At 45.2% G+C, this 59,501-nt stretch overlaps 3 protein-coding genes across 3 annotated transcripts in view; 1 reads left to right on the top strand and 2 right to left on the bottom strand.

Moving 5' to 3' along the window:
- The first annotated feature begins 1,551 nt into the window (after positions 1-1,551).
- Positions 1,552-9,567, top strand: lysmd2 (LysM, putative peptidoglycan-binding, domain containing 2). Its single transcript, XM_079497154.1, has 3 exons — positions 1,552-2,035; positions 3,266-3,621; positions 8,903-9,567. The coding sequence occupies exons 1-3, from the start codon at positions 1,775-1,777 to the stop codon at positions 8,952-8,954; spliced, it is 669 nt and encodes a 222-aa protein (XP_079353280.1). The 5' UTR covers positions 1,552-1,774; the 3' UTR covers positions 8,955-9,567.
- A 724-nt stretch (positions 9,568-10,291) lies between these two features.
- Positions 10,292-25,716, bottom strand: scg3 (secretogranin III). The gene is made up of 12 exons (XM_079497153.1): positions 25,487-25,716; positions 24,903-24,955; positions 24,695-24,737; positions 23,513-23,749; positions 21,972-22,114; positions 21,712-21,870; positions 20,847-21,087; positions 19,227-19,343; positions 17,634-17,717; positions 16,576-16,686; positions 15,008-15,097; positions 10,292-10,891 (listed from the first exon to the last, which is right to left on the bottom strand). Exons 1-12 carry the CDS (start codon positions 25,584-25,586, stop codon positions 10,773-10,775), a joined length of 1,497 nt encoding a protein of 498 aa, XP_079353279.1. The 5' UTR covers positions 25,587-25,716; the 3' UTR covers positions 10,292-10,772.
- A 16,021-nt stretch (positions 25,717-41,737) lies between these two features.
- tnfaip8l3 (tumor necrosis factor, alpha-induced protein 8-like 3) overlaps positions 41,738-59,501 on the bottom strand; it is a 40,818-nt gene continuing 23,054 nt past the window's right edge. The window contains exon 2 of the mRNA XM_079497011.1: positions 41,738-44,539. Within this exon, the coding sequence (XP_079353137.1) occupies positions 43,977-44,539 (563 nt within the window). The 3' untranslated portion in view covers positions 41,738-43,976. The remainder of the gene's footprint in view (positions 44,540-59,501) is intronic.

Here is a 59,501-nt window from a genome sequence, read left to right as displayed (position 1 = left end):
TTATGTAATGTATAGCCTAGTCACTATGTTGTCACTGCCAATAATAAATTACATTTCTAGTCATTTCTGCAACTTTTCTGAAAATAAGTACAATCAGTTTGAAGAAGAATGCTTCATTCAGTCTTATATTATTTTGAAAAAGGGGTTATAAATGGAGTGATAACACAGAAATTTGCTGCACTTACTTTGGGCAACGAGTCCCCTCCATCTGCTCCGGTCTCTGGTGACCCTTCTTGCTCCGTGCCAGCTGACACCCATCTCGCTTAGGTCTTCCTTGGCTGTCTGTCTGTGTGAAGAGGAAGGCTATTCCAGAGCCTAGGGGTCAATAATGGGGTCAATAATGAGAGGTGCGCTGACCTCAGGGCTCTGACCGGCTTATGGTGTTCAACCAATTCAGCCAGGTAAAGGGGGGCCAGCCCATTTAGGGATTTAAAAGCAATTATCAAAATTTCAAAGCCTATCCTAAATTTGACAGGGAGCCAGTGGAGTGAGGCCAAGACTGGGGAAATATGGTCACGCTTTGTTGTGCCTGTGAGGAGGTGCGCGGCAGCATTTTGCAATAACTGCAGTCGTCTGACTAGTCAATGCCAGAGCATTACAATAGAGGGTATGCGCGTGACATGATTGACATCATCGTCATACCCGGAAGTTATGCAGGAATGCCTACTGAGTGGCAGAAAACTACTTTCTGGCCTTGACAGCCCGTACATCCAAAAAGAAAAGTCTGATCTGATTGTATTAAACAATGTTAAACAACGTTAAACTCACTTTGCCACTCACTTTTCCGTTGATTTGCCATTGACTTTATGCATGCACATACCCTCTAGTTGCTTCGGGCCGGGGAAGATATGGTTTTACTTTGGCAATCAAACGTAGCTGGTCTCTTGGCAGTCGAGACATTGTCAGACAGTGGTGCTACCCCTGCCCTTCTCATCACCTCCTCATTGGTGATGTGGTCTCTCCATGAAATCTTCAAAATTGATCTGAGGCAACGTCAGTGGAAGACATCCAATGATCCAACTTGTTGGTGATGCTGGCTGTCTTCATCCAAGTCTCACAGGCGTAGGTCGCTAGCTGTTGGGATGACCATAACTGACATGTATTTGGCCTTCGTCTTTTGACTCTTTTCTTGGCATATCCATAGACCGACCATTTCTGCTCATGGGGATAGTTGGTCATCTCATTGCAGGCTGGGTATGACTAATCAGAGACAAGTAATGTTATGACATATTTTCTAGGGGTGTAAATATACCTTAATTCCCAAAAATCACTATTTATTCCCCCCAGATGGTAGGCCTACCATTTGGGGTCCTGGCTTATGGACTATGAACTTACTTATTGTATTGTATTGTATGTCTATATTGTATTATTATTTATATTTCTTTAAACATCACCTAAATAAATCAGCATCATCATTTGATCATCATTCATCAATCATCACTAATTTTGTTATACAGATTAAGGCTAAAAGCTCAATGACAAATGTATCCATAGAGTGGGCGGGACCAGAGCCATAGGGGCGGGACTAGGAGACGCAGAACGCTCTTCACGTCCCCCCTACGTAAACGTAACGGATCTGTGGTGTCGAAAGAGAAAATGTGAGGACACGAGTGGACCCCGAAATGTCACATTTCACTTCGGCCGGCGCTGCCATGCATAGCAAAACAACAGACCTCCCCGCTGCCTGAAAGAGCGGCGACCAGCCCTCCCGCCGCGTGAGTCAGTTGGCGGCATTTAAAAACAGCAATTACGCTCTTTATTTATTCAAGAGAAGATGGCGGAGTTCTCGCCCGTCCTGTCGTTGCGGGATGGAGGAGGACGTTTCGGTCCCGCCGCTCCCATCGGACCCATCTTTCCACGGTCCAGGTCGGGTTCCGAGTCGGAGAGCGAGCTGTCCCAGAGCCTGGCCCGAACCAAGATCCGCTCGTACGGGAGCACCGCCAGCGTCGCCACTTCTTTGGGAGAGAAATTCATTGAGCATCGGGTTACAGACAGCGATACCCTACAGGGGATCGCTCTCAAATATGGTGTTACGGTAAGGCTGGTCGGTTTTCATGTATGATTTTCATCAGAACATACAGGTCTAAAATCTAATTAAATATGACGTGTGGTGGTGTGTTTGATCAGGGGCCAGGGCTGCGTGCGTCACTCCAGCGGGGACTATTAGGACTTACTACCAGTACCAAACCACAACACAGTGCACCTTTAGAGTTTCACTAGTCTCAATGAATCATCATAGCCCTTAATATCTTTCACCTTCTGCACTCAAGACAGTATTGAACCAGGAACTATCATGTTTCAGACTAGCCTTGGTTCACATCAACACATGTCATGATTATTATGACAGTCATGTTTCAGGGCTATAGTTTCAGACAGGCCTGTGTCTGAAATGATGCTGCAACACTGAATTAATTACCAAACTGTCTGTTGCTGTATGTATATATATCCTAATCCTAAGAATTTTACTACGCAGTTTGTGGTGTGGCTCATTACAGCAAGGAACCAGGTGCTTGAAGTTTGCATTCATCTTCGTTTTTTGGCGTGGAGATTCAGGGCTGGGGAACCTGCTTAGACAAGCAAGCATTTGGTCAACACAAATAGGCCTGCTGCCTGCAGTTTGTGCTGAACACTGTACACAGCTCCTTTAAAATGAGTCAGCCACTTGGACTGACTTATTTGCTGCACTGAACATCTTCCACATCGGAATGTGCCCATGTATAGTCTCACATGACATGTCTTCACTTGCTAGCTGACAAACCACAATCAATAATACTAGTGGGCTAATGGTAATTCTGTCAAATTCTATTTTATGTATAGTTGCTTGGTTTTACATACAGTATTCTAAATCCTGCTAGCTTAAAACATACAGTAAATTAGCAGTCATTGAACACTAGCCTGACATATTGTGCATTGTAACTTTGAAATTTATGGATGATCATGTTGTCCAAATGAAGCCCAAATCACAGTTATTGCACCAATGACTCTCACCATTATCCCCAATGGCAGTTGCAAGGAGTTGCATTGGTGCAGTTGACCGTAAAACTGTTTTGTTGCAAGGAATTGCGACTAGTTGCATTGGTGCGGTTTGGCCTTTACACAAGCATAAGCATTAATTACCGGTAACTGTTTATCTGACTTTGGTACAAGAACTACAACAGAGTGCTCAGAACGAGGTTGGCTCTAGAGTCTACTTCATTGTGAAAGATAAAATGTGAATCATGCTTGGGTTTTAGCCACTGACGGTTATTTCACCCTGCTGTTGCAGATGGAGCACCTCAAGAGAGCCAACAAGATGTTCAGTAACGACTGCATCTTTCTGAGGAACTTCCTCAACATCCCGGTACTGTCGGAGAGACGCTTCATATTTAACGGACTCTGTCTGGAATCCCCTGACGGGGAAGGGGAGGCTGCCTCCCTGTCCTCCCAGGACTCAGACGTACCCTGTGTGACGCAGGACACGGAGGAACCCTCGCCCGCTCCCTCCCCACCCCCAGAGGAAACCTCCAAACCAACACGGCCCAAGCCAGAGGAGCTGTCGGCCAAAGACTTCTTACACAGATTGGACTTGCAAATCAAACAGTCAACGCAGGAAGCACGCAGGCTCAAAGAGGAGGAAGTAAGGTGAGGTGCTGAAACACGCTGGGTGATCCTTACACTCAGACAAACAGGGAGGCATCGAACCACTACACATGTATTTGTCTGTAGGTCTGGGGGATACACATTCTGAGCTCTGCACATCTCAGAAATGTTCTGCCCACCCTGGCTTTCTTCCCTGATTTAAAGTGAATTAAAAACGAGCCAAAGATAAGCCTGGCCTTCTCCCCTTCTGACCTGTAGTCCAATTTTTCGAATCTTTTCTACGTCCGATGGTCCGAGCATAGACATGGTAACGCCCCCCTTGACTCTGATGTGGCAGCGGTGGCCGAACGGATAGCGGCGCGGTCTAGATACCGGAAGGTTCCCAGTTCGAACCAGCCGTCCGACACGTTAAAATTACCACCGCTGAAATGCCCTTGAACAAGGCATCAACCACTACGATGAAATGTGTTCTATGAGCAGGGCCTGGCTGGAAACAAGTTCTTGAGCTTAGCCCAGATACCCTGGGTAAATATAGATTTCATTTCATTTCATTTCATTTCATTTCATTTCATTTCATTGGCCTACAGACACTGCCGGCCGCACCAGACTTTCCTCCGAGGTGGAGGATACATGCTGGATAGTCTGCCGCGAGGTTACTTTTACTCCGTGGTGGGAAATAATACAAGTACGATATAATACAAGAGAATGACAGCTTGGCACGCGCAACAGTAACTTTTATTTTTGTAGAAGAGGCAAACTAATATTGTTTATGCCTTTTGCTTTGATGGAATAATTGATTGTGTGTTCTAAATAAAGTGTGTACTGTTGATTATTGTGTAATGTATTTGTATGTGTAAACTTGAAACATTATTGTAGTGCAAGGTCTCTTTTCCCTTCATTCTTTATCTTTTTTTAGTATAATAGTATTAGTTTACTATAATTAGATTAATACACGATAATCAACACAAACACTTTATTTAGATCAAATCAAATCATAGTATAACGTACGACGTACGTGTTCAATCAATTATTCAATCAAAGCAAACGGCATAAACAATATTAGTTTGCCTCTTCTACAAAAATAAAGGTTACAAGTTGGTTACAACTTCAAGGCTGCAGCCTGTCACGCGTGCCAAGCTGTCATTCTCGGAGGACAGTCTGGTGAGACCATGGGGGGGTCAAGACAGGCAGTGTCGGTAGGCCAATCAGAGGCAGGTGAGGCGTTACCATGTCCATGCTCGGACGTAGAATAGATTCACGCTAGTCCAATCAGTGTTGCGTTTGCATAGTGTCATCCTGAGTGCCAGGGCTGCTGACATTTGCCTCACACAGATGCCCATCAGCATGAAAGCTGCCCTCTTCTGGTCTGTAATTGGGGGGGTGAATGATACAAGGTCCCTAGAAAGTGACCTGGGACACGCCAGAGATTCCAGGGTAAAATACTGGTACTCTGTATCGATGAAGCTAACCGTCATGAACCCCCTTTTTTTTCTTTCTTGAATGCACACCACTATCCACTAGTTCCTTGTGTCCAAAATGTCATGTGAATTTGGAATATCTTAGTGCAATATGAAGCGTTTTATAAAAACAACTTACGAAGCGCTTTGGAGGAACAGGCACATTGTAATTGGCTGGTTGTTAAACAACTAGGTAATGATTGCATTGTATAATTCTAGGATATACTTAAAAAATGGCTAAATCCTGACCAGTATACATGAGCAAAAATTTGAAAAGTTGTTGCATAAAAAAACTAAAACAAACGACTCTTACTCGCTCATGAAAAACGTGCAAACCTAATTTGCAGGACTATTAGCTTATAGCTATACTACCGTATTTGGCCACTATGCTCACAAATGCTGAGTCATATGTCGCCTTAATCAGTATGTGCCACACTGCCACAGCTGCATGTGTGTGCGTTTCATAGGAGATTGTGTGGAGATGGAGAAGGTGCATTGCAGAAGCCTTTACTTTCTTTCCTGTACACCTCCTGTGGTTCTGTCTTTTCTGTTAAGAGCTTTCGAATTGACACTAGGACCAGGCCACTGTGTGTATAGTATACTATACCCTGTGTATGATATAACCCTCGATTCTTAGTAAAACTGACCTGAGTTGCACTGTACTTGGTGTGTTAATAATAGCCGATATACAAGTTTACAACGTTGGGGGTGACTTGAGAGCCAAAAAGGTTTGTGAACCACTGGAGGCTAGTACAATTAGAAGGAACTGTAGGGGTGGGGACACAATGGAATTAAGGCAGGGGATGGGAGGATGTACAATCCAAGCATAATGGTCTTTTGCATGTCTGTTGTTAAATGATAGTCACCCAGATGGCAGAATTATGTAACAGTCCATTACACAGCAAAATCCCCAGTATTCAGCAAAATCCCCAGTATTAATTCAACTCTAAGAGTATCAAATTGGATGTTTGGTTACAGAGTAACTTCTACACTCTCCAAGTTAAATGAACACTCAGGATTTTACTGTTTTTATTTAGAATGATATTTGGCATGTTGCTGCGGTCCGTACCTGGCACAAACATGTTCCCCTGACATTGCATGTTGAGACAGACAACACGCTCACATGTGTTCTGTTGTTGGGTTAGTTGCCTGGCACCAAGTTTAATTATACTTTATTAACAGTTTGCAAAAAGTATAGTACAGTTAAGCTATATGATAATGCTAAAAGGATAAGAAGCGCTGAGGGATTGTTTCCATTGTGGTCCTACATATTCAATTCACCTACAGGGTAGTTGGCTCTCTAACTACCCTGTTAAAGGCTGGTCAATCTGGTATTTTGGACTACTTCCGTTTTAGTCCAGTCCATGGCCAAATACATATTCTTTTGGGTGTCCTTGACATGAAAACATTTCAGAACCACTGTACTGCTGTAGTTAAGTCCGAATGGATGCAGGCCTTCCCTGAGCAGACTATATGGTAGCTGTTAAACCAGTCTCCATCATGGCAGTCCAGGATAATGTTTCATTACCCTTCTTTTAGTAACAAGCAGTCACGTGAGCTACCAATGGTTTCCAATGTGATCAGTTCCCATGAATAAGTACAACCGTGGGGTATTGCTACAGTATGTGTATCTTGTCAGAGTTACAGTACTCCAATAATTTACTATAGCACAGCATTATGACTGATTATGATAATATTGAAATAATAATGATGTTTTGCCATCTAGTAGGTAGGTATTTTCTTTGAGGCATTGAGTTAAATTATACTCCTGAGTAAGAACAATCAGACCCGTCTGAAGTGGTACTGTACTGTACTGTACTGTACTGTACTGTACTGTACTGTACTGTACTGTACTGTACTGTACTGTACTGTACTGTACTGTACTGTACTGTACTGTACTGTACTGTACTGTACAAGCCCTCCCTGGCCTGTGTGTCTGTGTGTTAGGCTGTGCAACAGTGACACTTGGTGGTGAACAACAACACTATTTTCGTGCTCGGACACAGCCAGGGACATGGGGACAGACCCAGGGGGACACAGCCACACACATAGCTGTCTATAGGAGTGGTTGCACCACTCAAAAAACAACAGCTACAGATGACTGCTCACATCAAATTCAACTCTTGACATACAAGGCTGCTGTGTCTCCCCTACAGTCTATTACAGCTTGATTTAAATTAGTCGTGAGCTGGTTAATATAGCAGATCTACAAACTCACAGCTTGTGCACAACATATAAATTAGTTGCAGCCCTACACTGACTTGATGTACTGTACTAGTAACATTTGTTCGTAGGCTTCACAAAGACTGCAATTTGTTTGTCAGATCAACTTTTCTGTAGGGCTTCAGATGTTTTATTTATCAGTTGATGCAAAGTCATGCTTAGTCTTGACTGTCAAGCCATCTTCTCCAGGTCAAAGACTGGCCAACTGGAAGAGTACATTTACTCAAACAAAAGGCACTCACCAAAGTTTACACAGTCTGAGAGCAAACAGACCACATGCCAGTTTAACTTCCTCTCCACTAACCAAACATTTATTTTCTGTGAGCTGAACTACAGGGCAGACCTATGAGCTTAATTTTACAATATAAAATAATCAATTATGTAGCAAGTGGTTTCTGTAAGTGTAAGGCTTACATTTTTTGTAAAAAGAAAAAAGATATATATATTTATTGTGGCTTTTGCATATATATATATATATATATATATATATATATACACACACACAAACACACTGTGTATATATATATTTTTTTTTATGGAGGGATGGAGGGACAGTAGGCTGACAGGAAATAGGGAGAGAGATTGGGGGGGGGGTGTGACATGCAATAAGGGCTGTCAGGATCGGGAGTCAAACCCGCGGCACACTGCCAGACTGGATTACCAGCCAAGGTGCTTGGACTGCTGAGCCCAGGCCTGTAAAATCATTCTTGTAGACGTGTGATTTCCGTCACTTTCTTGTCTGCATCTTCTCTTCTGTTTATCTCTTTTTTAAGTGCATTTCCTACAATGCTACTTTTCATCTTCAATGGTCACTTTCTTATTTCGTTTTCATACTTACTCACCTTGTTTTTCTTTTAATTTCTTACCAGCCAGTGTTTGACTGACTTTCATGAACTATCCACTAAGAAGACTGAAGGCTAAATATTTGCAAATGGCTCTTCTTTTTGCCATAGGAATTACATATTTTGATGAATTCTTTTGTGATGAATTCCTGTTCTGTCTATAGAAGTGTCTATTTGTACGTCTCTAAATGTTTTGATGATTTGAACATGGTGGACCCTGTTGGAAACAAGTGTAATGCTTAATTGGGTCGTCCACTCACAGTTAACAGCCTTTGTATTGAGTTTGTGCTTGAAATGTACTGTAATTCTGCAAACTGTTAATAAATTCTTCAATCAATCAATCAATACAAATTCTGGTTGCATACACTTAAAGATGACTCTTTTGATGAGTTTCAGGCTCTGACCCCCACAGTACAGAATTAATCATTTCCTCGACTGTAGAGACAATTACAATAAAACTTCCAACAGGACGATAAAGGCCTGAATACTGACATTATGTATTATTGAGATACCTGTATGAGGCAGAACGGGTCAGTGTTGGCCTCATTCATTATTCACATGCACTCTCAACTAAGCACCACGGTGGCCAATTAATTGAAAGGAGTGAGCATAAGAAAGAGTCTTGAGCCCTATTCCCAGGAGACTAGTATTATCAAATGGCCTCTATTTGCTGAAAAATAGTAGGTATGTAATTTGCCCCAGAATTTGCACTCTATAAATTGCCATTGTTCCTCGGATAATAGAGAGAGAGAGAGAATAAATTGTGTTCTTTTAATTTACTAAAGGTTTATGTGTTTGCAGGGACAATGAGGACTACACAACGCCCACGTCTTCGTACCAGGAGGAGCCCTGAACAAGATTGTTTACCTACAGTCCTCTCAGACACACACACAAACTCTCTCTCTCTCATATCCAGTCTCATCTTTGCCTTTTATTTATTGATAATATGGCGCTGTTACTATAGTGGATATTGGAAATGTCATTGATTATGGTTTTGTACAATTCATGGGAGTCATGAGGGAGACATATTGTATATGCTATAACAAGGCTCATGTTACCATCCACCATTATGATTCTCTGCCGTTCTGCCACTCACTCCACCCCATGTTAAGCAATTCTACGATGGCTAGCTTGATATCCTTGCTAACAGCTTCTGGTGATGTAAATCCCCTCACTACTGATGGAAAGACACATATTTATTATTGAGATGTTCCTACAATCAGTATTTCCTCTCTGTATGAACACTCCCCAACCACAAGCTGTGGATGGACTCAAGCCTTTTAATGTTTTGTTTACCCAATAGGAGCTTTACTTGTAGGAACAGAAGGGACTCCTTCTTAAATTGTGAATGTACCTTATTATTTGTGTGTGGAATACTGTATCTGAAATGGCTGTTTTGTTGTGCTTTTCACTTTGTTTTTGTTTTGTTTTCTGTCGGATAAATAATAAATACCTATTTAAACATGGCATGTAGACAGTCTTATATTTTATGTGGTTTTGTTTGTGCTAATTTGCATGTCGTCCCGCCCCCACCACGAAGATGACACTGGTAAAGAAAAGCAATGTTTTAATTGCTTTTACATGATACGAAAAAATCACAAATATTTACATTTAAAAATACTTCATTTTGTGTCTCTAAAGAAATGTAAATATTTCATATATTGAGACATGCAGATTAAGGAAAGACAGAGTGGGCCCTCTAGTGGGCACCAGACAGATTGAAGCAGAGAAGACTGAGCATAAAGATGGTAGTGATCAAATCAAGATGGTAGTGATCAAATCAGTGTTTGGTTGAGTCAAAAGCAAGGATACATTAAGATCTCACATGTACGCTGGAAAGGAAACGGAATAGACATATTACATAGCATGAATATGCATACTTGGTTGCAAAAAGTCATTGCAAACCATAGTTGAAGAGAAAAGCCTTATAGAAAGTCTTAAACAGGGTTCGATTTGCTGGGGGGGGGGGGGGGGTGATATCCACCCCTCTGTCCATTGATTTTTATTGCCAGTTGGGATATCTTTCATCCCTGCTTCTGGTCAGACTGAATTACTGTACATACATTTCATGTAGACTGATATGTGTGATTGGTACACAATTTACAAAAGAAAGCATGTTATCCATTATCCCTGGTTTTTTTTTAACAACCCCCCCCCCCCCCCCCCCTCATCCTTTTTACAAAACGAACCCTGGTCTCATAGATCATTTACTATTAATTCCAGAGACAGTCATGTTTGTCTGTAAGATAGAAAATACTATCATTTAGTTGTATGTACTGCATACTGTAAGTAGGTTAGATAAATATGTGTTTGATTTCGCTCAATGTGTGAAAAAACAAAGAAAAAATAAACAATCCCATCATCTCGGTGTGCAAGAATCATTGATTAATTAATTTGGTTGTAATTAATAATTCAATTTTTTAATTGAGAGCATAAATATTAATACATTCCTCCTGTATATATATGGGGAATGTCATATACTGTGTTCCCCTTAATGGTTGATTTTAAATAAACAGTAAATACTTTGCCTTATTGGGCAATATTGCATCCACTGCTAGACCATGATATTGGACTTAACAGTGGATATTTAAAATTCTCTTGCAGTGCGGATCCAGACTCAGTAATGTGCGCGAGGCCATCGATTGGGTTGTGGCGGTTTCTCTGTTTAAGGTCACAGGCTTCCATAGATCCTCTTGATGGTCTCCCCCTCATCCTTGTCGATGATGCCCTTCTCGATGTATGAGTCCACCTGCTGGTCCATGAAGTCCCTCAGTTTGGACAGGTCATAATCTGGAGGGTCAGACACAGGAAGCATGGGTCATACTCTTGGACTGTAGACAGTTGAAGGCAATAACGGTTCTCTTACTGGCACTAGTGTCCGTTCCTGTCCACTGAAGCTCATCGTGTACAGTAAAGCTTTTAAATCGGGAGCGATGGGCTGATCTTAATCAAATATATGGACCACACGACATCTGAGACACTAAGCTTTGAGAAGAGACACCCAAACAAGTCATTATCTGGTAAAACTAGAACGAGTATCAGGACGGATTAAGGTCAAATGTAAAATGTGTGTGGTCCTTTCTGCTGAAGGGCTGTAGCCTACATGACCTGATGTTAGACCGACAAGATGGTCTGTCCAAATATCCAGTTAGAGGGTGTACCTCTAAAAACGTTTACATAGGCACACACATCCAAGCGATACATTACTGGTTGCACTAATAATAATAAAGTGTTACAATTACAATAGTCTGGTTGCCCTTACCACACTAATTATGTTAAGATAGAAAAATAGAGTCGCAACACTCCCATGGATAATGTAATGTATTACTGAGGGTGACGTTTCGAGCATCTAGCTCCAGGAAGAGGTAGAACAAAACATCATCTTGATGCTCTTACATGATTAAAGTGTAACTGTAATCATGTAATGTGTCCAGTTATCATTATAAGCTATTAACACTGAGGATTTAGCTAGGAAGCTTTCAATGCAACAAAATTAAATGTCCATAATGATGTGTACATCATTTGCACCAACAAAGTCATGGCTCAGATTTATATTTTGCACATTCTCAGTACCAAAGCAGATGCAAATGTCATGCAAATGCACTAGATATATAATATTATACCATGTTATCGCCTACTTGTAGACATTTGAGACAAAGGTGTAATGAGGAGGTGCTTTTATTCTGTAGTGAACACAGCCTATTCCATTCTAATATGCAGCACAGCAACACCAACACGACTACTGTCTCTGAGAGTAATCACACAGATGCGAGGAATAGAAATGCAGAGGAGCAGCCAAGAAGATAAGCTAGTTATACATTTCTCCAGTCTGTGTAGGGGGCCAACAGTAAAAAATAACTGCAATCACCTTTGGTGTAAAGAAAAATAATGACCCAGTTGATTTTGTTCGCATCTTCAAATCTTGAAGCTAAAAAAGTGAATTACTGTATGCTAGACACAAAATCACTGTATAGGGCATTTCAAATTCAAGTCTTAGTATTTTTCAATTACCACACACATCATGGATTATTCCTTAACATTCAGGAAATACTCGTGTCTGGCTATGCCACCTTACTCTTAATGATCAACCCTTAACTTAGTTGTACAGTATTTCACATCACATAACTTATACAATATTCTATACAGTGATTTTGCGTCTGCTTTTAACAGTCCACTTTGTAGCTTCAAAATGTGAAAACGCCATATTCAAGTGGTTAGATTTTTTTCTTCCCACCAAACTGTGATTGCATTCAGCATTATTATTTTGTACTGTTGCACTTAACTATGGTTACTCAATACTGGAACAGCTAAGGCATTGCCATCTGTTCCTCTGGCTACTCTATGTAGGGTTAATGTGCATAATGCATACACGCACACACAAACACAAACAGTCCTAATGACTCTTGCAGAGTAAACCCAATGACTGTTTATTGCCCACTTTGTTTCTATGACACCGTTATTAGATGGAAGGGGATTTGTTGACGTTAACCTGCATTTATTTTGAGAGTGAGAGAAGTACGATATGTAATGCATTCTGTGGTACAGTAGAAAAACAATAACTGCCTCTATAGATCCAAAAACCAGAAACCAAACATTAAACCGAGACGCAGCGTGCGTGTGTGCGTTGCCCACACCACTGACAGTCAGGCAGGGAGCGAGGTCCCTCTTCTCTCAGACACCCGCTGCACACACTAGAATGCTAATGACGTGGGTTGTATTGGGACAGGACGAAGAGGAGCACTGGACATTCACTTCTCCCCTCCTCCCCCCCCGGGCCCTCTGCTCCTGCCCTGCACAGTAAAACCTGGATTTGACTGTGCATGGGTAAGCTATTAATATAGTCCTCATCAGGAATTATTTGTGTCTACACAGGAATCTAGGTCACACCAGTAGTCATGTGTATCAGCCCAATGAGCATTAACAATTATTGTTGGGCTTCGAGATGGTTTGATTTTTAATTAATTGCATTTTTATAGCGCTTTTCCACATGCTCAAAGTGCTTTTACAATGGTTCATTCCTTCATACATTGGGAGGTGAAGCGGCGAACAGTCAACGCCAGCGTCCTCACTTCTCACACACCAATGGTAACAAGCTACAGTAGCACCGACAGACTCATTGGAAGCAATGTACTGTAGGGTTCAGTGTCTTCCCCACTTTGACATGTAGACAGGATTCAAACCACCGACCCACGGATCATTGGTTGACCTGCTCTACCTCCTGAGCCACAGCCGGCCAATCTTTTTTACATGGCTATTATATGGTGGTGGTCATCATCATCACCAGTAGAGATGAATAACCTGAACTCTGAATCTTACGCTATATCTTTTAAGCATCACTAGGTATTGACATGTTGTGTAGCAATTCTGCTTCTCTATGAAGAGTAATAAATAAGGATGTTGGTTGTGCTTTGTACAGTAGGTTAAAAACTAAAAGTGGCTTTTACAAAATAAAAGAAGGAAGGGACTTGCACTTGTCATCCTATTTTTTGGCCTGTGACTTTGTTCCAGTCTATTTCTTTGCCAATATGCAGTTTCAATTTCAGTTTTTGACAATTCAAATTGATTGCATTTAGGCTTTCTCATCAGAACACAAACAGCATCCTTATCTAGATTTTAAATTCTGCTCTGCACACACACAAACACTTAACTTAGTCTGCCCACACACTTTTCAACGTCACATACGCACATATGCATACACTAGCATTTGTGTGTGCTCTTATTAAATATCCACACCAGGTAGGAGGGAAGGGAAGACATGAATAGGCCTTTCTTTCAGAAGAATGCAGCCATATCAATGTAATTAGAACAGGGTCATTAAAGCTCATTAAATGCTCATCCATATTCATGAGGCCAGAGCATAAAGCATCCATCTCTGTTCCCTTGCCATGCTCATTTTAATTGCAAATTGGGACAAACAAAAGAGGCTTTAACATTATTCTTCAGTGTGTCACCGCAGACCTATCTGTGACCTGTTTGCAGGAGATGCTAGCATGATGAGTCAGAGTACATGTTTCCACTTTTGAATCATTTCTGTAGCTGAAATTCTAGAAATGTAGAATTTGTTTGTAGTGTTGGAGGGTAACTATACTCACTATAATGGGAAAAGTCTTAGCCTTGTAAAGCTTGGACATAGTGATGTGTTTAACTTTAACCTTGTGCATGTTCTCGTATCTCATTGTACAGTATTAAGAAGAGGTGTCTCACCTACAGTGGTGGAAAAAGTACTCAAATATTTTACTTAAGTAAAAGTATCAATACTGCAATATAGAAATACTCATAAGTAAAAGGGGCGACTCACACGGTCGCAACAGATTGATTTATGCTTGTTGTATGAGATGTATAGCTGATGCAAGCTCGCAATGCATTTCCAATGGGAGTCACATGGTTTGACACAACATTTGTGTTGTATGAGGGGGAGGGGGGCAGTCGAAACACAGCCGAAAGCCATACAACAGCTTGTAGTCCAAAATGTTGTATCAAACCATGTGACTTCCATTGGAAATGCATTGGGGCAGCCATGACACTTACATCTTGCTTACATCTAGCATGCATCAATGAAATGTACAGGTTGAAGTGGTTAATGTATGTTTTGTAATAATAATCAGAATCTACAAAGTAACTAGTAACTAAAGTTTTAAAATGTAGTGGAGTAAATAAAAAGTACAATATTTGGATCTGAGATGTAGTGGAGTAGAAGTCAGAGCATTGGAAATCGGAAATACTCAAGTAAAGTACAAAAACCTAAAATTTTTACTAAGTACAGTACTTGAGTAAATATAGTTACTTTACACTTTAATGTTGTACTGTAAGATTGGGTGTGTCATATTTCATTGTACTGTAAGGTTGGGTGTGTACAGTATGGTTCATATGTCATTGTACAATATTAATTTAGGTTGAGTGTCTCACCATCTTTGCCCTCTTCTTTGTTGTGTTTCTTCAACCACTCAATGTTCTTTCTGATGGCCTCCAAATATGTCTCCGACTTGCCAGGACGATCTGGAATTGGGAGAGAAACAAAACAAAGCAAAATGAGTTCATAGATTATGATGGACAAGTAGTTTAGGGTGGAGTTGTAGAGTAGATTATAATATAATATAATATACAAGACATTAAGATACACAATAACATATACTATATTGCCTGCACCACACAGGTTTGCACCAAAGTGCAATAGTGGGTTAGTTTAGTCCCAAGGCTAATTAATTACTTACATCACTGAGTTATTTTCAAATCAATATATGCATGGTGCTTTTTTCATTACACTGACAGTGGCAATAAATTACCTACAAAGGTCATTCTAATTTGATAGCACTCTAGTACACATTATGCACATTCATAGTTGGCCCTGTGCGCTTCCCCCCTTAATAAATCTATAAACCCATGGAGCAGCAATGTACATGGTTAGAGATGAAAGACGATTAAATTGTTGTTTGTCTATGGCTTAAGCGTTGCAGTAATTTGGCTGATAATGATGTATGAACAAGCTTTTTAATCAGGGGAATTATTGCCCTTCCTCACTGCATGCTGTTAACATACTGATATCAGTATCTACTCTACAATTGACTGAATTTCCTGTGGAAATTTACGTTTATATAAATTGTGTGTGTGTGTGTGTGTGTGTGTGTGTGTGTGTGTGTGTGTGTGTGTGTGTGTGTGTGTGTGTGTGTGTGTGTGTGTGTGTGTGTGTGCGTGCGTGTGCAGTGTGTGCGTGCGAGCTGATATGAGGTCAACTGTTTCTCAACTGTAGGCTTTTCTCAGGGAGTTTTTGGACTGACCTATTTCAGGACAGAACTGGGACATAACTTTCACTGATCTGAGCTGTATTCGAGCTGAACACTTCCTGCAAGAACTATTTTATTCTTAAAGATATATTTATTTTTGGGGGGGCTTTTTTCTGCTTTCATTTGATAGTGTATAGTAAGTTGACAGGAAATGGGGGGAGAGAGATGGGGAGTAACACGCAGCAAAGGTTGTTGGGATCAGGAGTCGAACCCGTGACACGCTGTCAGGCTGGATTAGCAGCCTAGGAGCCCGGACCGCTAGGCTGGCCCGGGCCAAAACTAGTTTATTTTTCATTGAACATTATTGCTGTAATAAGCTATATTAAAGATTAATAAGCTATATTTGAAAATTCTTCATGATTCATTTATTTGACATAATGTTAATCACAAAACAATGGCAAACATAATGAAAATCATTGAGTCACATTGACAATATAATCAGGCACATAATAGTGTAAGTTCTGCTCAGAACTGGTTATGTTTCCCTCCTCCCCAAATAATCAAATCCAAGAACAAAGCGCAGTAAAAATCCAGAGTGTTAATTTAACCATAGAATCCAGCGCAAGGATCTCAGAGTTAAATGAACACTCCATATTTTGTATGCATGTCTGGTCTGTGACTCAACGGTCACATTTGTGGATGTTTATGTTGGTGACCCGGTGGACAGCTGAGCATGCATAATATGGGACTGACTGGTCACAGTTGGCGGCTGTTCCTCCTTTGTTGAGTCTTTTAGATTCTCATACTCTTTCTGCATCTTAGCTGCCTCAGCTTTGGTGTTGTCATCCTCATCCAAGTTCTTCCCTACAGCAAAGAAAAAACGGGGATAACATGAGCAAAACCTCAAACAAAACTGTTATTGGAACATTCTAAATTCTGTCAAACAACTCAAATATCGATTTAGTTCAGGGGTGGGCAACTGGCGGCCCGGGGGCCACATGCGGCCCCCACCTTCACTTAATGTGGCCCTCAGGTTAATGTCAGAATACTGATATAATATTGGTTTCAGCTGTTTACAATTCCACAACATGCAAACATGACCCGCTTTAATTACTTCAGTCTAAATTAGTAGCTCATTGCTCAACACATGTATAATTAAAGGCATTTGGAATTACATAAAAATGTTCATTTTCAGGATTCCAATTAAAAAATTGCAAAAATGTAAGATTTCAATTCGAATATAGCAAAAATAGCCGATCTACAAGCTCAAAACGCGTCGCAGCGCGACGCGTTTTGAGCTTGTAGATCGGCTATTTTTGCTACGACAGTAATATATGGCCCTAGGGAGTGAGTGTGGAAATATAGTGGCCCTCTCCATCGTCAAAGTTGCCCACCCCTGATTTAGTTGATGACCAGATGTCCCAAATCATGCAGGACAATCTTGCAGCTTAACCTTTTGTAACGCGCCCTGCAGCAAGAATTACATTGTCCTGCATTTGAATGAACTCTCAAATTAGCCTATTTACACAACACTATGAGGTTGACGTTGCTGTTTAGGAAATGAAAAGGGTATGCTGGCTTATTGCCTTTAAGAAAACACAAGCTGTTGGCATGGTCTGGCTCTCATAGCCTGGTCACTATAGAAACAATGCAACAACATTGACAATTCAATTCAATTAAACTGACAATTAAATGGGCATTGCGCAGGAACAAGTAATTTGACTTTTTGCTCGTGGTTTAATGGAGACCTACTCTTCCACTTATTGGTTTACATTGTATCTTGCAGTGTTATGTTGATGTATTTTTTTTACCAGAGGTTCTAGTGACATCAGGAGTGCCAAGAGATTTGCCCAGCTTGTTCTTGGTCTGCATGGCTATCATGGCATCCAGGTTCTCTGTAGGCGGGGAAATGTAAATGTAAAACAAATGGTGACAAAACAAACATTAAATTCTCTTTATTGTTAATGGCATTTAATGTTTGTGTTAGGGAATATTTAATGTATGACCATTTGAAAGTCCTCTATGACTCTTATATTGCTATGACTCATAGTTATTATCATAAGAATGTGTTTTTTGTCAAAGATTATTATGATGATAATGATGGCATACTTCTTTTTCTCATTCTCGTTCTCTCCAACCTCATTACTCATCTTTAGGCTCTTCATGTTCCCTAATTATCTTCCTGTCCATCATGTCCCTCCTTCCTGCTGTCTCCTGCCCACGTTAGCTATAGCTGCTACCCCCTGGCTGTTTGTAGCAGCCCACCTGTTGCACAGCGGAAACCATTTATCACAGCAGCTTCTTCCTGCCCCCTGCTTCCTCCCTTCCCCCTTTTCTCCTTGTACCCTGTCTCCTTCTCCCTAGAGGGCTAATGGCCTTTATCTGTTTGAGGCAACATTAGCTTGTGTTAATCATGTGTGTGTGTGTGCGGGGGGGGGGGGGGGTCACGACTAAATGACTGGGGAGCCAATGACATGTTGCTAGGTGATGTACAATTCCATCCTAGCATCTCTACGCAACCCATACTGCCTACATCGGCTCGGGCTGTGTAAGGTGGATGTGGTCATTCGATCAGCTGCCAGTGTCAGCGCAGCTGGTTGGTCTGGGAGGGTCATTTCAAGGACTATTGAATACTCCTGTTACCGATAATGATATGCTTTGTCACAGTACAGTTCCCGTAAAGTAAAAGTGTTACGCACGCACGCACGCACGCACGCACGCACGCACGCACGCACGCACGCACGCACGCACGCACGCACGCACGCACGCACGCACGCACGCACGCACGCACGCACCACCACGCACGCACGCACGCACGCACGCACGCACGCACGCACGCACGCACGCACGCACGCACGCACGCACGCACGCAATCTAAAGTCTCAAATATCAGAAAGAGAAAGGTAATTTGTATGGACAGAGATGTTAGGTCCTGGGGTCGTCAGGGCTCAGAGGGAGATATGTGACATCTGTCCTTTGCAGAAGACTGTCCTTTCAATCAGTCACAGATGAGAAGATAAGTCCTAAAACAAGCCTGGTTACAACAGCGTTGCTGTCCCTGACGCTCATCAGTCTGAACAGGACTCACACTTCACTGAACTGGCAGATAAAAGCTTGGCTTCATGCATATGCACAAAGACACAAAGACAGATAGGCACGCTCTACAGTACACTGAAATGCACAATTAAAAAGGCATCTGGAAGGATAAAATCTGAACAAATTGAACAAATCCTCCCTGTCATCCACTGATAATGCACAATCCTCTATTAACCATACAGTAGCACATGATGCAGTCTTCAAGGACTGCAATCTGCTCGCAAATCCATAATGTTTCCATCTGTAATGTTTTGATCTATAATGATTCCATCCATCTACAAACAAACAGTGCTGCTGTTTAATCTTACCCAAATAGGAGACTCCTTCCTCTGGTGTGATGGTGCCATATTTCACCATCATCTTCACAAAGTCAATAAGGGTCTTCATGATGGTTATCAGTGTCTCTCTCTCCTGGGCATCTCGATCTGCAGCACAAAGAGTAAATTATAATCATGAGTACTTTCCCACTCATATTTGTTGTTGCACTAATATCCAAACAGAAAAGAACGCACACTCCTTTTCTTGGTGCTGAGCCAAACTGCAAAAACAGAATCAGGACAAACAAGAAGGGTTTTTTTAAAATGCTCCAGATTTATTCACAGCACAGCAGCAATATGTGGTTATATTGCTGTTGTGTGAATTACATTGGAGCATTGAGTTGCGAGCCCGCTTCTTGTTTGTTACGCTAATACAACATTTTATTGTGGGGATGTCAGTGATGGAGATGAGACTGAGTATGATGGAGTATGATCAAAATAATATTATAATAGGCCATGAAAAGTACTGGTTTCTTATTGGCTGGCAGTTGTCCGTTAAAATCACACAGACAGACGGATAGACGGACGGACGGACAGACCCACGCACGCACGCACACAGATGGCAAGCCAGAGCCCCAGCTCACTATCAGTGAGTTATGTGGCAGCTAATGTAAAACAACAGTAAACAATAAAAGCATTACATGATATTGGCAATAATGAAAACTAAACACTAAAACAAAACAATGATTGTTTTACCATCTAATATCTTAGTAACAGTCTATGTATCGAAGTGTGCCTGAGAAAGACACTTAATCACTAACTGCTCCCCAGGCGCTGTATTAATAGCATCCACTGTTCCTAATAATTAGGATGGGAAATGCAGGACAAATTTCACATATGTGCAAATGTACAGTGACAAATACCCCAACATCAACAAGACCAGTTTGTTTAAAAACTGTATTTTAGTTTGTGTCAAAGTTACTTTTGTATGAAAGCAGTCAACTGAGACAAGTGCTAATGTGGATTAGAGTCAACTAGTTTGTGGACATTGTTGTTAAAATAGTGGAATATCTGTAACTAACTTTATTGCAAACATTGCAAAATCAATGAGTTCCAACCACGCCTAAAACGTTAATACTTTGCGATATGATTGACTGCGTAGCTAGAACAACCTTCAATTAGGTCTGAAAAGGAACATCAATGGACACGGCGGAGGGAACTACTCCGCTATGCATTGTTTTTCCACCTCCGACACGTCGTCCATTACTTTCCGTTCCTGTTTCAGGAAATCTTGTTGTGCTTAATTGTATTATTTCGTATGTAAGTATTGGTCTGTGTTTGCATATGTGAGACGTCCGGTTGTGAACGTACAGTATGTTTGGAGTGGGCGTGTGGCCAACTCCTTTCATCCATAGCTCCTGTGTGTCTCCCGCAGGTTAACAAAGGCAATGAGCGAGTGAACAGATGGAAATAAGTGACTCATGCACATTCATATTCACAACATCATTGCCATGACAACAACCTCTCCAGCTGTCCCCTTTGAACCGACTAGACCCACAGACCTCGGGAGACACACATACATTCACTCGACAGTCCACGACCATAGAGTTCATGGACTCAAAGAGGTCACGGACTCCCATGGCTCTTGTGCTGTGTCTGTGGGAAGCTCACCTGAATCGAGGCTCTTCAGTAGGCGGTAGAAGTTGGGGAAGTACTGCAGGTCCTGGAGGCCGTCCTCTGGGTTGACCTCGTTGCCCTCGCCGGTGTCTCTGTTCCACGTTTTGCCCACCGTGTCGTCCTCGTCTCCCTTTGCGCCCCGCTCCACGTTGTCCTCTGTCTCGTCTTCATCCTCCCCGCCCTCCTCCTCCTCCTCCTCCTCATCATATTGACGCCTAGGCGATTCCGACATGTCCTGGAAGATTGATTATCATCATCATCATCATCATCATCATCATCATCATCAACATCATGATCGGAACCTCTGCTGCATTTACAGTAAATTAGCTTTTTAAAATAATCTAAAATTGCATTTGACACTGTGAAGAGTTTGTCTTTTTTTACTGTTCTTTTCTCACATGTAATTTCAGACATTTTATTTGTTTATTTGTTAGTTTCCAATTTGTGTTGTGTTACTGACTAGTGTGGTTGCTATAGGCAACGCAACACACACTATTGTTCTCAGTCCGAGAATTGTTTGCCAGCAAAGTGAACCTGCTTTTTGTTAACTGTTAACAGAAAAGTGAAGCTTTTGGTCATGCTTCACACACTTTTGTCACTGTTGCCATGCTAAACATGTATAATATAAATGGTTAGACGGAATTCAGTTCCCAGTGGATTCCTCGCGACGCGTCAGTGCAACCACACTTGCAATTTCCACAAATTGCACCTTTGTAGTTTTGTTTGTATTTTTGTATTTGTTTTTATGTGAACTCCAGGATTCTTAGCAAAATCCAAAAATCTAATCAGTGCCATCATCATCATCATCATCATCATCATCATCATCATCATCATCATCATATGCTTTAGCAGATTGTACCATATGAGCATCAGTGCTTGGGTCATCCTGCTCTCCCCTGGTTGCTGGATACTCTTCTACTAGATCCTCTATTTCATTGTTCTTTGCATTCTTCGTAATGAGATCAGAGAGGGCTTCAGCCACCTGGTACTCCAGGGTTTCTGCCTGACTGTCTGTTATCTACAGGGGGAGGGGGGGGGGGGGGGTAGAAATGATTGGTGAGTATGGTATTTGCCACATCCCAACTGGGAAAGCGTCAGGCTACAGGATGCAGAACCCACCAGTCCCAGTTTGAGCAGCTTGGATACGATCCTGTCGAACACCCCTCTGTCGTCCTCCTCGTAGATCTTGTTGGCAATCTTCTGGACAATGTCCTCTGCTGTCAGTGGGGTACCATCCACCTGCCGGAAGCTCTCTGGCTCATCTGAGATAAGACCACAAAAACGTTAAGTCATGTGTATATCTTATGCCTGATGTATACTTAATAGTATGATGATGTCGCAAGCTGAAAATAGCAGATCTACAATCTACAATCATGTGAGCTTAGATCTGCTATTTAAGGGTGCGCAACACCATCGTCTGACTACAAATGAAAGCATTATTACATCGTGAAGACTAGAATGTCACATGCTCATTCTATGGTTTGAGATGATTGTGATTTCCTATTTTCTTCTGAGCACACTAAATAATTCTCTTTTTGTTCTCCCACACTGTTGTCCATTTTGTAGTGGTTTGATAATATATGGTTTGAGAATATCCTGCCGCAACTCACTCCCACCTCAGTGGGTGTAACACCGATCTGACAGATACTATTATTCTCTCCTCTTCTCTATGTGCTTTACTGAGTCAGAATGGTGGGTTTGTAGCAGTGTGTCCCTCAAAACAATAACATAATAATAATAATAATAATAATAATAATAATAATAATAATAATAATAATAATAATAATAATAATAATAATAATAATAATAAACATCTGCTTTCTAAGCTACCCATAATGGCACATCACTTACTGTATGTAAAGATGGTCACTAACCATAGAATACTATGGGTATTTTTGTGCCAAATGCTGTGGCCAAATTTAGACTTACGAGGCGTGCTTTTTGTCACAGTTGAGCCAACAAGACGAAAAGGTAAACACTCAGCACTTTCAACATGAGTCACTTCAGCTCAGACACTGCATTAATATGCTGATGATCAGTGCAGATACTGTATCAAGTTACATATTATGCAGCAGTAGCCTATACTGTGGCATGTGTGTAGTGCGACACAACAATTAGCACTTAACACATGAACACATTTTAAGACTCAACATGAGGAGGAGGTTCTGCAATATTGGAAACTGATTCATCATAGTGGGAGTATACATATGTCCAGCCAGCTCAGCACAACCAGAGCCAGTCCATGTGTACTAACGAGACACTGTCCTTATATAAGAATTATTCCAAATAGCAACAGGAAGTTGGAGCTATATGGTAGCTTTAGTGTTGTCTGCCTGCCTGCCTGCCTGCCTGCCTGCCTGCCTGCCTGCCTGCCTGCCTGTCTGCCTGCCTGCCTGCCTGCCTGTCTGTCTGTCTGTCTGTCTGTCTGTCTCTCTCTCTCTCTTCATACAAAATGTCTGTCTGGATACCTCGCCATGCCAGTAAGAAAAATTAAGCTTAAGATTTGCCAGAGGACAGACCAAGGTATCAAAAGGCAGGCCAGAGGACAGACCAAGGTATCAAAAGTCAACACATTCAAGCCACCAAAGTAGTACCAGGGTTTGGGTCTGGTTAAATACAAATCAAATCACATTGTTACAGGCTGTATATCTTGTGTCCCTATAGATACTTGCCATCGTCCATTATATTCTTGGTGGAGTCGTAATCTTCCACCAGACGGCGACTCTTGGTGGAGTCTGAATCATCTGGGGTGTACTTCTCCTCGCTCTGCCCCTCCCTGGCTGGCTTCTCATTGGTCTCCTTTAACCTCTGACCCTGGGCCAAGGACTTGAGAACAGTGAAGTCATCACTGTCCGGCTCTGATGCTGTGTCCTTGGGGACAGTGGGAGTCTTTGTCTCTGAAGACAGCAAAGGGGAAATAAATGGTTAACACTGGTTCTCAAACAGTGTCAGGATTTGTATGGGTCCCTTTACTTTTTTTTGTTTCCTACATTTGTTTTTATTATTATTATTATTTCAAAACATTTTCAAAATGGTCTTGAGCTAAAACATTTGGCAACCACTGACTTAAACCCTATATGGTTGAGCTCAGGGCTCTATACTAGGTATTGTTTGAGTGATGCAACCACTCCCTTACGGAGCTATGCGTGTGGGTGGGTGGGTGGGTGGGTGGGTGCGTCTGAGCACGAAAACAGCATGGTTGTTTTTCACCACCTGTGCGCAACCTAACACACACATAAACACACACACGCACATATTAACTGTATATATGGTGATTTCAGGTGTGCCAGTACAGTACAGTACAGTGACAGTACAGTACAGTAGAGGGTACAGTAGAGGGACCCCCACATGGTAACCCCCACCATGGTGGCACCCTGGGTGCGTTCAGTGGGTCTGGAACCCCCCCCCCCCCAGGGACCCCCACACGGCGTTGCACCACTCACTTGATTTTTTTAAATGTTTTCTGTTATTGTGGGGAAAGCTTTCGTAGAAAATAGCTGATCAACAAGCTCACAACCTAATCCTCACAATACGGATGCTGCATGGGGTTTGAGTGATTAAAAGAGGAAGCATGTATACTGAGATAATGCATGAATAGCGGATTCGAAGGAAAATCAACCGATAACCACCAGTAGGTTGCTTATCAAGATGATCTTATCGACCTTTAGGCCTACTGGGAGCCTACTGGCTGCATTTAGGAAACACGGAGACCTCCAACGTGGTGTTTCATGTAAATGCATGCAGTATGAAATCTATATATAGATAGGCTATCTCTGGCATCTATGTCGTATTGTAATAAGAATCTCATAGGAATATTGATTGGTAATGGTGGGTCAGGTTACCTGCAGACTGTATTGCAGCCTTCACACTGTCTGCCTCAGCAATCTGAAGAATCGAGAGAAACATTTCAGAATTTCCAGTAAGCATGACCTCTCATTATTAAGTTCTATAGCTACACGGCTGCTTGTGGCCACATAGGCTATAACATATACATATACAGTATTTAGAAAGGCTTTTGGATACTGTTGGGATGAATGAGGGAAGGCTTACCTGCTCCTGTAGTGGTCTTTCTTCTGTCAACTGTCTGTTGTGAAGATATTTATCTGCAAAATAACAAATAAAAAAAACAATAGCAAATCAAATGTAAAATAAGGTAGGCCTGTTTATTATAATAATCTGGATATATAGGCTAATCATGTAGGCTATAATTCATTACAATTCATGTAATTTTTTTTTTACTGACATTGCATTTGATTCATTTATTTTGGTGACAATGTTTTTTGGAAGTTGTTTATTTTGTAAAGTTTCAAACTGACAACTCAGAACTAGGCTACACATACAGAGGCATATCTTAATCGGATTACCAAACAAAAGATTAAACTGCGGCGAAAATAGAACACAGTCGGCCTTTAACTCGCTTAAGCGACGTGGAAAAACCTCTTCAGTTTGTTTTCTTCTGCATCCCGGATTCCCGTATGATTTCAACGCACGAAGCATATCGTGGGCTTTTAACTTTAACGCCAATCACGAGATTTAATTAAATAACTGAAATAAGAATTAACTTAATTTTAATACCGTGATTTTAACGAAACGTCTGCGAGAGTGAGAAAAAGAAGAAGCACTGAACAACTCACCATCTGAGGCGGCAGGTGTTGGAAAGGCAGAAATCTGGCATATTGCATTCAGAGCTAAAAGCTGTAGGAGGACGTAAAGGCCGGCGCATGTTGACGCCATCCTGAAACAAATACTCAAATGTATGTGCCTGCAGACAGTGTTCAGGATGAGAGGATCTCCTCTGTGTTTCCTCTGTCTGTCTAGCCTTGCTCTTCTGGCCGTCCGCGGCCAAAGTGCTGAATGTTTGGACAGCTCCGCTCTGTGTCGCGTCTGGTAGTGCTGAAACCTCACAGCGCGGCTGCGCCCTGCTGTGTGTGTGTGTGTGTGTGTGTGTGTGTGTGTGTGTGTGTGTGTGTGTGTCAGCTGCGCCCGACCGACGCACGAGGAGGGGATCTGGACAAATCTCCGCTTTGCTTAGGAGGAGCTGTTAACGACTGGCGGTGCTGAAACCAGGTCACTCGCTATATAACGCGATCACCTGCCGGCTGCCTTTGGTGGTGTGTTCACCACTAGGCTACAGGACCTGCCCCTCAAGCGAACCAACGGAGGAGGAGAATGGACAGAATACCCGCCCATTTCGTGCGTCAGCCCCAACCAACCTGCGTCATGGTTGCACATCTTCGATCGCCCAGCTTGCTGCCATTAATTATATGAAGGCAACACATGAATAGAAAATAAAGAACAAAACCAGGTGCTCACAGGAGATATAAAAACGATAGGCTATAGTCAAAAGTGTCAATGGATCAAACGTGATAAAAACATGTGGAAAAACAACAATCCGGGCACTATAGGAGTAAAAAGGAGAAAAAGCCTTTATTTAGTAATTGCAACATGTTTAGACCTCGGAAGGTCTTCATCAGGGGTTTGTTTCAGGATCCATGGAGTTTAATAGCTGGTTTTGTCAGAAGCCCATTTTAAATATACTTTTCATTGGTTCAATATATTTTTAACCAACAGACAGACGTCAATAATCATAAAATAGTATTGATTTATAATATGTAAAAACAATACAAAACGTGGAGTTAAAGGGTTTATTCCAGACAGCGAGGAATAGTACAAATTATTTTGGTTGGCTTCCTTCAGACAATGCAGCATAAAAAATAAGTCAAATGTTAAAGAAAGGAAGAGAGTGCAAAAGAGAGCAAGGAGAGAAAAAAAGATTCAGAATCAGAATCAAGAGCTTCAAGATTCACGAGCATCATCAAATCACTATCCTGTCTAAATGTTAAAATAAAATAATATTGCACCGTGGTTACAACCTCATTTTAAAGGAGCATTCAGTGATTTGGGTGATTTGGAAAACCCCCGGTCCGCCCCGATAACAAGATGTGCACATGCACGCACTACAGTGGGGGGACACGCAACAGGCCAACAGCACGCACACCAAGGCCCGCCCCCGCTCGATCATGATTGGCGGAAGGCCCCTCTCTATCCTGATTGGATGAAGGCTGGCCTGGGCCACCTAGCCAAAAACGAAACCTACGGTTTTTTGACCCCAGGGATTAAATGGGGACAGGGAGGAACTCCTTATATGGTCAGCACACTCTATAGTAGGGAGGATATTTGAATTAAGTGAAATCACTGAATATACCTTTAAAGTTTCACAGATTATGCAGCCACAACCCTCCACCTCCCTCACCCACCTGGAGCAGAGGAACACTTATGTGAGAATTCTATAGACTACATGCACAACACCAGTCCCCTCCATTCTCGTCTACAGTCTATACGCCAATAACTCAGGGATCTATAGGTGAGGATGGGCTCCATTGTCTCTGTCCATCAACACAGGAGGAGTCCCGAGCCCCCTCCTCAACTCCCTAACCGTGAGTGACCATGCACGTACAAACATCAACTTGCAGAAGGTCAACAACAACAACCTTGGTGCCAGATGAACAGCCTCTCTCTTAATGTCAATGCAGGCCCAAGGAGCTGATGAACATGGACCACGAGAGGAGGGAGGCTTGGGCCCCTAAATGTCAACCAGATTACTGTTCAGACTCAGAGTGTCAGCAGCTTCAAGTTCCTTGCAATTCACATAATTGGGGACATCAACATAATAGTGGAAAAAACGCACAGCAACAGCAACTCCTTCTTTAACTCACGTGGCTGAAGATGTTGGGGTATATAGGACCAAATATTGTACGAGCTTTCTACAGAGTCACCACTGAGATTGTATTTGTGTTATTTATTTAACAGGGGCCATGCCAAACGGTTTGGCCAGAGTTAGTTGATTATGAGAGATTTATTGAAGTGTGGAGTGGTATTAATCAATTAAATTACAATACGATAGAATACAATCAAACATTATGATCTCATTAAAATAAAATAAAATGTCAGTGTCAATAGGAGTTAATAGGAATCCACAATATTATTAACCTTAAGGCTATAGAGAGTATAAAACAACGCATGAATCTCTTTCCAACCCTCACTTTATTGGCACCATGCCAATAATAATAGCACAGAGCTACACAGTAGCAAACAAACTCTTACATTCCTACTTGAGATTTAATTCATATATCGTATTCTCCTGGATATAGGAACAGTTCCCTACAACTCTGCCAACAATAATTTACATTTAGTGGCAATTGCTGAGTAGGGCAACTGCTGTGTGTTCTGTTCTGTGTGGACTACTGGGTGGGATATGTGCCATTCTCTGCAGGAGGATAGCATAAACTCATGCTTCAGTACTACCCACTGCCACTGCCAGAGCAGGAGAGCACAGCCAACTAATGCATTTCTACATACAGGCCAAAAATAAGTAATTCATGGGAGGGACTGAGAATTTGAAAGCTAATCACTGACAATGCTTTTACATTTAGGTTATAAGTAAAGGGGGGGTGTTGAAGAAACACATTTATACATATTATACTCATTAACTTAAACCACTGTATAGTGCTTGAATAGACAATCACATAGTATATAAACAACAATCTTCAACCAGTTAATGATCCTTCTTTCTTGACCTATATAGTACAGTATATGGAGTTAGTTGGGACTCGGGAGCCTTCATCAGCATGTGAAAAATGGAAGTCTGATGCCATCTAGTGGTTATCAGGTGATAAGGCCCTCTAACTCTTCTGTTCATTCATTAATACCATGGACACTGCTCTCCAGTCAGAGATATATGTAAACACATCTCCACTCCCCAAGGACAGACATAATGGTCCTGTTTATTCTCATAGCTCTTTCTCTTGAGAAAGAGTACATTCACTGAAACATGTTTACTTTACATACCAACATAGCAATGTCAACAAGTGGTTTTAATGGTTTCTGGTATGATGTGTTTGCCAAGACTATTGTGTGGCTTTATAGTGGCTATAGGATATACTCCCAAATTCACACAGCTTTCCTATAAACAAACAACACTTTCTTTCACAAGCGGTTAAAGGGGCATTCCACTCATTTTCAACATTTTACTATGTCATTAATATACCTTAGAGCTGTTGTGTGGAAATAATAAAGAAGTCCCCCCATTCTGTGTTTCCTAGAACTATAGGTCTGAAAAAAATCATTCACATGGTGAATCACATCTTGATGATGTCATCTATATTGGCCACGAGGGCTGGCCAATTAGAATTCCATTAGGGTAAGCCAGTTATCCATCACTAGCGTGTGTGTGTGTGTGTGTGTGTGTGTGTGTGTGTGTGTGTGTGTGTGTGCGTGTGCGTGTGTGACTGTGTGTGTGTGCGTTTGCGCGTGCGTGTGTGTGTAGAGGAGAGGGGGCTATTCTGTCAGGAATATTTTTTTTATTGTTATTTAGCACACAAAGGTGTCCTATTTCACCAACAGTCTGTGTTGGATTTTACAGTTACTTGAATTGGAAAATAAAGAGCCTGTGAGTGACTGTGTATTAGAGAGACTAGAATTTCGCCGCCCTTTGGGCGGCTCATCCTAGAGTTACGTTGCAGCGCAATATGGGAAAAAGGAAATTGCGGGAGTTGACATTTCATGTTTCAGCTGTGTTTTTATACCCAGTATTGTACCCTGCACATGTAGAAACAGATGGGTTATAAATAGTTGCTTAATGTAAATCACACACACACACACACACACACACACACACACACACACACACACACACACACACACACACACACACACACACACACACACACACTCACTCACTCACTCGCGCACTTGAACAATTGAAGTCCCCCCGGGCCCGTGATGCGATACAAAAATCCTCCAGTGTAGTGTGAAGTTGTTGTCAAGGTCAAGGTCAAGGTAAACTTTATTGTCCACAAGGGAAATTTGTCTTGGGCTTTCACCACAGCCACACATAAAACATCAATGACAAACAAAAATACATTACAGAGGAAGACACAACATTACATTCACTAGTAAGAAACCACACCACTGTTCAAGATTAGTAGTATTTATTTGCACAAATGAGATGTGGGTGTAATGATGAGGAGCCCGGGGAGGGCGAGACTGAGGATGGGGACGTAGTCTCGAGAGCTTGACGACCGACCTGCTCACCCGGGAGCGGTCGGTCGCCTCTGCTCGGACGCTGCCCCCCCGGGGGCTCCTGGGAGAAGGAAAGAGAGAGAAGTGTTAGCGGGGCAATGCTGAGGATGGAGGGGGTTAGTTGGGGAGGAGGGGGGGGAATTTTGACAGCGCGAGGCGGTATCAAACAGGTAAGTAATGATATGAGGTGGGCATTTATGCTGTGGGTAATGTTACGTGATTGGCTGTGCGGCCGTGGAGACGCAGGTGGACTTGACGAGGAGATAAGGGAGGGGAGTGATTAGGTTGAGCAGTGGGTGGTATCTACTCCTGAATCTACGTTGAACACAACTACATTTCACTAGTAAGAAACCACACCACTGTTCAAGATTAGTAGTATTTATTTGCACAAATGAGATGTGGGTGTAATGATGAGGAGCCCGGGGAGGGCGAGACTGAGGATGGGGACGTAGTCTCGAGAGCTTGACGACCGACCTGCTCACCCGGGAGCGGTCGGTCGCCTCTGCTCGGACGCTGCCCCCAAAAAGTCTGATACGAACCGTGGGGGGGCCGGAGGATGGAGAAGGTCTCTAGCGACCGGTGCGTGGAGCCTCCCGTCCTTGGACCCTCGGTCGGGCGAGGAAAAACTCCCTCGAGGGGAGTGAGGGAGAAACCTCGGGAAGGACCGCGGAGGAGGGGACCCCCTTCCTGGGCGGACGGGCTAGGCGGAGTGTGGCCGTTACGGTCTGCCTAGCTGGAGATGGGCGTTGCGTACGTCGTGGAGGTTGGACCGGATGTAGGTGTGGTATGCCTGGGAGGACCATCTTCCCACAACGCGGATGTTGGTGGTCGGAGAGGCCTCGACTGGAAGCGGAGGAGGCGGCGCCGATGCGGAAGGAGTGGCCGGAGTAGAGGTGAGGGGGGAGACCGGAGAGGGAGAGAACCTGTCGGAGGTGATGGTGGAACCAGAACCGGGTGGCGACGGAGCCGGACTCGGTGATGAATAGGGGGTCTTGAGGGTTGGCGTGGCAGGATCGTCTCGTGGTGACGTAGCGGAGGAGGGGTTCGTAAGGACTGAGTGGTGAGTTTGTCTTGAATAGGTGGATGGAGGAAGAACGCCCTAGCTGGTCCGTCTTGCTCCGTTTGAGCGTGAAGGTGAGGGTTTCGGAGGAATGGAAGGTGATGTCGGACAGGCTCGGGTGGAGTGAGGGGTCGTACCGGGACGAAGAGGACGTGGAACCCTCGGAACGCCGTGGGAAGCCGAAGAAGGCGAGCAGGGACGTGCGCTCCTGCGTGGGGGAGATCAGGGTGAGGTAACCGGCGGGGGAGAGTTGTAGGCGGAGACGGAGCAGGTCTGACGTCAGGGGAAGGCGACGTGGCGGAACCAGCGCGTTGTGGCGCTGTAGGCTGCGAGGCGGCAAGGAGATGAGAGGGTGAGAGGTGGAGGCTTGGAGATCCGTCCGGCGGGCGGAAGAAGTAGGTGCCGCCGAGATGGACGTGCGGGTTAGGGGGGCGGAGATGGAGGCGTGAATGGCAGTGGGAGAGGAATGGGGCGATGGTGGAGACGTCGGGGGAGAAGCTTTGGAATCTGCCTTTGTCGAGGGTGTTGACTGACTGTGTTGGCCTAGTGAATTAGGATGCTTCGTGCAACCATTCTTGGCCCCGAAAGAACGTGGCAGAGGCTGTTGGGTGGACCGCACGTGATGCGGTTGATGGACGGGCGAGGTGCGTTGACGCGCCTGCCGGCATGCTCGTAGGAAAGGTGGGAGGAGGCGGCGGGTTGTATTAACCTGGGTGAGACGCGGAGCGCCTGCCTGAGTGGGGGTAGGAGGGGGAGGTTGGGAGTGGGCGGGGTGCGTTGCCACACCCGTCGGCGTGTTTGTTAGGTGGGGGGGTTGCGTTGAAACGCCTGCCGGGGCGATCGGGAGGTGGGGGGGGTATCTGGGAGTGGCCGGCGTGCTTGTGAAGTGTGTGTGATGGCTTTCAGCATGCCTGAAGGAAAATGTGGGGGTGATGGGTTCCCGAGAGCATGTGGTGTGGGCTGTTTGAGGGACGCCCGATGGTGATGGGTCGGAGTGATCGTGGAACGAAGGCTGCTTGAGGAATGGTGTGGTCTGCTTGGAGGAAACCTTGGGGCGCGTTGCGCTGGTCGACTGGAGGATGCCCATGGAGCTGGACCGGGGGAGGGGGGCCGTTGGTGCTGTGTGCCGGTATGCTGAGGGCGGAAGCGCGTGGTGCTGATCCGGGGGAGGGGGGGGGGGGGGTGGGTGATGCACTGGTCGACTGGAGGCTGCACGTTGTGCTGCGCCGGGGAAGGGTGCAGCACGACGCAGCGTGGGCGGCTTGCCGCATGGGCGCACTGTGCTGGTCGGTTGGAGGATGCGCTTAGTGTGCCGGGAAGAGGTGGAGGGTAAGGAGGGTGGGAGATGGAGAGGGCGCGTTGGGCTGAGGCGAAGGAGGCTACATGTAGAGCTGGCTACGTGTAGAGCGAAGTGCTGAACCTGGTGCGAGGTTTGCGCGATGCGCTGAACCTGGTGCGGAGGCTGCGCGATGCGCTGAACCTGGTGCGGAGGTTGCGCGGCACGCTGAACCTGGGGCAGAGGCTGCGCGATGCCCTGAACTGCAATGCACTGAACCTGGACGGAGGCTGCGTGATGCACTGAACCTGGGCAGAGGCTGCGCGATGCGCTGGGACGGTGGCGGAGGTTGCGCTGCGTGCTGAACCTGGGGCGGAGCTGCGCGATGCGCTTCACCTGGTGCGGAGGCTGCACGATGCGCTGAACCTGGTGCGGAGACTGCTTGAGGCACTGAACCTGGTGCGAAGGCTGTGCGGTGTGCTGCGCCTACGGTCTGATGAGGGAGGCGTGGTGCCGTTCGGGGGGGGGGGGGGGGGGGGGGGGGGGCTGCACGTGAGCCTGAGTTGGGGAGACCGGAGGCGCGCTGTGCTGGACCTGGTGCGGAGGCTGCTTGAGGCACTGAACCTGGTGCGAAGGCTGTGCGGTGTGCTGCGCCTACGGTCTGATGAGGGAGGCGTGGTGCCGTTCGGGGGGGGGGGGGGCTGCACGTGAGCCTGAGTTGGGGAGACCGGAGGCGTGCTGCGCTGACCCTGGTGCGGAGGCTGCACGATGCGCTGAACCTGGTGCGGAGACTGCTTGACACACTGAACCTGGTGCGAAGGCTGTGCTGTGCGCTGCGCCTACGGTCTGATGGGGGAGGCACGTGGTGCCGATCGGGGGGGGGGGGGGGGGGGGGGGGGGGGGGGGGGGGGGGGGCGGCTGCTCGTGAGCCTGGGTTGGGGGAAGGGCGGGCGCGCTGCGCCTACGGTCTGATGAGGGAGTCACGTGGTGCCGATCGGGGGGGGGGCTGCCCCTGAGCCTGGGGAGACCGGAGGAGCGCTGCGCCTGCGGTCTGATGATGGAGGCACGTGGTGCCGATCGGGGGTGGGGGGGGGAGGCTGCTCGTGAGCCTGGGTTGGGGGGGAGCGGGGGCGCGCTGCGCCTACAGTCTGATGAGGGAGGCACGTGGTGCCGATCGGGGGGGGGGGGGGGGGGGGGGGCTGCTGGTGGGCCTGGGTTGGGGGGACCGGAGGCGCGCTGCGCCTACGGTCTGATGAGGGAGGCACGTGGTGCCGATCGGGGGGGGGGGGGGGGGGGGGGGGAGGCTGCTCGTGAGCCTGGATTGGGGGGACCGGGGGCGCCTACGGTCTGATGAGGGAGGCACGTGGTGCCGATCGGGGGGGGCTGCTGGTGAGCCTGGGGATGGCCGTGGGCCTGGGTTGGGGGCGAATGGGGGTGCACGTGGTGCCGATTGGGGGGGGGGGAGGCTGCTCGTGAGCCTGGGGATGGCCGTGGGCCTGGGATGGGGACGATTGGGGGTGCACGTGGTGCCGGTTGGGGGGGGGAGGCTGCTCGTGAGCCTGGGGATGGCCGTGGGCCTGGGTTGGAGACGAATGGGGGTGCACGTGGTGCCGATTGGGGGGGGAGAGGCTGCTCGTGAGCCTGGGGATGGCCGTGGGCCTGGGATGGGGACGAATGGGGGTGCACGTGGTGCCGATTGGGTGGGGGGGGGGGAGGCTGCTCGTGAGCCTGGGGATGGCCGTGGGCCTGGGATGGGGACGAATGGGGGTGCACGTGGTGCCGATTGGGGGGGGGAGGCTGCTCGTGAGCCTGGGGATGGCCGTGGGCCTGGGATGGGGACGGTTGGGGGTGCACGTGGTGCCGGTTGGGGGGGGGGGAGGCTGCTCGTGAGCCTGGGGATGGCCGTGGGCCTGGGTTGGGGACGAATGGGGGTGCACGTGGTGCCGATTGGGGGGGGGGGAGGCTGCTCGTGAGCCTGGGGATGGCCGTGGGCCTGGGATGGGGACGAATGGGGGTGCACGTGGTGCCGATTGGGGGGGGGGAGGCTGCTCGTGAGCCTGGGGATGGCCGTGGGCCTGGGATGGGGACGAATGGGGGTGCACGTGGTGCCGATTGGGGGTGGGAAGCACTCGGTGCTGTCCGTGCGGTTGGGGGGGGAAGACGGGGTGGGGGGCGCTTGGCGCCGGGGAGAGGGGGAGGGGGGAGGAGGGTGGGAGGGGGAAGGGGTGGAGAGCGCAAAGCGCTACTCCAAGTGTGGATGCGACACTCAGTGCCGATCCGGGGAGCGCGGGGAAGGGGGCGCTCGGCGCCGGGAGGAGGGGGAAGGGAGAGGAGGGTGGGAGGGGTGGGGGGGAGGGACGCACTCGGTGCTGTCCGTGCGGTTGGGGGGGGAAGACGGGGTGGGGGGGCGCTTGGCGCCGGGGAGAGGGGGAGGGGGGAGGAGGGTGGGAGGGGGAAGGGGTGGAGAGCGCAAAGCGCTACTCCAAGTGTGGATGCGACACTGAGTGCCGATCCGGGGAGCGCGGGGAAGGGGGCGCTCGGCGCCGGGAGGAGGGGGAAGGGAGAGGAGGGTGGGAGGGGGGAGGGAGGGACGCACTCGGTGCTGTCCGTGCGGTTGGGGAGGGAAGACTGGATGGGGGGCGCTCGGCGCCAGGGAGAGGGGGAGGAGGGTGGGAGGGGGAAGGGGCGGAGGGCGCGATGCGCTGCTCCGAGTGTGGATGCGGCAGTGTGTGCCGATCCGGGGAGTGGGGGGAAGGGGGCGCTCGGCGCCGGGAGGAGGGGGAAGGGAGAGGAGGGAGGGAGGGGGGGGGGGGGTGGGGAGGAGCCACCAGGGGACTGGAGGCGGAGCCGGTGCGAGGAGCCCGGGTGGGCGTGGCCCCGACGGTGGCTGGGCGCTGGGAGCGGAGGTGAGCCAGGTAGGCCTCGAACGGGTCGGCTTAGCTGGGCCGTCAGGCTGACGGGAGTTAGCCCTGTAGGTGACCGATGATGTCCGGTGATACCCAGCAAACGGCCAGTTAACTGTGTTATAATTGCCCAGTTCTGGCCCGTGCCCGCTTGGTACCCATAAAGTATACATGCACCCCACATGGGCCCCGGGCGGACGTGTTAGCTGGTGCCCACTTGGTACCCATAAAGTATGCATGCACCCCACATGGGCCCCAGGTGGACTGTCAGCTGGTGCCCACTTGGAACCCGTAAAGTACGCATGCACCCCACATGGGCCCCACGTGGACATGTTAGCTGGGTGGGTAATGCATTTTGCCGTAGAGGCTGTTAAAGTCTGGTTTCGCTCGATGTAGATGGCTGCTGCGTCGGACATCTAACTCGAGCCCGTCGGCCTTGGCGGCGACGGACGGAGCGAGCGGAATGGACTTTATAAACTACCCGTTATGAACTCACTTGCACTGCTGGACTAGTCTTAACTTTAGCTGTGTTTAGCAACAGTGCTGGGAATGTGACAAATGATGTGCATCGACCGAACGGGAATGAGTGGAACGTAAATGAGGAAATGCAAAGAGGCTTTACCTGGCGGTTTGACAGCGTGAAGCGTATCAAATGGTTTGGAATTTTGACAGCGCGAGGCGGTATCAAACAGGTAAGTAATGATATGAGGTGGGTATTTATGCTGTGGGTAATGTTACGTGATTGGCTGTGCGGCCGTGGAGACGCAGGTGGACTTGACGAGGAGATAAGGGAGGGGAGTGATTAGGTTGAGCAGTGGGTGGTATCTACTCCTGAATCTACGTTGAACACAACTACATCAATTGCACAGTGCACACATGATGTGGATAATCTAGCCTCACACAGTTACTGCTGTTTCAGAGCCTCGTTCAACATCTTAGTTGATGCTGGTACAAACGATTTTTTAAATCTGATGTACTTCCACTTTGGTTCTTTGTATCTTCTCCCAGAGGGTAGAAGTACAAACTCGCCATTTAAGACATGGGTCATGGGTTGTGTGATGTTTGCCGTGCGATAGGCGAGAGATGTGAACGAACAACATTTTGGGAATATGTAAATGTAAAAGATCAAACGTGTCTGTCTCACACTTATGCCAGTGTGCCAGTGATCATCCTCCCCTGTGCCAATGTTGCCACCCGTGCCTAAGGTTGTATAAGGTTGCCTCCCCCTGCTGTAGCGTACTGTAGCATACTGTGAAGTACTGTACTGATATATATTTATATATATATATAAGGTGCCATTGCCAGCATGGCTGTGCCTCTGTTGTAGCTCCATGATTGAAGTGAAACATGCATGTATTTATTGTGGATGATTGCACATAGCCAAAATGCATGAATAATATGGTATAGTTGGCATTCCTTGTAGTTCCATTTTAGGGAGAGAGCGATACACACGCGCGCGCGCGCACGCACGCACACACACACACACACACACACACACACACACACACACACACACACACACACACACGCACACACACACACACACACACACACACACACACACACACAATCAAGACTAAAGCGTGCGCAGCTGTTGTTAAATTTGAGCTGGTTACTGTTGGTACACCTTTTGACATGTGGAGTTGTTGGATGAAAACAGCGTGGACACTGGAGAGTGGACAAAGCGAAGTGTGTTGGCTTGTTTGAGAGTTGAGACAAACTGTGACTGTCGCTGGTGTGTGTGTGTGTGTGTGTATCCATAGATAGTATGTTTTGGAGTGTCTGAGTATTCCCGTGTGTACTTGTTGGCGGTGGCAAGCATGGGTCCGTGTTGTATGTTTCTTCATCTTGTTTGTGGAGTGGGCGATTGCATTGTGTGTGTCACAGTCACTACTGCACTGACTGCAGCACCGAAATAACCAATAGTGAAATATGCGAGGGGTGAAAGGGGGAGGGACCCGAGGATGGCTGTGCTCTCTGGGCGCTCTGTGCTGGTGGAGTCTTTGGGAACATGACGATTTTGACGTCACAGCAAGCTGGGCAGTTGGATGCGTTTTGATCCAAAACAATAGTTGTACAGTAAATATGGCAGTTTCGTGGATGCAATGTAGTGCAGTTGGATTCTGGTGTCATGCAGATTTGTTTGTGCATAGAGAGATGTGTGCTAACAGAGTGGTTTGGTAGGAGATAGAGCACGGATAAACGGCCATGTGTTTGTGTACCCCCTGTCTACCCCTGTCTATTAGGGTAGAAGGATTACAGAGGCTAGCTAGACGGTCAATGACACATGACACATTTGAACACCCCATTTCTGCATGGCGGCAGAAGCAGCAGCAATAAACAATAATGTATGTCTTACCTATTGGGAGAAAGTGCCTTTCCCCATGAATTTATCCAACTGGGCTATAGTTTGAGTTTGATTGTATGTCCTATGGTTCAAGAGTTATTAACGTGAACGTGTACTATTCGGTGCCATTTCAGCCTATATAACTTTTTCAAAATAAAATATATTTTTACAGGATTTTTAATTCTTTTCTGAAAGAGGACATGTTCAGCTGTCACAAAAAACATATTTGTCCAGCTTAATACATTATTCCAAGTTTTCCATATAAATATCGACTTTATATTGACCCCCATTGACACTGTAACAGGGGGGACAAATGTTGGACATAACAAGGGGGACATTTTATGCTAAAGATGGACATTACTCCTCATGTAATGAAGAATATGGTATCACATTGTGGACACAGAGTAAGATTTTAATTATGGTATGTATCAGTATCAACCATATTTTCAGACTTATGAAAACAACAATTTCCTCTATATTTAAGCATAACAGGGGGGACATGTTATGCTTGACCAAATCAATAATGCAACCGAAAACATGGAAAAAACGGCAAATTAAATAGTGATACTTTTGTAGGGTTATCCTCTCAAATTTAAAATCCTCTCAAAAATTAAAATATATGCTAGTTTCTGAAGTCATTTGGCTAGAGAAACAGTCAGGGGACATTTACAGGTGGATTTGCATCAGCGTAATAGGGGGGACAAAGTCGGGGACAAAATTGATTTCAAGATTTTAAGCAGTACAATTGCATTTATCACAATTAATAACATTTGGTGAGAAGCATTAGAACTAATACTATACTATATAATAAGTTTTCAAAATTTAGATTTTGTTTGAATTTGATAAGATATAATATATATAAGTAGCCTTGCCGAGCCATAGGGCAGGAGCCTATCTCCTGTTTCTGTAGCGTGAGGCAGCTTGATGTACAAGTACACCCCCTTGGCATGACATTAGTATGTCGCAGGGACTTACCCCCAATCCAACCCTTGATGCTGAGTGTCAAGCAGGGAGGCACTGGGTCCCATTTTTTTTAGAGTCTTTGGTATGACCCGGCCGGGGATTGAACCCCGACCTCCCAGTCTCAGGGCGGACACTCTAACCACAAGGCCACTGAGCTGGCAATTTGATAAGATGCCAAGAATAAAATAGTCCCCACTCATTGGGGTATTTTTTGTCACTGTAGGGTAGGGGTTTTCAACAGGTGGTCCGTGGACCACTGGTGGTCCCTGGAAGTATTGCATGTGGTCCCTGACCAAATTGGAGGTCAAGAAATTCAACAGAAAAAAGGAGTTAGAATCTCAAGAGAGGGGGAAGTGCAGCGGATTGCAACAGTGGTCCCCAGGTTGATTCTAAGTCAGGGTGGTGGTTCCTGGTTCACAATCAGTTGAAAATCCCTGGGTATAAAATATAGGCACATACGTGAAATTCAACCTCTTCATTTACCCATCCAATCAACTCAGCTCGTGGAGCCGACGCTCAGTGAGCAATTATAGGGATTTAAGAGCCTTGCTCAGGGACACACATCGGCAAATTGCTGGCCTGGCCTGGAATCGTACCTGGGACAACCAGAGGCACTGGCTCCCGGCGGCGGTGGCACGGTGGGGTGGTGGTGGTTCAGGAATAGAGTGGCCGGATGGTAACCGCAAGGTTGCCAGTTTGAACCCGGACTTCCCCAGAGTGGGTGTCGAAGTGTCCTTGAGCAAGACACTAATTGCTCCTGATGTGCTGGTTGGTGCCTTGCATAGTTTACGCCGCCATCGGTGTGTGAATGGGTGAATGTAATGCACAATCAAGCGCCTTGGATAAAGGCGCTATATAAATGCACCATTTTTATTTTCTCCCCAGGCCAGGTGGAATCACTATTGTCACTAACCACTCAGCTATGACCACCTAGTGGGACTGTAGGCCTGTGTGTGCAAAGTTTCATCAGACACTTAGTTTATGATTTGTGGTAATTTGTTAAAAACGGGCCACTCCTGCAAACTTTAGAAGGCTAAGCAAATATGATTTGTCTTGATAACATGACTACAGATGTGTACCAAATTGCAAAGTTGCCGGAGATGATCTGTTCACATACGAACAGAGGTGAAAATAATTATAGTCTCGGCCTTTGGCCGTTCGGCCTGGCGGACACAATACTTAAGTACAGTTTTGAGGTATTTGTACTTTGAGTATTTCCAATATCCAGTACCTTTACTTCTACTTCACTACATCTCAGATCCAACCAAATATTGTACTTTTATTTGACAGCTTTAGTTACTAGTTCCTTGGAATATTTGGATTATTACAAAACATACATTACCCACTTCAGCCCTATATACATTTTGGACATTTGAAAATAGCAGATCTACAAGCTCACAATGCGTCGCATCGCGACGCATTGTGAGCTTGTAGATCGGCTACTTTCAAAAGATCTTTCTACTTTTTGTACTTTAAGTACATTTTAAATTCCGGACCTTTACTCTGTTTAGTAGCCTTGCCGAGCCATGAGGCCCATAGGGCAGGAGCCTCTCCTGTTTCTGTAGCGTGAGGCAGCTTGATGTACAAGTACACACCGTCACACCCTGGACATGACGCTAGTATGTCGCAGGGATTTACCCCCAATCCAACCCTTGATGCCGAGGGCAGTATTATGCGTGTCTTAAGTACCATGTCTTATTACTTAACTTAAGACCTGGAGGCGTGATCAATGCCATTTGGCTATTCTGAGTGGCCAAACAGCATTGACCACGCCTCCAGGTCTTAAGTTAAGTAATAAGACCTGGTACTTAAGACACGCATAATACTGCCCTCGCCGAGTGTCAAGCAGGGAGGCACTGGGTCCCATTTTTAGAGTCTTTGGTATGACCCAAGAGGAGAATTAGCAAGAGAGGCCAACTTTGCTTTACTTCCTGTATCTGCGTGAGGTGGGCGGTAACATTATTAGGAGACAGGAAGAATGTTGGAGTCTATTCATTTCCAATGGGAGAGTGAACGTGAACACAGCTTCTGAACCATTCCTTAACTCCATGGTCACTGAACTAAATACTGGACCAAATCATCACAAGGCACACAATATTTACAAGATATTCATAGTAAAATGGCTTCTTTTAGCGAGACAAATCAGGAGAAAATCTACTTTGTTAATGACATTTCTTTATCCCAGCAACAAACTCTCTCGAGATTTGAGATGAGTCTGGAAGCCTCTCTCTGTCCATCTGCAATTTCACGGACAACACATAGGGGGCTCTGACCCCATATTTAAGATGATAATATGTGAATAATATAATGTGAAATGAATGGACATAAAACGATTAGAAATTATCCTTATGTGCCCAAATTAGAGCTGGCATACTTGGTTTGCATATTGAGACAGGCAGATATGTAGGCACGGTTGAGGAGGATAGATTATGTAGTCTGTGTGATCTAAAGGAAATTGAAAATGAAAAGCATTTAGTTTTTTATTGTCCATTCTACAACTCTATTAGGGAGAGACTTTTTAATGAGATAGATCCAAATCATGAATTTATATTGTTGGAGGACTTCGAGAAACTAAAACAACTATTTCAAAAGTACACCTTGTCAGTTGTTTTCAATGTACTTTGTTAAATGACTTGTCAGTGTTGTTGTCTTCTTCTTCTATCGGGTTTCATGGCGGTTGGCAAACCTAAATGGTGCATTACCGCCACCTACTAGACTGAGTGTGGAAACAGTGTTGTTGTCAGGGGGGGAGGGTGGAGGTCGGGGAGAAGCAAACCACGCCTACTATATTTAGGAGACCATTTGTAGGCTTTGTGTACCATTTCGCCTCTAGTGGCTCCAATGAAGTTGGCCCATCTTCATACATAAACCATCTTTGGTATGACCCGGCCGGGGATTGAACCCCGACCTCCCAGTCTCAGGGCGGAAACTTATAACCACAAGGCCACTGAGCTTACTCTGTATAGTATTTCTATATTGCGTTATTGATACTTTTACTCAAGTACAAAATGTGAGTAGGCCTACTTTTTCCACCACTGACAGTCAGTATCAGTTACAAAAGTAGATTCTCAAAAAAACAATACCACCACTGGCACTGTACATCGTCATATTGACCTTGAAAGTCTGTCATTATTCAAATGGTTCTAGAAATCATTTGGTAAAAACCAGAAACCACCATGTGCGATGATTAATTTAACATTGAGCACATCTAACTGATACAAAAGAAATGCAAATAATTATCGACACAAGTTTACATGGAATCTTTAATAAAAGACAAAAAAGTGTTACACCCTGGTAGAAGATAGACACACACACACACACACACACACACACACACACACACACACACACACACACACACACACACACACACACACACACACACACACACACACACACACACACACACACACACACACACACTGTGCCATATTAAACACACACTGTGCCATATTAAACACACACTGTGCCATATTGTAGTTGGATTTATGTACAAACAAGTGATTCAAGGTGATCACATACAAAGATGTGCACACACAAACACGCATGCACACAGTCACACACACACACACACACACACACACACACACACACACACACACACACACACACACACACACACACACACACACACACAGAATGTGTGTACGCAGTCACATACAGCTAACTCTGTCAAGGCCAGTCCAGAGGACATGCTGCTTATGCTGGATTTTTACTGCAGCTCTGATACAAATGAACTGCTGTAATTATAAGATTTGTGGCATAATTTCCCCTTGCGACACAATAATGTCCCTGGGTACTATGGCTTTAAGGACCTGTAATCAATCTAATCTAGCTGTGGCACCATGCAAAGGCAGAATGAAAAGTTATTTGGAAGCCACAGGCTAAAAGAAAGAGTTGTCATGAAGGCATTTGACAGCGCTCAAAGTCATTACATTTACATATTTGGCAGGACTCTGTGATATAGACATTGACTGATTTGGCCTTCTCTTAAACATTGTGTTTGTAAGACATCACATCATCCACATAATAGGGATAAGTCTTTACTGTATTTACAACATATTATTCGTTGTGGTCTGAATTCCAATCCTTAAGCTGGAAAATGTTGACCTCAGTCCTCAGTGTTAATTCAACTTTGAGTGTGCAACTGTGCACCCTTATGGGTCCATTTGGTTCCATTTGTACTCACAGAATTAAATTAACACATTAAATCAACTGCCTGGTGATCACAAATAATGGCAGATCTCCTGACACTATATTTCATATTCCAATATCCCTACTTCCTCCTCACATAATTGTTTGGCCATTGGTGGCCTGGATACAGCACACATTGATACACAAAAGGAACAATGACTTGGTACAATTCATATCGCTGTCAGGTGTAAACCTTGTATGTCTAAAACCATTACTGTTCACAAAATGGAAAAAATAACATATGCTCCAATTGATCCAATGTAGTTCTCATTATGTCACAAGCTCTTGTTATACCCATTCATTGGTTAAATATTAATAAAACCCACACTTAACCCAGACAAACACTGTCAATCTGGTGTCCCCAATTTGGGCATGTCATATTCAAGACTGCTACTTTTGCATGACACTGCAAAACGAAGTATAAAATAGGGCATAACATAAACCATAAAAGCATGAAATATGGAGATACAAGGTTTCTGCCTGACAGCAACCATATTGATGTAAAGTGGCACACACTGCCCCAGTGAATAGGAAGATCATCAAACCTCCTTGCGTCACCAGGACTTCTGCACACGGAAGAAAGCTTGGTGTTCCCCTATTAATATCCGGTTATATAATTATCCGGTTGGACGCCACAAAGTTATTGTTCCCCCACATAAATGCCGAATCGAGTAACCTGGTCTTGCCAGTTGCTACAATTTTGGACATTGTTTATTTTAAAGACGTGCACTACTTAACAGGTTTATGGGTAAACTAAAATCATGATGCCTCTGATCGGAGGGAATTATTTTAGAGGAGCACAGGCTAATATCAATATCCGCTCTAGTTTACGCCACCTGGTGACACGAGGGGATATACACTCTAGACTGGATCAGAGAACTGCAAAACGAGCTGAACTTAGTTTACATCAAACCTATTTTAAAAACCAGTCAGCTTAAAGAGGAATACCACTCATTTTCAACATTGAACCATGTCATCATCATAACATATAGTTGTTGTGTGGAAGTAATAAAAACAAGGTCCCCCCCCCTTCTGTGTAGCCTAGAACTGTAGGTCTAGAACTTGGGGTCATGGATCAAGGTGTCGTCATTCTTGTTTATTATTTCCACACAACAACTGTAAGCTATATTAATAATTACATAATTCAATGTTGAAAATGAGTGGTATTCCCCTTTAATGGAAATGGATGCAAAATGTGAAAGGGCTTTCCTGGTGTGGGGGTGCGAGCAGTTCAATGAAAGATGGAAAAACAGAAGGAAGTAGGTAGACATATCCGAACATCAAAAGTGGAGAGTGACAGTTAAAGCGTCCCCTCGTCCAGCAATTTGTTGATGCCTTGGCAGATCTTCCTCAGATAGAGTCTGTACTCCTCACCGTCCCCGTACAGCTCGGCCAGGAAATCTGCGTGGGCGAAGTGGTTGAAGACGTGATCGATGCGTGCGTGCGACCGCACCGTCAGGTGCTGCTCCACGAGCAGATGGAGCAGGTCCCTGCACTCCAGCAGCAGCTCCGACAGAATATTCCGGTCGAAGGTGTACTCCACCTCATAGAAGCTGACCGCTGTCATGGCCGCCTGGTTCATCTTCTTCTTGAAGCGCTCCACCGTGTCCAGCTCGTCGGGGCTGAACTGGTGGTTGCGGTAGAGGATGCCGATCTTGAGGGCGATCTTGATGACGTCTTTGATGACCTTGTGGGCCTCTTTTTTGCTCTTGGTGAACTCGCGGCTGGCTTTGTAGAGCTCGTCCAGTATCTCGCTGCTGGTGTCGTCTGTCAGCAGGTTTGCCACGGCCATGGTCGCCATCTTGCTCAGGATCTTCTTCTGGGCCTGCAAGGCCAGGGAGCGAGAGTTGAAGCTCTCCTGCCCTGCAGAGAGAGAGAGAGACAAAGAGAGAGAGGATTAGGGTTAATCGAGATGCTCAGAGGTCTTCTGGTTTGTTCTTTCTGTCAAAGCAGAGGATGATTTATGTCCAGAGGATTCAGGAGATGAGTCATCGCTGAGCCTCATCCTAATGAAGTGACTGTTGATATCCTGCGATACTGTGAAAATGTCTAATTTGTTTTTAAAGATGGGGGGCTTTTGCCTTTATTGATATATCACAGTACTGACAGAAAATGGGGAGAGAGAGAAGGGGAGTGACACGCCGCAAAGTTTGTCGGGATCGGGAGTTGAATACGCAACACGCTGTCAACATCAGTGCCTATAGCCTGGACAGCTACCCTAGCCGTCCAGGCCTGAAAATGTACAGAAAAGTATTATAAACATTATTCATATGGCTTTCACAGCACTGGGGTTGAGATGAGTGCATCGGATGACACCATTTTATAAAAAATATACAAAAAATACATTATACAATATAATTATCAATAATAATAATAATAATAATGGACAGTACTGAAGTTGAGCAAATTATTTAAATTGTCTTGAAAACTAAGAAATAAACTGGACAGAAAATGTGTTCTAAGCCAATGGAAGGGAAAATAAAACCATTTGAGGAAGAGAGTTTGCCCACATGCTATGGATGGGTGGAGGACGTCCTGTATTGGCAGCAGAGTGGTGCTTGTGAGCGCCCAAAGAAGGACTAACTGTGCTCTGGGAAGCATCAAGTGGCTGTCTCAGCACAATGATGATAAGGACCTCTCTGCTTAGCTTCTCTTCTCTACAGGTTGCCACTGTGCCACTGCAACGTTATGATGTAATGTAATACAACGGAGCAAAAAAAGACGGCTTGTCTGTAGAGTCATATCCGGAACTGCCAGTGGGCTAACGTATCTTTGTAAAATGTGAACAGTGGTTCACTGGGTTGATTCGGTGCACTATAGGACAGAAATGTTTTGGTTTATTATGTGGCAACAAATTACACACCAGATAACTCCAATTATGATTAAAGCTAAGGAAAGAGGCTTTACTTTTCAGACAGACAGACAGACTATGCCGTATGCCCAGTGGGCTGACTGTGCTCATCAGGGTATCACTCATCAGCAGGACCACCTGCTTTCTTGTCATTATGATTTTAATAAGGAATGTGACAACATAGAAAGCCTCATTTACCAAAAGCTCTCTCCCTTTGATTTAACCATTTAAGCCAATCAATGGTGTAGTAGAGTGTACTACACCATTGATTGGCTTAAATGGTTAAATCAAAGGGAGAGAGCTTTTGGTAAATGAGGGGCACGTGACATTATTCTTGAAATCAAATCAGAAAGCTCATCCATCCTCATCCTCTTTCTTGCAAATGTGGCATTTTGTGCGAATGTACAGAAGTGGGGCAAAATCCGTGACATTTCAAGTTTTTTTCGTCTGAAGCCAAATGGCATTTCGTGTTCAAACAATTAGCTATCAGTGACATTTAAAACAAACTAGCACGGCTGATGTCCTGGACCTAGAGCTATAGAGCAGTTTTTTTCTGGCAATCAGGATGTTATGTACAGTAGCTTGTGAGCAACCGTCGGGAAATCAGACTTGGATGTAACCAGCAGACAGTAAACATTTCACCAAGGCCTATCAAGTGACACCACAGCAGATTGTGGCAAGCTAGAACTAAAGCCTGATTTATGCTTAATCATACAATGTAGTAATGCAGAACCTTCTCCATGGTTTTAGCTCATGTTTGTATAACACTGTAGGTTCACTATGAAAACAGATTCACAAGGACGCTGCACCTGCACGGTGAATAACCACTAGAACCCAACCCACCATATGCACGTCGTACTGTCTGAATAGTAATTGGCTCAGGGGACAGCTCTCTCCTGCTTGATATGAATCCAATTCAATTGAATTTTATTAAAGTGTCAAATTACAACAAGTCTCAAGACACTTTACATGTAGAGCAATAACAGGCCAAAGGGACATCTGACCCCCACATTTTGAAACTTCATATTCACGAAACATACTGTAATATCACTGATCCTAGGCAGCATGCTTATGTTGGTTACATCTGAAACAACAGCATACTGCTCATGAACACTGTAACACCATATGTTGCATGCATAATTATGTCCAGGGACACAGTAGTTTGTTTGGAACGTGAATGGCAACAAAAGACCAGGATATTGAACTGTGGTTTGCATGATTGTGTCAGATCTGCAGCTCTAATCAAACAGGCTCTCTTTGTGTCTTTCATTTCCTATTTCTCTGAGGCAGCTCTTTGTTCTATACCGTACACTGTAGTGTTTAGGAGCCCTGCTGGAGAGATCGCTAGCTTAAGTGATAATAGCACCCAACTGTCTTTAACCTGTAATTACCCGCTCACCAAAGAGTACACATGCTATTTTCTGTGTATTTTTGTGTGTTTGAGTGGCGGTATCTCTATGTACAGTATGTATGTTCTAGCTCAGAGTTGCTGTATACCACATAATATGTACTTCTATTTGCACTATGTATATAATTTTGTCATCCTGTTGCATTCTCTACAGTAGCCTACGGTATATTTTGTATATCTCTTCTGTTGCCAATTTATTCATCCTATCTTTGTATTTTATTTCCGCATGGATCAAATTGATTCTGTATTCTACCACAGTATGTCAGAAGTTGCAATTCCAAATGCTAAATTGTACTATTATATTGTTGGGCAAAACTATTAAAAAATCTTTTTTTGCCCCATTACTTTCCTAATACAGTTTCCCACAAAAGTAGCAAAAAATTGCTTGTATAGATCAACAATAAATGAATGAATGAATGAATGAATGAATGAATACGTGAAAGTGGGTTAAGTGTCCCCCACACCCCCCACACACACCCCAGGGAGGGAGGGGGGAGAGAGAGAAGAGAGAGAGAGAGCACACGTCTTCACCCCAGCGAGAGAGAGAGAGAGAGAGAGAGAGAGAGAGAGAGAGAGCACCTTTATTGAAAGGATAACCCCTTGAGATTTATGGTCTTGTTTTCGAGGGGGTCCCACTCCTTAGTGAGCATGTGACAAATACAAACTCTTTAATCTTGAACCTAGAGGTTATGTTTTGTTTTAATCTGGAGCATTAATCTAAAAATGAGGTTTCCCTTTGGCTGTGTACAGTCTGTTCTTGTGAGCCTATAATGCCCAAGGCCTGTGATGATCAGCTGGTTTGAATGCTACTACTTCATATGAGATATGACTAATCGACCTTTAAATGACCGGTCTTTTCATCTGTGCAATTAAGTAACCAAGACAACCTCAGATCACTACGTCTAACCACGTCTTTTGAAGGTTTCATCCCTTTCTGTTTTTATACGGCCAGGACTAATTGAACTGATTGCAGCCAACCACACGCAGCCTGAGGGCTGTTCCTGATTGTCAGCAAGTATAGCCATGATTCTCATGCCCTGGCCTCAGTGGCCTTCAGAGAGGGAGCGGAAAACAAGTGATAGAACATAAGTGGACTAAAGCACTGGTTCTCAACATCTAGTCCGAGGTCCAGCAGGGCCCTGGGACTGGGAGAGTATACAACAGGCCCCCAATCTGCACTGTACAACACACTGTACAACACACTGTACAACACACTGCACACTGTTTAAAATCTTTCTCTCATACTGTAACTGTACTTTAAACTGAAACTGTATTCATGGTTGTTGAGATGTTTTTTCTTATACTGTCTTGTAAAATGTTTTCATATTATGAAAAATACATTCATATATGTATTTTATGTGTGGCCCCAATAAGAGTAGCTTCTACTAAGGTAGCAGCTAATGGGGATCCAAATAAACAATAAACTGTAAAAAAACAAAAAAACATTAATTTATATCTCAGAGTTACAGACCTGTAAGGGTCCATTTGGAGAGAAACAAAATGTAAGTGTTTGGGCCAGGATATGTGGATGTTTGAGGATGGGGGTATACTGTATGCTTTGCAGAATGCTGACGGATTATTTTAGCACCTATAGAATAGTAAAGCGAGTGGATGTAGTCAAACTGTGCCTTCTGGACAGCTGCACTGCACTCAGAAGGATGTTGTGAGAGTCACCCAGGGCCACACGCACGCATGCACACACGCACCACGCATGCACACACGCACACATGCATGCAGGCATGCACACGCATGCAGGCATGCACACGCATGCAGGCACACACCCACACGTTACCCAGAGGCTGAAATGAGTGACATGGATGGGTCACAGTGACAGAGTGAGTTAGACAAGAGTGGAACCTGTCATGGGAGAGTGTAGGCTAGAAAACTCTCTTCCAATCTCTCTCTCTCTCTCTCTCTTTCTCTCTCTCTCTCCCCCCCCCTCTCTCTCTCTCTCTCACACACACACACACACACACACACACACACACACACACACACACACACACACACACACACACACACACACACACACACACACACACACACACACACACACACACACACACTCCCTCTCTCCCTGACTAACACTGACAGATATAGAAGATTATTCATAAACTATGTTTGGGGTCTGTAATAATAATCTCCATATATGGGCATACATGGGACAGGGAAAGACGGTGTTGGGTGAAATCAACCCTCAACGTCTTCTGACAGACATTATGGTATAGGGAGGGAAGCCCTTCCCTCCCCCAACCACTCCCCTACTGGGTGGGGTCTTTCCTTACTGGGCGAGGTTTTCCCTTTTATTTTACATGACTTGGGCGTGTTATAATAAAGTAGACTCTAGAAAAGCATTCCAGCAGCCAGCTTGTAGCATGCCTCGTTAGGCAATAGACTTTCAATCCATACCTCCTCGGTTGAGCACTTGAGCTCATATCATTTTTGTGTCCACCACAAACAACTTTTTGTTGTGAAGTGAAGTTTGCTTTGGTCCGACATGTGTTGCAAGTGCGACGTGCTTGCGGTTATATTTAGGTTTGGGGTAGGGTTAGTAATAGTGGGAAAACGACCGGATTAAGGTTGGTGAGGGGTCCATTAAAACGACCGGATTAAGGTTGGTGAGGGGTCCGTTAAAACGACCGGATTAAGGTTGGTGACGGGTCCGTTAAAACGACCGGATTAAGGTTGGTGAGGGGTCTGTTAAAACGACCGGATTAAGGTTGGTGACGGGTCCGTTAAAACGACCGGATTAAGGTTGGTGACGGGTCCGTTAAAACGACCGGATTAAGGTTGGTGACGGGTCCGTTAAAACGACCGGATTAAGGTTGGTGACGGGTCCGTTTAAACGACCGGATTAAAGTACATCTTCACCCGTGGCTTTGTGTGGTGCCACTCAAAGTGACTACTGGGTTGGGCTTGCTGGATGCATATTCCAACCCCTAGTATGTCGCTGTCAGTAGACGTTGATGGGTGATTTCAGACGCTTGCGGGAATGGCGAATATCTAATGTGCGGCTGAGCATAGACAATTAGACATGGTAACGCCTCGTCTGCCTCTGACACTGCCTGTCTTGACTGGATAGTCTGATCTCTGCTGCGAGGTGGTGTAAAATAATACAAGTATAGGCTCCAGTATCGGTATGATACAAGAGAACTGCCTGTAACACATATTGTTTATGCCATTTGCTTTGATTGAATGATTGATTGAACATTTACGCCGTAATATGATTTGATTTGGGTGTGTTCTAAATAAAGTGTTTGTGTTGATTATTGTGTAATGTATTTGTATGTGTAAACGTGAAACATTAGTGTACTGTAAAAAGGTCTCATTTCCCTTCACCTTTATCCTTTTTAGTATAATAGTATTCATTTACTATAATTAGATTAATATACGATAATCAACATCAAATCATAGTACATCGTACACGTGTGATCAATTATTCAATCAAAGCAAACGGCATAAACAATATTAGTTTGCCTCTTCTATAAAAATAAAACGTACAAGTTAGTTAAGGCTGCATTCTGTCGCGCGTGCCAAGCTGTCATTTGGACAGTCGAGACGGGCAGTGTCGGTAGGCCAATCAGAGGCAGGCGGGGCGTTACCATGCCTATGCTCGGCCGCACATAAGATATATGCGTGTGAGCTCCTATTACTTTTTAACTCCCCAAAAAGGTGGCTAGTAAGAAATATGGTGAGGCAGCATTCTCCTTTTATGGGCCAACGGCCTGGAATAAACTACCACTGCGGATCAGACAGGCACCCTCTATAGACATCTTTAAGACACAGCTTAAGACTCACCTTTTCACTCTTGCTTTTAGTTGAGTTTTAAAATATCTGTTCTTATTTTTGTACCACTGCCTTTGCCTGATTTGACACTGTTATTGTGCCTGTTTTAATGCCGTTTTGTTTTGTTTTGCTTTTGTTTTTATTATCTTTTCTGCTCTGTAAAGCACTTTGAGCTGCATTTATGTATGAAAGGTGCTATATAAATAAAGTTTATTATTATTGTTATTATTATTATTATTATTATTATTACATTTATCAAGTTTTGTGTGCATGAAACATAGTGACTATGGCCAGTGCACCAGGCCAAATTTCCGGTCCCCACCGTGCGGCCCATGGGGGCGTGAAAATTCAGGGGGGGGACTCTACATGTCCTCTGGGCCCGACTCTTCGCGTGGACACCACTTGTTCGCCCATCAGTCCAACGGATGACCCACACTGATTTGTTTCTCTTTGTTTATTATTAATACATTTTTAGGGCCCTATCTTGCAGTTCAAGCATAATTCCACAGGGTGGCAAAAACTATTAGAACAGTGCTCTGTGTACACCTCCCACAGTATGCTATGGGAAACAGTGTTTCTGATATAGTGACCTCCCGTGGACCCTGGATCTGGCTGGGAAAGGCTAGAATAGGGTCTACTAGGCTCTTGTCAGCCCTGTAGGTCCTCACGCTTGAGATGAACCACTGTAGTGTGTACACAGGCCATAGTTTTTACATGAGTTTGGGTGCACGGCCAATAGTTTTACATAGACTATAGTACAGTAATGTCCTGTAGGGCCACAGTATGCTATGGGAAACAGTGTTTCTGATATAGTGACCTCCCGTGGACCCGCACGCACGCACGCACGCACGCACGCACGCACGCACGCACGCACGCACGCACGCACGCACGCACAGTTAGATGGCTATACTAGGCTGGATCTGGCTGGGAAAGGCTAGAATAGGGTCTACTAGGCTCTTGTCAGCCCTGTAGGTCCTCACGCTTCAGATGAACCACTGTAGTGTGTACAAAGGCCATAGTTTTTACATGAGTTTGGGTGCACGGCCAATAGTTTTACATAGACTATAGTACAGTAATGTCCTGTAGGGCCACAGTATGCTATGGGAAACAGTGTTTCTGGTATAGTGACCTCCCGTGGACCCGCACGCACGCACGCACGCACGCACGCATGCACGCACGCACGCACGCACGCACGCACGCACGCACGCACGCACGCACGCATGCATGCACGCACGCACGCACAGTTAGATGGCTATACTAGGCTGGATCTGGCTGGGAAAGGCTAGAATAGGGTCTACTAGGCTGTACTAGGCTCTTGTCAACCCTGTAGGTCCTCACGCTTGAGATGAACCACTGTGTACACAGGCCATAGTTTTTACATGAGTTTGGGTGCACGGCCAATAGTTTTACATAGGCTATAGTACAGTAATGTCTCGTACAGCCTAGTCCAGCCTAGTACATCCTAGTCCAGCCTAGTCCAGCCTAGTACAGCCTAGTACAGCCTAGTACAGCCTAGTGCAGCCTAGTACAGCCTAGTCCATCTTAGTACAGCCTAGTCCACCCTAGTACAGCCTAGTGCAGCCTAGTGCAGTCTAGGCCAGCCTAGTCCAGCCTAGTACAGCCTAGTCCACCCTAGTCCAGCCTAGTGCAGCCTAGTCCAGCCTAGACCAGCCTAGTCCAGCCTAGTCCAGACTTGAGAAGCCTAGTCCAGCCTAGAGCAGCCTAGTCCAGCCTGGGAAAGGCTAGAATAGGGTCTACTAGGCTCTTGTCAGCCCTGTAGGTCCTCACGCTTGAGATGAACCACTGTAGTGTGTACACAGGCCATAGTTTTTACATGAGTTTGGGTGCACGGCCAATAGTTTTACATAGACTATAGTACAGTAATGTCCTGTAGGGCCACAGTATGCTATGGGAAACAGTGTTTCTGATATAGTGACCTCCCGCCTAGTACAGCCTAGTACAGCCTAGTGCAGCCTAGTACAGCCTAGTCCATCTTAGTACAGCCTAGTCCACCCTAGTACAGCCTAGTGCAGCCTAGCGCAGCCTAGGCCAGCCTAGTCCAGCCTAGTACAGCCTAGTCCACCCTAGTACAGCCTAGTCCAGCCTAGTGCAGCCTAGTCCAGCCTAGACCAGCCTAGTCCAGCCTAGTCCAGACTTGAGAAGCCTAGTCCAGCCTAGAGCAGCCTAGTCCAGCCTGGGAAAGGCTAGAATAGGGTCTACTAGGCTCTTGTCAGCCCTGTAGGTCCTCACGCTTGAGATGAACCACTGTAGTGTGTACACAGGCCATAGTACAGCCTAGTCCACCCTAGTACAGCCTAGTCCAGCCTAGTGCAGCCTAGTCCAGCCTAGACCAGCCTAGTCCAGCCTAGTCCAGACTTGAGAAGCCTAGTCCAGCCTAGAGCAGCTAGTCCAGCCTGGGAAAGGCTAGAATAGGGTCTACTAGGCTCTTGTCAGCCCTGTAGGTCCTCACGCTTGAGATGAACCACTGTAGTGTACAGCCTAGTGCAGCCTAGTGCAGCCTAGGCCAGCCTAGTCCAGCCTAGTACAGCCTAGTCCACCCTAGTACAGCCTAGTCCAGCCTAGTGCAGCCTAGTCCAGCCTAGACCAGCCTAGTCCAGCCTAGTCCAGATTTGAGAAGCCTAGTCCAGCCTAGAGCAGCCTAGTCCAGCCTGGGAAAGGCTAGAATAGGGTCTACTAGGCTCTTGTCAGCCCTGTAGGTCCTCACGCTTGAGATGAACCACTGTAGTGTGTACACAGGCCATAGTTTTTACATGAGTTTGGGTGCACGGCCAATAGTTTTACATAGACTATAGTACAGTAATGTCCTGTAGGGCCACAGTATGCTATGGGAAACAGTGTTTCTGATATAGTGACCTCCCGTGGACCCGCACGCACGCACGCACGCACGCACGCACGCACGCACGCACGCACGCACGCACGCACGCACGCAGAGCAGCCTAGTCCAGCCTAGTTCAGCCTAGTCCAGCATATTTTGTTGGTCTATTGGTAAACTATTGGTCGTGCACACACATGTAAAAACTATTGCCTGTGTACACAGTGGTTATTCCCAAGTGCGAAAAGGTTCAGGACTCACAAGAGCCTATAGTACAGCTTAATAGAGTCTATTAGAGTCCAGTACAGCCTAGTACACCCTATTCTAGCCTATTCCAGCCTGATCCAGCCTAGTATAGCTTAGTATAGCCATCTAAATACCCCCCCTCCTAGTCTATTCTCCCACTAGGCTGGACTAGGCTAGACGTGGGTGTACATGGCTGTACCAGACCCTACTGGCCTCTAATAGGCTGTTTTCGGCTCTAGTAGACTGTGCTAGGCTGTACTAGGGTCTATTAGGCTGTACGAGGCAGTAAAGTACTATAGCCTAGAAATGTTCATGTAAAACTATTGGCCGTGCACACAAACTCCTGTAAAAACTATTGCCCGTGTACACAGTGGTTATTTCAAGTGCGAGGAACTACAGGGCTGACAAGAGTCTAGTACAGCCTAGTACACCCTATTCTAGCCCTTTCCAGCCCGATCCAACCTAGTATAGCCTAGTACAGCCATCTAAATACCCCTCTCTCCAAGTCTATTCTCCCACTAGGCTGGACTAAGCTAAACTTGTGTGTACAAGGCTGTACTAGACTCTACTGGGCTCCAATAGGCTGTTTTCGGCTCTAGCAGACTGTACTAGGCTCTATTAGGCTGTACGAGGCAGTAAAGTACTATATCCTAGAAATGTTCATGTAAAACTATTGGCCGTGCACACAAACTCCTGTAAAAACTATTGCCCGTGTACACAGTGGTTATTTCAAGTGCGAGGAACTGCAGGGCTGACAAGAGTCTAGTACAACCTATTCTAGCCTATTCCAGCCTGATGTAGCCTAGTATAGCCTAGTACAGCCATCTAAATACCCCCCCTCCTAGTCTATTCTCCCACTAGGCTGGATTAAGCTAAACGTGGGTGTACAAGGCTGTACTAGACTCTACTGGGCTCCAATAGGCTGTTTCCGGCTCTAGCAGACTGTACTAGGCTCTATTAGGCTGTACGAGGCAGTAAAGTACTATAGCGTAGAAATGTTCATGTAAAACTATTGGCCGTGCACACAAACTCCTGTAAAAACTATTGCCCGTGTACACAGTGGTTATTCCCAAGTGCGAGGAACTACAGGGCTGACAAGAGCCTAGTACAGCCTAATAGAGGCTATTAGAGTCTAGCACAGCCTAGTACACCCCATTCTAGCCTTTTCCAGCCTGATCCAACCTAGTATAATCTAGTACAGCCACCAAAATACCCCCCTGTCCTAGTATATTCTCCCACTAGGCTGGACTAGGCTAGACGTGGGTGTACATGGCTGTACCAGACCCTACTGGCCTCTAATAGGCTGTTTTCGGCTCTAGTAGACTGTGCTAGGCTGTACTAGGGTCTATTAGGCTGTACGAGGCAGTAAAGTACTATAGCCTAGAAATGTTCATGTAAAACTATTGGCCGTGCACACAAACTCCTGTAAAAACTATTGCCCGTGTACACAGTGGTTATTTCAAGTGCGAGGAACTACAGGGCTGACAAGAGTCTAGTACAGCCTAGTACACCCTATTCTAGCCCTTTCCAGCCCGATCCAACCTAGTATAGCCTAGTACAGCCATCTCAATACCCCTCTCTCCAAGTCTATTCTCCCACTAGGCTGGACTAAGCTAAACTTGGGTGTACAAGGCTGTACTAGACTCTACTGGGCTCCAATAGGCTGTTTTCGGCTCTAGCAGACTGTACTAGGCTCTATTAGGCTGTACGAGGCAGTAAAGTACTATAGCCTAGAAATGTTCATGTCAAACTATTGGCCGTGCACACAAACTCCTGTAAAAACTATTGCCCGTGTACACAGTGGTTATTTCAAGTGCGAGGAACTGCAGGGCTGACAAGAGTCTAGTACACCCTATTCTAGCCTATTCCAGCCTGATGTAGCCTAGTATAGCCTAGTACAGCCATCTAAATACCCCCCCCCCCCCCCCCCCCCCCTCCTAGTCTATTCTCCCACTAGGCTGGATTAAGCTAAACGTGGGTGTACAAGGCTGTACTAGACTCTACTGGGCTCCAATAGGCTGTTTCCGGCTCTGGCAGACTGTACTAGGCTCTATTAGGCTGTACGAGGCAGTAAAGTACTATAGCCTAGAAATGTTCATGTAAAACTATTGGCCGTGCACACAAACTCCTGTAAAAACTATTGCCCGTGTACACAGTGGTTATTCCCAAGTGCGAGGAACTACAGGGCTGACAAGAGCCTAGTACAGCCTAATAGAGGCTATTAGAGTCTAGCACAGCCTAGTACACCCCATTCTAGCCTTTTCCAGCCTGATCCAACCTAGTATAGCCTAGTACAGCCACCAAAATCCCCCCCCCTCCAAGTCTATTCTCCCACTAGGCTGGACTAGGCTAGACGTGGGTGTACATGGCTGTACTAGACTCTACTGGCCTCTAATAGGCTGTTTTCCGGCTCTAGTAGACTGTGCTAGGCTGTACTAGGGTCTATTAGGCTGTACGAGGCAGTAAAGTACTATAGCCTAGAAATGTTCATGTAAAACTATTGGCCGTGCACACAAACTCCTGTAAAAACTATTGCCCGTGTACACAGTGGTTATTCCCAAGTGCGAGGAACTACAGGGCTGACAAGAGCCTAGTACAGCCTAATAGAGGCTATTAGAGTCTAGCACAGCCTACTACACCCCATTCTAGCCTTTTCCAGCCTGATCCAACCTAGTATAGCCTATTACAGCCACCAAAATACCCCCTCTCCAAGTCTATTCTCCCACTAGGCTGGACTAGGCAGGACGTGTGTGTACAAGGCTGTACTAGACTCTACTGGCCTCTAATAGGCTGTTTTCGGCTCTAGTAGACTGTGCTAGGCTGTACTAGGGTCTATTATGCTGTACAAGCCACAGTACTATAGCGTAGAAATGTTCATGTCAAACTATTGGCCGTGCACACAAACTCCTGTAAAAACTATTGCCCGTGTACACAGTGGTTATTTCAAGTGCGAGGAACTGCAGGGCTGACAAGAGTCTAGTACACCCTATTCTAGCCTATTCCAGCCTGATGTAGCCTAGTATAGCCTAGTACAGCCATCTAAATACCCCCCCTCCTAGTCTATTCTCCCACTAGGCTGGATTAAGCTAAACGTGGGTGTACAAGGCTGTACTAGACTCTACTGGGCTCCAATAGGCTGTTTCCATCTCTAGCAGACTGTACTAGGCTCTATTAGGCTGTACGAGGCAGTAAAGTACTATAGCCTAGAAATGTTCATGTAAAACTATTGGCCGTGCACACAAACTCCTGTAAAAACTATTGCCTGTGTACACAGTGGTTATTCCCAAGTGCGAGGAACTACAGGGCTGACAAAAGCCTAGTACAGCCTAATAGAGGCTATTAGAGTCTAGCACAGCCTAGTACACCCCATTCTAGCCTTTTCCAGCCTGATCCAACCTAGTATAGCCTAGTACAGCCACCAAAATACCCCCCTCTCCAAGTCTATTCTCCCACTAGGCTGGACGTGTGTGTACAAGGCTGTACTAGACTCTACTGGCCTCTAATAGGCTGTTTTCGGCTCTAGTAGACTGTGCTAGGCTGTACTAGGGTCTATTCAGCTGTACGAGGCACAGTACTATAGCGTAGAAATGTTCATGTAAAACTATTGGCCGTGCACACAAAGTCATGTAAAAACTATTGCCCGTGTACACAGTGGTTATTTTGTGACACTGCCACATAAAATGTGAAATGTGAAACAATGTATTTCCTGGCCTGGTAGTAGTATGAAAGAAAATTAAACATACTGGGGGATAACAGGGGAATATGTTTGTTAAACCAAGGTTGAATATTTAACACTGAAATGTAGTGTACGGATATACAATAATAATGTGTTGTGTGTAATTGAACCATGGTCATCAATTTTCTGTTATGACAAGGTTTGATCACAAGGGGAGCTGTGGGGAAATGTGTGTGAGAAATATTGCCAGGAAACTATAAAAGACCAGGAAGTGAGGCGCCGAGCCTGGGTTCCATTTTGGGCAGTAAGGAGAGAGTTTGGTGTTGCTAGTTTTTTTGCCAAACAGACTCTTTTAAAGGCCAATACTATGCCAATTCAGAGGTAAAACGCAAGAAATGCCGGTCTGACCGAAGAACTTTGCCAAGAGAAAGGAAATAAAGTTTGGTAGGCCAGCTTCTGAGGCTTGGAAGCTCTGTCAAACAAACAGGGCTGGTGAACAAAGGACCCAGCGGACCACGCCCGACTTAAAGGTTGGGTGAGCAGCATATATTTTTTCATCTTTCCGGTAAGCAAGGCATTGCCTTTTTGTTTTGTAAATTTTTTGGACTGTTTAAATTGAACAGAAGAGGATCTACAGCAGTTGGATTAATCTGGATACTCTGAGTACTTTTTTCGGGATTACTTTTGGAACACTGACTTTGGGGGCACCTTTAAAGGGACATTGCAGGGGATAATTTGAAGGGACTGGAACATTTAATTTACTTTTTGAAGGGATTGATTGCCCAGTTTGTATGATTTTGGTTTGATTCGATCTGTAAATATTATAAAGACCAGCCATTTCACCTAAAGGGAAATAGTTTTGCGTTTTCCTTGTGCTCTTTACTACTGTTCATTTCCAGTATCTAGATTTACTGTCGCAGGTACAGGACCTTTATTTATTTATTTTATTTTATATAACTCAGACTTATATGCCAATAGGCCTGATTGTTATAATTTCAAGTGCGAGGAACTACAGGGCTGACAAGAGCCTAGTACAGCCTAATAGAGGCTATTAGAGTCTAGCACAGCCTAGTACACCCCATTCTAGCCTGATCCAACCTAGTATAGCCTATAGTACAGACACAAATACCCCACTCTCCAAGTCTATTCTCCCACTAGGCTGGACTAGGCTAGACGTGGGTGTACATGGCTGTACTAGACTACTAGGCTCTAATAGGCTGTTTTCGGTTCTAGTAGACTGTGCTAGGCTGTACTAGGGTCTATTAGGCTGTACGAGGCAGTAAAGTACCCTAGTAGACCCTTGACGATCCTTCATTAACTGTGTGTGTGTTTGTTTGTTTGTTTGTTTGTTTGTTTGTTTGTTTGTTTGTTTGTTTGTTTGTTTGTTTGTTTGTTTGTTTGTGTGTGTGTGTGTGTGTGTGTGTGTGTGCCATGCACACAAACTCCTGTAAAAACTATTGTCCGTGTACACAGTGGTTATTTCAAGTGCGAGGAACTACAGGGCTGACAAGAGCCTAGTACAGCCTAGTACACCCTATTCTAGCCCTTTCCAGCCTGATCCAGCCTAGTATATCTTAGTATAGCCATCTAAATACCCCTCTCCCCTAGTCTATTCTCCCACTAGGTTGGACTAGGCTAGACGTGGGTGTACATGGCTGTACTAGACTCTACTGGCCTCTAATAGGCTGTTTTCGGCTCAAGTAGACTGTGCTAGGCTGTACTAGGGTATATTAGGCTGTACAACGCAGTACAGTACTATAGCGTAGAAATGTTCATGTAAAACTATTGGCCGTGCACACAAACTCCTGTAAAAACTATTGTCCGTGTACACAGTGGTTATTTCAAGTGCGAGGAACTACAGGGCTGACAAGAGCCTAGTACAGCCTAGTACACCCTATTCTAGTATATACTCCTAGTTTATCCTAGTATACCCATCTAAATACCCCTCTCTCCTAGTCTATTCTCCCACTAGGTTGGACTAGGCTAGACAAGAGCCTAGTACAGCCTAATAGAGGCTATTAGAGT

Source organism: Electrona antarctica, assembly GCF_951216825.1.
Source record: "Electrona antarctica genome assembly, chromosome: 3".
Taxonomy (NCBI): domain Eukaryota; kingdom Metazoa; phylum Chordata; class Actinopteri; order Myctophiformes; family Myctophidae; genus Electrona; species Electrona antarctica.
This window is presented reverse-complemented; position numbering and strand designations above follow the sequence as displayed.

What these genes read in the sequence shown, in the direction of transcription:
- lysmd2 (XM_079497154.1), top strand. Translation starts at nt 1,775, where the DNA reads ATGGCGGAGTTCTCGCCCGTCCTGTCGTTGCGGGATGGAGGAGGACGT. An exon ending in CTCTCAAATATGGTGTTACG is followed by an intron (nt 2,036 to 3,265) that starts GTAAGGCTGGTC and finishes CTGCTGTTGCAG; the next exon opens with ATGGAGCACCTCAAGAGAGC. An exon ending in CTCAAAGAGGAGGAAGTAAG is followed by an intron (nt 3,622 to 8,902) that starts GTGAGGTGCTGA and finishes ATGTGTTTGCAG; the next exon opens with GGACAATGAGGACTACACAA.
- scg3 (XM_079497153.1), bottom strand. Translation starts at nt 25,586, where the DNA reads ATGGCGTCAACATGCGCCGGCCTTTACGTCCTCCTACAGCTTTTAGCT. An exon ending in CAAGCACTGATGCTCATATG is followed by an intron (nt 21,088 to 21,711) that starts GTACAATCTGCT and finishes TCAATCTTCCAG; the next exon opens with GACATGTCGGAATCGCCTAG. An exon ending in ACAGCCGCCAACTGTGACCA is followed by an intron (nt 15,098 to 16,575) that starts GTCAGTCCCATA and finishes TCCCAATTCCAG; the next exon opens with ATCGTCCTGGCAAGTCGGAG.